Source organism: Gymnodraco acuticeps, unplaced genomic scaffold (genome assembly GCF_902827175.1).
Source record: "Gymnodraco acuticeps unplaced genomic scaffold, fGymAcu1.1, whole genome shotgun sequence".
NCBI lineage: Eukaryota > Metazoa > Chordata > Actinopteri > Perciformes > Bathydraconidae > Gymnodraco > Gymnodraco acuticeps.
This window is the reverse complement of record NW_022990027.1, coordinates 1,022,517-1,080,582: the sequence shown is the minus strand read 5'-3', so window position 1 is coordinate 1,080,582 and position 58,066 is coordinate 1,022,517. Positions and strand designations below refer to the sequence as shown.

Below are 58,066 nucleotides of genomic sequence, written 5' to 3'. Positions count from 1 at the left end.
TTCCCACCCGCATTCCGCGAAGACCCGCCCTACTGTGCCTCTGATTCGCAGATTGTTTGGGGGGGGAAAACGCTGACTGGATGCTGAATGTGATTGGACCAAAGCGTTGACACACACATGTGTCAGACATGAACCATTCGAGGGCTTTGCCCCTAATGCCCACCCACTGCTCCAAACGAGCTATCAGGATCTCATGGTCCACTGTATCAAAAGCGGCCGTTAGATCAAGGAGTAAAAGGATAATGCATTCACCTGAGTCTGTTGCTAAAAGGATATCATTAAAAAACTCTTAAAAGAGCTGATTCAGTGCTGTGCAAGGTTTTAAAACCAGATTGGAAGACCTCGAGTACCTTGTGCTCTTCCAGAAAAGCGAGAAGTTGACTGTATACAATCTTCTCTAGGATTTTGGACATAAAAGGCAATTTGGAAATGGGCCTAAAGTTTGCAAGAACTGTGGTATCCAGACTAGGTTTCTTAATAAGTGGTACAACGGCATTTTCCCTATTTTCCGGAACAACCCCTGTGAGCAGACTGCTGTTAAAAACGTCAAGAACAAAAGGTCCTATAGTGGGGAATACCTCTTTAAAAAATCGAGGAGGGACAGCCTGGTCGATTGGAGAACCAGAGGGTTTTATTTTGGAGACAATCTCCTGCACAGAGGACAGAGTCATAGGCTCAAAACGGTCAAAAACAGCAAAGCAGGGGGCAGAGACAGAGGTGTCGTTTGATGGAGCAGTGATTTGAGTCCTAGTTGAAGTGACTTTATTAATAAAAAATGTAAGAAAATGTTCACAGACTGCAGGGGAGGTCTCCACACAGGTAGTCTGAGGGGCATTACGAGCTGAATTTATTGTCTGAAATAGTACACGAGGTTTGTGACAGAGAAATGTTTTCTTTTTGCCTCTTTTACAGTTTTCTGATAGAGACGCCAACACTGCCTCAGCATTTGAAAAGAGACTTGTAGTTTGTCCTTATTCCATCTTCTTTCAGCTCTACGACATTCACGTCGGGCAGCCCGAGTCGTGGCATTTAGCCAAGGCTCGGATTTAGTCTTGGGTTGCCTTTTTTTTAATGGAGCCACAGTGTCCATAGCAGCTTTACATGTGGAGTGAAACAATAAGCTAAACTCATCCGTAGTATTAGACATAGGTTCATGGATGACACCGTGTTCATGATTAAACACGGCCGAAAACTGACCAGCAGTGGAAGTGTTAATGATACGAGATAGCCGGGCAGCAGCGCGCGGTTTGACAGTACAGGCAAGTGTAACATCAAATAAAACAGGCATATGATCTGAGAAAACAGCGTCACATATTTATATACAGTCTATGGCTGCTTCACAACGTTCACAACACAAACACATTACTTGAATCCTGACAAGATTCAGATTATTTTGTGATCCACTGATTCTGCTAGATTCCAGCTGCAAAGTAAACTATCAAAGATGTCACTCTTTGACTGATATGATTTGTAAATATTCATAACCATTCTTGATCAAACATTTTGTACAAAATAAGTCACTAGTTCATGTTTAAAATTGCAAACATAATAAAAATACTTTATATAGCCTAAACTTTATTTACTCTATCAAAATCATATTGGAGTTTTCTTACTGCAAAAAAACGTAAGAAAAAAGCCTTAAAACATGTTAATAAAGGTTTGAAAAAACGCCTTCATAACGTTTCAATAAAGCTTTGAAAAAACGCCTTCAAAAAAAGTGTTAATAAAGGTTTGAAAAGAAACAGATATTACCAAGTGGCAGCGGTTGCCTAGCAACTGTTGCAAAGCTGCGGTCGTTGTGTGGGTGGGCGGGGCTTAGCGATCGCTCGCTGCTTCGATCTATGGCGTCACGTTCTAGATCACTTTGGTCCTTGAAGTTTAGAATGACGTAGACATATCTTCCTGCAGATAGGAGCAGCTTCTACTGTCAGACAGTCACCTTAAGACCAGTTCCTTCAAATACAGTACAGTAGTCCACACAGCATTGAAAACAATCCACACTATTCTTTGAATAACAGGATATCTAAAAACAATCCACACTATTCTTTGAATATCAGGATATCTAAAAATAATTCAGATTGTTTTTTAAATTGCTAAATATTTAAAAATAATCCCCATAATTTGTTCAGTTGCTAGATATTTAAAAATAATCAATAACAGTATTGTTTAAATTGCTGGTTAGTGGATTAATACAGTTGTAATGGCCATGAACAGCCAACAGACAGAGGCAATGCCAGAGCTCAAAGTGACTCTGTTTCCTATTGTTGAGCCCTTTGTTAAAGGGGTGACAAGAGATCAGTGGCTTCTATTAAGGTCAGGCAAACCTGATGATGCCACCTTAATCGTGGTGGCAGACCTTGTTCTCGAGGTTGTAACGTCCCTAACTAAGGCCATTTTGGCTGCTTGTACGGGCATGACGACGTCTGTCTCTGAGGAGAGCATCAGGTCCAGCCTTGGGGACGCGCTCTTCCAGAGTATTGCCCAAGCTCTGGACCTTGCGAGCCAGGTGGAGGACGACAGCGTGGAGCTTTGTGCAGCTGTTATTAGCAAAGAGGTGGCAGAGAGCGTGAACTCTGCCCTCTCTACCCCGATGCACACTGCTGAGCGTGTCGTTCGCCCCCGCAGGCTCAACGTTATGGTGGGGCACATCTGCACAATGCTGAAGGCCTTTGCAGGAAAAATTAGAATTGGGAGATGCCAACGTAGAACACGTCAGAGAAAATTAAGTCCCGCCCCCCTGGAGAAACCATTGGTGGATAACGAGGAGCCCAGAGCTGAGTCACCCGACTCAGTGGTTTCCTTACTAATAGGAGTCCAGGAGCAGAGTTCGTCAGGGGACTCAGTGATTGACATCCGCAAACAAAAATCCGTCGAAGAACTCATTGACCAGGAGCTGAGAAAAATCACCGATCCTGTCCTGGACGATTTGCCTGACCAGGTTTATGCTCTGCTGCAAGAGGAGTGCTCTCTGGAGATCGCCAACACCGCGATGGGCATCACAGCCCTTCTGACCCAGCAGGAGGAGAATCAGGAGAGGACGCATGTTGGCAAGTCCACCAGTCAGACCAAATGCAAGCAGGGCGTAAAGCTGAGGGTGAAGAACTGCTTTGCAAAGCGTTTTGCCAAAGCTTGGATTCATCGCATGGTGGTAAAGCTTAAAAAGAAATTCCACCCAGAGCCCAAAGCTGAAACTACGAAGTCCATGATGTCACTGATGAGCGGCGTAAGTGCTCTTCTCATGACTGAGGGAGATGAAAAGGGAGGGAAAGAAATTAGTGTCTTTAAAAGGTTCAAGGACTTCTCCAGTGTCAAGCATTTAGTATTTATTGAGGCACTCACCGACATGTTGTACAGACACATTGCTGGTGGTATGTCGCACAGTGACTTCCCAGAGCCTGTCAGGCACTCGTCCGTCAGGACGTTGCTCGTTCCTCAGGTGCATGCCAACATGTACGCGGAGATCCGCAAACAGGCGTGGCGTTTCGTGTCTCTGATGAGCTGGTTTGTGAACACTCAGGTCGCCACCCAGAGTCAAAGGGTCCAACAGGCCATAATGGGGCCTGAGGATCCGTTTCAGTCAGAGGCCTTGGAGAGGGGCGAGGCTTTGGAGCAAGCCACGCTTTGTGAGGAGAGAACTGCCAGTCCTTTGGAGGAGGACGCAAACTGGCAGCGGGATTTGAATAGAGTCTGCATTCAGATTTTTGTGGAGAAGCTGGTCACGCTGGCCTTCAAGAAATCTAAAGTGGGGAGCATTATTGTGGACGACAGGGACATCATTAAGAGCCTCTTTGATAGAGTTTGGGCTGAGGTGCAGCACAGGGACTTTTACACCACCCCAACAACCTTCAATGACCTTGACAAGATTGTTTACCAGCGCTTGTGCAAGATTGCGGGCTCTCAAGATATGGTCCTGGCCCGTTTGATTTTAAAGGACCCAGGACTTGGAGCTTGTATAGTCCGGTTCGTCGATGATCACCTGCTCAACCCACCTCAGAAACATAGAACCATCTGCAGATTCTTTAGGTCTGTTGGAAAAGCCTTCTCCAACATCTGGAGGAGCGGTCAGTAAGTGAACTGTGCCGCAGGGTTCCTCCAGGTTTTCCCGCATTTTCGCATTTAACTGCAAATGAAAAACCTGTAGCGTGCAATATTTAGGGGGATATTAAGGGTAGATCTCCACGGGTCTTTGTCCTTCAAAATCCACACGGGTTTCCTCCGAGTGAAAAATGTGCTTCGGTTTTCCCAACTGATTCCTGAAATCAAGTAAAAAAAACTCTAAGAGTGGACAGCCACTTTGAAGGAACAAATGTCCAGGGGTATTTTTCCGTTCAAAATAGAGGCGGGGTTGCTCTAATTTCCCCACATTGATTACATAAAAAAAAAACTCTTACATTTCTTAAAATGAACAATAAAAGCAATCAGAGACAAATGTCTCGAGGACAAAATCATGGAAATTATGAACATTTAAAGAGGAAGAATATTAATGATAATGATATTGTTAAGAATACTGTATTAAGCATTAACAGTATGCACATTCATTCAATACAAAAATATTGTAGCTGATTCAATCAATTAAAATCAATAAATAATTATAATCTATTCATCTCGGTATATTTTACATCTTTATTCTGAAGGTTATGTTCATATATAATTTATAGCCTAATTTGAATCATATTTTTTCATGCATCTTATTCATATTTAAAAACGTTGGTACTCAGTGGAACAGATATTTGTTTCTTACAGGAAGCAATACGCTCATCTTTAAGTCAATAAAATCATTTAAAATTGATATTGTGAGTCAAGGTTTCGTTTATTTAGCTTTCCTGCTGTCGTCGGGTCAAGTTGACCCAATCTCAGAAGTTTTGATGTGATAAAAAGGGCTGATTATCTCATTGCCACACAAATTACATGGATGTTGTGTTCTTTGCAAGAAACAATTATGAGCACTACTTTAATTGAATTATGGGTATTTTAAAGTCAAAGTATTTGTGCTATCCAGCTGATTAAAATACACACACACACACACACACACACACACACACACACACACACACACACACACACACACACACACACACACACGTTGATTTTACATCAACAGCTTCATGAAAATCGCAATTTCTCGTTCACACCAAATTTGATGGTGGTTTGAAATTCCACTCGGACTCCTAAGATGCGTCTCAGTCCAAACAGTCTTTGTGCCAGAGGGTTTGTGACAAACAAGCAACTTAGAACACATCAGTGGCAACTAGAAAAGATCAGACACGTTTGTAAAAATACCTGGCAGGTGATTGGATGATCCATCTGTCAGGCAAACTTACCAAAGCAGGTCGGTAAAAAGTCATATTTTCCATTGAGAAACACATTCAGTTGACAAGAAATGGAAGTTGCATGTCTCCCCCCAAACAACGGAAAAAAACAAACAGAAGGAGACTGGATTTGTTTCAAGTTGAATTTTTAGTGACAAAATCAAAAATAACAGTATTCAAAGGAAGTAAAGTCTTCAACAACCCTGGATCTTTTTCAGTGTGTTAAAAACCTTACAGAGTGTTTTATTGTGAGTCAATATATTCTCTGTAACTACAACATTATTTGATTATCATTCTAAAAGAATATAAATAATAGTGAATGTAAATGTATGGATGACTACAATCCTCATCCTAAAACATTTAGTCATCATTCTATTGCAATGAGCTGGTGAACTTGGAGCAGGAGCACTGAACTGTTGTTTTCTGTATCTATTGAATCTACTGGATTGCACATTATTTAAGGTTACCATACAGCTGAGGAGTGAACTGTATCTACTGTACTAGTGACCTTTAACTATTTACCCAGGACATTACATGGAAGTGATCGCCTAATATGTATAGTCGCATTCTCACTTTGGTTTTCATTTGCACACAAATGAATGCAGATCACACCTACAATTTAAAAAAAATTGAATACACCTCAGATTGTAACTCCATTCATTCTATATCAATTAGTGTAAACCAGAGAGACACAGTATTTCAGGTGATAGAGCCAAAACAGGGAAACTTGTAAACAAAATGCATCCTTATAAACCAAAGCAAAGTGATGCTGCTGTATGCTCGCTCACTCATTCTCCTCATCTAATCATTCACACTGATAAAGTGTCATAAATGATGTCTACATTCTACTCATTCAGATTGCTGGTGCTGCACACTCATAACTACTTATAACAAATAAGGCAAAGCCAAAATTCTCCTCTTTATGTTTAAAGTACTGCGGCACTGATCACAGATATCCCCACTTGTGGCCTTATAGGGGCACAGCCATGTCTTCCCCCATCCTTCAGGCTTAAGAAAAGCACATCACTAAAAGTCTCTATTGCTTACAGCACTCCAGCACACAGCGACATGTAACAGTTTAGCAGTCCATCTGTGCATAATGTCTCTGTGGCCTTCCCTCGGTACATCAGAAGTCCATGGAGGTGTGACCGGGATTTGGTTCGAGATCTAGAACAGGTTCTTAGCCATGGCAGTGACATTGAGCAGAAGACTAAATATCTCTTTCTTCCCCCCCTAAAGTCTCTCGCTCTAGTTATGGCAGTATTTAACATACGTCCATATGTTGTTAAAACAGTCGGGCCTGTTTCTTGAGATCATTTTTCTTCCACAGAGCCAGCCGGTCAAAATCCTCCACAGTCATGCCGAACACTTGGAGGAACTCCTCTGGGGACAGGTGACGCTGAAACACAAATATAAAAGAGATGACAGTTAGCATATGATATTAGTTTTTTCTTGTTTGACAGTACCTAAATACATTTTACATGAAGGTTCAAGGCTTTTATTGGTCATACGAACATAGCTACAGTGTAGTTATGACGATGGAAATCTTAGGTCCCAGGCTCCTCAAACAGTGCAACACAATAAAACAGATACACAGAAAAAAATAGTGCAAATACAAAAATAGTAAAAAGTGAAATAGTTCAATAATATTCTATATACAAGTTATTGGAATATGATTAGATAAATCATTTCTAAGTAGCAGCCAGATTAATGTTATGGATGTTGTTTCAAAGTTCAGGTGTTTAACAGTCTTATGGCCAATAATACATTCCTCTAACACAGAATTAGTTTACTATTATTACATAACCGGCACCAGGCAATAATGAAAGGAGATCAAATTGACAGATATGAACAGGTATATGAACACATCAATGAAAATACATATTTATAAATACCAAGCAAATTTCCCAGAGTTTGGTCAGTAGCTTGTCAGGGTTCATGGGAAGGTGGTTATTGAAGATACAGCCTTTGTATTTGTCAAAGACTTAGCTATGGTGCTAGTTTTATGAAATGAAACCATGGACAATTTATTTCCCAGCAGTTAGTGTAATTGCCCATTCATAACTTACCTCCAGTCTGGCACGGTCTGCATCTTTGGGCAGCCTGATGCGACCTCTGGTGGTGACAATGAGCGCCTCATAGGGGAAAATCTGAAGGGATGAGAAGCATACTTTAACAAGCTTTGACACTTAGCTACAATAACACTGGGATTATTCAACACAAAGGCTAACACATGGAATGAATTATTCAAGTTATTAATGTAAAACCTTACCGTGTATTCTGCTGGGAGGAAAAAAAGAAAATTAAGTCAGTACAAGAGAAAAAACAAACATTGAATCAATGGCTTCATATTAATAAGGAGTAAGTGTTTTACATTCATATTAAATTACCTTTGCCTCCCCAATTGACTTCGCTGCCACTTTCATGCTGGTACTGATAGCAATCTGCACTCTGGGGCTGCGGGGGACAAAAACGTTAGCGAATTGGTATTTACAAATACTTGCATATATTTTCTGCCTGAGATACCTTAACATATGTTATTAATTTAGGGGGAAAAACAACTAACAATTATAAAACTGTCAGTTCCTCTAGGTTAAAAGCAATTGTCAGATCCAGATAAAAAAATAAGCTTCTTAGCCTTTATAACTGATACAGCTAATCACATAGTTGTGTCACTGTGGTCTCACCCTCTGGATCCCGTTGCGTCCGTATCCTGGTAGCGAGGAGGACTTACAAACTAAATCTAAAGAAAGTAAGCAAAAGTACACTATGAGTTTTTTCAAGCCAACAGTTTCTTACATTTCCAATTATTTCCATGTGGTTTGGCACTTTGGAATATTATGATCAGTGCCAGGTCAGTGCCAGAAGATGGCGCTCACGATTAACCAACACATCTAAAGTTCCAGATGTTTGGGCATAAAGCTGGAGGTTTGTTGATGTAAGATCAGTGAATCACACACATCATACACATTAATATAAAACAGCTACCATTTAAATGAACCATAACCCTGAACTGTTCTCTTTTACGCTTCAATCATAGAATATTTATGAAATACAAATGATGAACTTACCACTATCAGCGCTGTACTGAGATCTGGGAGCTGTGAAATGAAGAGATCATATCATTTTATAGCATTTCACTTACTGCCAAAAAGAACTGCATTTGTAATCTGGCCTGCTCTGAAATTCCTCTAAAAAAATCCAGGGGAGATTGCATTAGAAATTTGATCTCTAAGACATCTGTCTTAGTATATATGTATATGTTATTAGAGGCGTAACAAATAAACAGCAATCCAGAAAGTTGGTTACCCATCAAGCCCTGGGAGGAACATGAAACATCAAAGCTCCACTAAGGCAGAAAGACACCAGGCATGGCACGGGGAACAAAAATAAAATAAAATAATATGAAAACAAAATATGGGCTAAAGACCCACTGCACGCTCCATCATGTAATTGCATAACACAGCTTGTACGGTTACAAGCCTTTGTTGCCTTTCAACCGGAGCCAACAGAGTCCCGTTCAGTTGTGTTCCCTCCCATCAGAGAAGCAGCATTAATGAGAGATCTTACTGCTCTTTAATAAACCAGGATATGGGACACCTGCTGTGAAAGCGGGAGAGTGTGATAGATACTCAGAAAGATGGATGGAGATGGAGAGTTGGTGAACAGAGTGGAATTTAGAGAGCAATGTCAGGAGGGAGAAGAGGAGAAACAAGCATGCAAATAGAAAAAGGAAGGGAACTATTGGATAGTGATGGAGACGGGCTGGTGTCTTAATATTGGGGCTTCAATAACAGTCCCAGTTCAAACTTGGTTCCCTCGAAAAGAAACAACTCGCTCTCTTCAGGTTTATCACATCGTTTTCTCTCAGTAGCTTGAAATGTTCTGAATCATTGTGATCATATATCGTCAGAACAATGACAGGCCACATCTGCCGCTGCTGCTGGCCTACCACAGGTTTGGCAGCAGCTGTTCAGCTGTCTTTCTATCTTAATAAAGCACCCTGCTTGCAGCAGCCATGACCCTCTCTGACCTGCATCCACAACCTGACTGACGAAGTGACAGCTGATATTGAGGCTCGTAAAAGAAAGCCCTTGTGGCAGCACATATGATCACAAATGGAAGGGCAGAGACATGTACTTGCAGAGAAAAGGAAGAAGACGGGACAAAGAGAAAGATGCATAGGGGGCAGGGTGGATCCTTACATCCGTTGACAGTGTTGTTGTATGTCGAGGTGCCGTAGCCTGTAGTGTTGAGTGTTTCCTTGCTCCCACAACGAGAATTCCTCGCACTGCCCCAGGGGTCGTTGTCATAGGAACCAGATCTTGCTTTCATCTCCTCCTTTAGGATCATCCTCCCGATGCCACTCCCGATCTGAGACACAGCGAGGAATTGAGACAGAAGGGGATAAAAGAATAAAGAGGTGTAAGGGGTTGATTTAATGTACTGTACAGTGAATGCAAGATTATGGAAGATGCTAATGAAGAAAAGGAGGCACCACACCATAAGAAGTGCATTATTAATGTGTGTTTCTGGAGGTGACTTTCTTCATCTAGATGTTGAAGACAGAGAGAAAATAACGAAGGCCTTACTCTTTGAAGACTGTTACTCCAACTCTCTTCATCTCCTCCTGTCGAGAAGCGTCTTTTGGGCACACGATAGGCTGAGAGAGAAAACAGATAAAAGAGATTCCCTTGTATGAATAAAGAGTTCAAAGTGGAACGTAGTGGCTGAGTAAATAAACATGACAACACAGTTGGAGGAACTGAGTGTCTGTGTTTGGTCCAGCGTAAAATGAAAATATTCAGCTTACTAGGCTGCTTGCTATTTTCAACTCTTGAAATTACACTGTTTCCTACCCCTGGGGGAGCTGGTGTACGGGTAGTAGTCAGCCTCTGACTGGGTGTATGGCTCAGGAGAGTAGGTGGACAGTCTGGAGGATCGGAGAATGTCCTCGCTTGTCCTGCTTTTCATAGCTGCGTCCACATGATTGTCTGCGAAGGTTTAAGTTAGGAAAGAAGAAAAATGGACAAACCCAAGGTTACTAGAAATTATTTTAAAATTCATTGCGAGTGATACCTCTTTCATATTTGTCCCTTAAATACAAAGCTTGCGTCAGTAGACTGTTAGCTCAGCTTAGCATGAAGATTGAAACAGCTAGCCTCTTGCAATGGTTACAAATAGATGTCTACAGCACCTTCAATGAACATACCTGAATTGTGATGAGAACAGACGACAAGTTATGTTTTTACAAGGGAAAATGTGGCCGGGAACAGTGACTATCTGGTTTCTCTGCTAGCTAACAGGAAACCTCACGGTGACAATAAAACTCTGGAAGTCAATATGCAAGTTTTTTTTTCTTTTTCAATGAATTAAACAACAACTTATAATGTGGTAATAAGCGACCTTGTGTTGGTGCTGGTCAGAATATGTTGTTACCTTTTACAAATCCAGGCTGGCTGTTTCCCCATGCTTCCAGCATTTATGCTAAGCTAACTGTGTATTGGCACCAGCTTCAGATTTTACACATGTACAGTCTTCTTATCTAGCTCTCAACAAGAACTTGCATAAGCTATTTACCAAAATGTCAAGCTACTGTATCTTCAAAGAGGGAACATGTGTTAATGAATAGCCAGTATATTTTCTCTACATTCCCACAGTGATCATATCCACAATTCCCTGTCAGAGGAGATCAATATTTTAGCCAACAGAATGAAAATAACCAGCATTAAAGTGAGTTCAGTTACTGCTGAGCCTGCGGAAAACAGTCATTTGATGTGTGGTGTGAGGCGATGATTTTGATGCCACTCTGCACTAAAGCACAGTCAATGGGAGTCAATGGATGTGACATGCAGTGTAATGTCTAATAGATCGCTCTTCGTTCTGTTAGCCATTAGCCATGCCAGCCCCGATCCATTGAATTCCTATACACATGATGCATGACACCAATGGCTGACATTCTCATCTTTGGGACACACCCTTTACGTTGCCGACAGGGCGAGCCGACACACACACACACAGTTACACGTTGTGGCAGTTTTTAAAAGGAAGTCATGATGTACCAACACAGTCTCATGGCATTTCGTGTTATAGTCACAAAATCAAATTGATTCGTTTTCACCAACACGATTTGGCCATTTTTTTCGTGTCACACAAAACGATTTTAAAAGCAATGTAAATAATAACAGATTAAAAAAAATACAGATTTCAGTATTCTGACACAGAACGATTTTAGAAGCAATGTATTTAAATTTTCTATTGGTAGTATGTTTCTTGCCTGCACCAATTATAATAACAAATTAGAAGGAAAAAAAGATGACAAAAAATACAGATTTCAGTATTCTGAGGCTCTGAGCCCCATTTATTTTCCACGCAGACGGCAAAATAACTCAGACATTATACAATTTAAAATAAAAGGGATAGGGTTAGGGTAAGATATTGAGAAAGAAAATGTTTTTATGAACCACACAGCTTCTGGCATTCCAAGACCCGACCGGATAAAAAGACGTGGTGCAGGCACGAAACATACTACCAATAGAAATACATTGCTTTTAAAATCGTTCTGTGTGACACGAAACAAATGCGAAAATCGTGTTGGTGAACACGAATCAATAGATTAAATTAATTTCGTGACTAGAACACGAAATGCCGTGAGACTGGGTGTACATGACATTGGATGACAAACAATGCAAGAGAGACACACCCACAAACACATAGACAGACAGATGTACAATATCCATCTACCGACAGTGAGTGAAACAGCAAGGAGGGAAATACTTACAGGCAAGGTCATCGGGTAAGAAGGTGGAGGGAAGTGAATAAAAGTGAATGGATGCAATAAAAAAGAGGTGAAAAGAAAAGGGAAACATTAATGGAGAGCCATTGGAGAGACAATAGGAGTTTTTACAGAGAGCAAGGACAAGGCCAAAAAACAGGAATCTGATATTTATACAGGTAGCTAACTTGTTTACTGAGAAGTACAGAACAGGCCTTGCATGCCACACAGCAAAACAACTTCACTTGTGTTCAGGGATGTGCACAGAAATGGTTTAGGTCCCATTTGGTATTGCCCAAAAAAAGACAAACCCCCCCACCGAATTTGTGTTTCACACTAGCAGCTTGATGTACCTTAATGCTGTACAAAAGGGTAATTTAACAAACCACAATTCATTTTAAATTTGTAAATTTGTATACAGTTAACAGCAAATTGAAATACAACAAAAACGGCATACTTGTAATCCTTATTTCCGCATGAATTCTATTGGTCTTCATTGAGCATTATGTGAACTTGAAAATGTGGATGGAGTTTTGTTTTATTTGGTAAATGTCCTGTCGTGTTCAACTGAGGGATAAGTGTGTGCCTTAGTGCAGATTTGATTTTATACAGTTCTGTGTCGATTTTATTTCTTATAAAAAAAAGGGGCAGATCAGCCAAAGAGAACAAACAGGCTGTTCTTTAGGGAAGCTTATTTGGCCTTGTGCACATCCATGCATGTGTCTTTGTCTGATTTACATCAATCATGTTAAGTGCTGGACCAAGAAAAAGAAAAAAATCAATAGGTGTTTAGGAAGACATAAAGTACAAGAAGAATCAATGGGACTAAAGTGTATATGCAGAATGTCGTTATTCTAACAAGGCAAGCTTAAAGGTTTATTAATTTGCCATTTATCCTTAGTTTTTCAAAAATGTGTTATGGGTATATCCCGGCCAATGGTGTACTAATTAAATAAGAGAAGCAGTTAAATAACTACCCCACAAATACCAAACCACAGCACAGAGGAACATGCAGTACAACAACAAAGACAATCTATCTTCTACCGAGAAGTCTTAAGTCTTGTGACTCTCAGCTGAAAAGCCTTGCAGTGTGATGTGGAAGGGCTAAATGGATCTCTTTCTTATGATTGCTTACATTTAAACCGAGAAACCAGATGGCTTACAGCATTTTAGTTTAATGACTTGAAAGAAAGTCAAAAAATAGCATCTTCTGTGAACCGACCTGCTGTGTTATTTGACAACATAAATCCGTACAATAAGGAAATCTGTCTTTCCTCTCACATACTCCCACTGATTTCTACCCAAAAATGTGAATCAGAATCAAACAATTACAGTCACGATAAATCACACACTGACCACTGGTTTATTAGGCTAGAGTCTCCACAGCAAATTCAATTTATAATTTACAGTTTTCCACTGTGCCTTTTTCCATTGTTATTTTCTATTCTGGGGAGTTGTGTGTCCTAGAGTCCCATGTACTCAACACTTGTCACGCCTGAGCAACCTTCACTTCACATTCAGGGTGTAATTTCCAGCTCCATTTGCCAACAAGAACCTGTCGTGCTGTGGGAGCTGCACAGAGAGGCAGGCTTGTGCTTGTGGCATGCACACTGAACATTGCCCTTATGCATTTCGACCACGTAGTAATGCAATAAGCCTAATTGACGTTATCTTCGATTTTGAATCAAGTTGTATAAGTCGAAACACTATATACTTTGCGCATTTTAAACACAGTGACAATATTTTCAATTGATCTGGTTTTGATATTGATGGCTTCGATTTCGGTGACAACTGCAGTGTCAATACTAATAAATGCTTAATCACAAGGGGGTGTTTGAAAACATCAATAGGTCAGTAAAAACATCTACATCCAGTACTCAAACACAGCATGACTAAACTGACAGGAGCACAGGCAGGCTAAGGCGGGGCTAACTACACTGTACCCGTTCTCGTATAGATGGGAGGCTTCCTGTAGATGTAGGGGTCCCCTGTGGCTGAGGAGAGAAAAAGGAGATGGAGAGGTGAAACGTGGAGGAGAGTAAGGGAGTTTCTTGCGGGATAATCGGAAAGGACAGAGTGGACTAGAAGTACAAGGAATTGGTGTAGGAAAGGTAAGACAAAGTATGAGGGGGAGAAACTGATAGAGAAATAGTGTGCGGTATAAAAATACCACATATTCACATGGATGTCAAAGTGAATGACATGCATTTGTAAATAATGGCTTATGGAATATCCCCACAGAGTAAATCAAATCTATGATATTGTGAGAAGGGAAATGAGGAGATGGCGAGTCCTACCTGGTACATGAAAATGTTTAGGGGGCTGGTTAGTGGTGGGTGTGCTTGACCGCTCCTCTTGGCCGTAATAAGGTGAACTCCTGCCACTCTCAGAGCCTGCAGCCAGCCACAGCCAATCACAGCAAAGGAAACATGAGCATGAAGGAAGGCCTCAACATAAGTCTCAGTCATGCAGATGAAAATCAAACAGCATAGATATTCATATAATAAATTAGAAAATGACACTGGATAACTATTCCACATGTGCAATTACAAAGGTTATTTACTTGCCTTCCAATGACAGTAGTTACAGTGTCAACGCACATGTGTAAGAGTTAAATGAAATGACAGCCAAAGAGCAACCGCAGCATATGAGGTAGCCAAACTACTTTGTAGCTTATTTGTTAACATATAATGTATGGAAATGTCAAGCAATGTTATCTCTTTTAAAGGAATTGTTTTAAATGTTGCCAAGATTTTGAGTAGGCTACAAGATTGATATTTGCCTGTACACCAGTGGCGGCTGGTGGAACATATTTTTGGTGGGGCTGTTGATATCGTGAGTAAAAAAAAAATTTGGGGGAGAAATGACCCCTTAAATTAGGACTTCTGGTGATGTAATGGCGCGTTTCCAGTGCAGCGCGGAGCTCGCTTTAATGCTGCGTTCAGACCGGACGCGATGCGAATATTCGCTTCGCTCTAAACGCTCCTATGGCATCGCTCTAGTCGCTCGAGTTTCACCGCGGCTGCCAGCTGTTTACTGTTTACTCACATCATTCAAACAAGACGCGCTCGGGAGCTATAACTACAACAAAATGAACATATTTTACCGTGATTAAATTGTAATACACGTTTCTAAATGATGCCGACGTAACAACATACTGATACCGGTTAGTAAAAACCATGAATTAATGCTTTGACAAGTCTGCAGACAGACGGCAGGCGAAAAACCTTTTAGAATGCTTGTTTTCTGAATGGAGCTTGGCTAAGCTAACGTTATATATGCTCCGACCGTCCACACTCACAACAACGGCCTATACAGACATAAATAAACCAGCGACTGTATTCTCCATGACACAGACAGTCTGTGGTTTGTACTTGTTTAACTTTTGTCTAGTTTCTGAACAGATCGTATCTGTCCCCGGCTGTTTGAAGAGCAAGCATGGGAAACAAAAGACAGCATTTACCTGTTTGCATCCAGCTAGCCATGCCTTTCTGGTGTACCAGCTACGTGAGAAGCCTCGTTGATACGTTTTGTCTTTTCACGAGCTTGCTGTGATATATACAAATCAGGTTGTTCCGGTCCAAGGTCTTTAAGCAACAGTTTATCTCCCAAACTTCTCCTTTCAAAAGGATTGGAGATTAGCTCTTGAACGGAATTGGGCGGGGACCAAGGTCCGGCACGAAGCCATTCTCATCCAACTCATCCAACACCTTGGTCACTCACGAGTCTAAAAAACAACTCAAGTCAACGCACGTAAGCAACGTGAGCACCCTCGTGACCAAAATATTTGACGGCGCTGATTGGCTGAAATTATGTTTCGGCGGCACAGTTTACTATTGAGACTTTTGCAACGTGCCGGTTGCTGCTATTTGGCTCGGGGGCTCCGCCCGGTAATGATAAACTAATGCCATGGGCAAGGCCAGGCAGGAAACATGTGACTTATCAGTAACTTTAGACATCGTAACACAATTTTAAACGAGATTTTATTGTAGATTATACATGTTACTGATACCAATTGTATGATATTTACCTTGTTCATTAAAAATAAAAATATAAAATATATATATTTTTTAAATATATTTTTTTAATTTAATATTTTTTTAAATATTTTTTTTTGTATGTGGGAAGAGGTGGGGCGGCACCCCTAGCGCCCCTATGGGCCGGCCGCCACTGCTGTACACTACATACTAATCTCCAACCAAAAGTCAGTTAGCTTAGCATGGCTTAAAGTTTAGAAAAAGGGGGAAACAGCTAGCCTGACTAAGTCTAGCAGTTAGCACCTGCCCCTTTAAGGCCCCTTTGTCGTTTTTTTAGCTTTTTTTTTTCTTGGCCAGGACTAGTAACTCCTTGAAGTCTCCACTAGTTACCTGGCAAACTCCCAATAAAGATAAGACTTTGGAGGCGCTGATACTGTAGGTCAATATATATTTTAACTTTCGGACAAAGCCCGGCTAGCTGTTTTCCCTGTTTTCCACTCTTTATGCTAAGATAACATAGATAACATAGACTGCTGCCTGTAACTGCATACTGAATGGACAAAAATGAATGTGGTTCTGATCTTCTCACATCAACATTGGGAAAACAGAAAGGAGGCATATTCCCGAAAAATATCAATCTATTCTTTTAAACTATTTAATTTCAGCAGAATCATTCCCAAAACTTAAAAAAAAAATACTCAGTTCAGGAACGTTATTGTGCTTCAAGTGCATTTTACATTAGGTACAGCATGAATAACTTCATGTAATATACTCTTGTCATTAAACAGCCAACTAGGAGTGAACACCATCTGACTCACCAGGGTAGGCATAGTGCTGCGGAGAGCGAGGCATGATGGGTGACATGCCTTGACGACTATACGTTGGCGAGTCAATATAACCTGGACTGGAGCAACGTCTCTGCTTTATATCCAGGCTGTCGTAGTCCTGACAAGAAAAAAAAGAGACGACCTAGGAGTGAAAAAAGGGCAGGGGGCAACTGGGATACAAATAGCTAAGTGACAGGCCAAAATTACAAGGGTTCACTTGTTTAAACTTGTTTTAAGTGCTCTGAAAGGAAGAATGCTTACCTGAGAATAGGGGGAGAGTGTCCCAAGTGACTGGAGAATAAGTGTAGAGAGAAGAGTTAACATGTATAGTCTAACACAGTCGGACAACAGAAACGTTGTGGCATATTGTGTATTTACAGGATCAAAAGATGATTGAAATTCAGTATGCTTTGTTTTATTCTAGATGGATAGTTGGTGGGGTTGTTTTTTATGGGATAAAGTAATTATTCAAACATCAGTTGAGGGAATAGTTTGGCATTTTAGGAAATACATTTATTCTTGTTCTGTCCAATGATAACGTGTTGAGAAAAGCTAAAATAATTACAAGAAAGAGAATAAGTGCAATTCCAAAAATGTTTGACAATTTTATTCAGAATTGGTCAAATAATTGACCAAGAATGTATTTGAATTGTATGTACGTGTACTGTATGTTCTAAAATCCACCAATCTATGACTTCAAACAAATGCTACAAAATAACAACAAGTACTTCAGTGTTATCAATTTTTTCTAAATCAGATTTCAAATGAAAAACTTCCAGGATTTTACATTTAAATTGGGTTAAAAATATTTGTGTCATGATCTCAAAAAAGGGTGTCTCTTGACCAAGAATATTTAACTTGTTAAACTAACTAAGTGTTTGCTCTTAAAACATTATTACATTGTCACATGTTTACACTAAATCAAAATAATATTTTTGAGGGATTTATGAAAAAGAAAATAATGACTCCTACAAAAAAATATGAATGAGTTGTAATAAAGACAACCACTTCTCCTTCTCAAACATCGTTCTCCTTAAAACCGACCAACAATGAGACCAGTGCTATGTTTGGCCTGGAGTGTGTAGCAGCAGTACCTCCCCATAGCCGTAAGGTTCTAGCCTGTCCTCAGAGGTGTATCTGTGGTAGGGCTGGTAAGAGGAGGATATGAGGTCTGGCGGTTGGACCTCGTATATGGCTCTGACCTTTGGCAGGGCAGCTAGGTCCTTATAATCTAGGAACTGATTCTTCACTCTGGCCTGGAGGGAGGACACACACAAACACCCACCACAGACAGAGACAACAGCAACAAGACCCCACGTCAACCACATGGACAATGCACAGTAACAAAGTAAAATGAAAACTCCAATGGTGACAGTGAGCTGGACATGCAGCGGTTAAAAAAAGCGCTGATGAAGCACATACAAGCTGCACATGCACGTACATGTGTGCTCCCATCAAAAGCACACATGTACGCTGCAGAAGCTTGTTGACCTTCAATAGCTCAGCATGTGTGAGAAAGAGAGCAGAGGAAGCAAAGACAGCGAGAGAGAGAGGAGACAGTATGGACTACAAGTGTGCTGACACTGCATTTCTCCCTCATCCATCACCTTAAAAAGAAAGGTCATTGATTATGAGACGGGAGCAGAGCGGGGACTCCTGCCTGCATGCAGACCACCCTCAACATGCTACAGCAATACCGCCGACATGCAGCAGCACAGGCTCTGTTCCATATCTGGCTGGAGCCTCGCTTTGTAATGGAACGGATCCAACTATTAAATGCACAGAGTGACAACCTTCACATAAACTCTCCTCTATCTCTATGTAGTTAATATAGGAAGTAGAGGTTTGGTGATTTCCACACATCAAACAATGTTACTAATTTGGTTAAAATATGACTTGTTTTTAGATGTCAGGGCTACATTTAACCACTTTTTCTATTTTTCTATTGCCACAGGAATGAGTCCTTAAACCTGGAGATGAGTTCCTATGTGTGTAGGCCAATTTCTTTAAAGAGGTTTTTGTTAGATGCCTGTTAGTCATAGAATGTGTCAGGGAATAACCCACTAGTTACTAAAAAAAGGCCCAAATTGGCTACATGAGATTACAGAGGTTGCCGGCCACATTACATGAAAAATAGTATGCGCTTAGCTTAGTGGTGGTGACGTGAAGTTGTGTGACTTTGGTGTTGTTTGCAAGTTGTTATTTTTAAACCACAATTGACAAACATATTTAATGTCCAAAAAATTCTAAAACCTGAACAATGTACTGTCTCTGAGAAGTAGTGCAGTATAAAGAAACAGAAACAGAAAAATCATAGATCTGGATATCGACATTTGACTGGTTATCTGTTTTAATACTTTTTCCCGTTTGGAAAAGAACATACTCTGCCACATCAATGACAACAGGTGTGAGGACACAGACGAGTGAACAGGCCGAAGGAGTGAGAAGCCTCTCAGCTTGATGCTTAAACATTCCAGCCTATGGGTAGTGTTTCTGATGTATACACATTGTGCTTTTAGGGACAGGCTTGGGAGCAGTGGCAGCTTGAAGTGACAAAGATCTTCAAAGTGAGGAGCAATACTCACGCATATAACCCTGCTGGGAGAGCCTATGGAGGAGCCCGGTGGAGAGATGGAGGCCTCCGACAGGCGTCTGTGCTGTGAGGTTCAAACAGACAAAGAGTAAAAAGAGAGGGCAGAGCCCGCAAAGTGAGGAAATGACAGTTTTCAATCTGTGTCAATGTTTTCATTTCAAACTCCATCTCACCCTGAGTCTCCTCTCGGCCCTCGCTGCCTGCTTGCATAATGGGTGCCACACCTCACAACCTGGAGAAGAGCGAGAGAAGAAGAAAGATTGGCACGGGGTGTTCCCACATGTCACCGGCAAGCACTCTACTTTGTATTGGCATCACTTTTCACCTGTCAGGTACATTTCCTCTCCCTCTTTGAACATCAGGTTACAGCGGGAGCATCGGGCGCAGGTTGGATGGTAGTGCTTCCCCCCCGCCTGTGAGGAGGAGAGGAGAGGAGAGGAAAGGAGAGGAGAGGAGAGGAGAGGAGAGGAGAGGAGAGGAGAGGAGAGGAGAGGAGAGGAGAGGAGAAGAGGCGTGACGGAACATAAATTATCATTATAAAGAGGTTCACAGATGTGACGGCTGATCTGCGAATGAGCAGGTCATTATCTCCATATGTTTTCCCCTGTATATCACCTGACCACCATAATGTACCGGGACCTCATTGCATAGCCTGTGGTTGTTTATCACATGATAGCCACCCCCCATTCTACATAATTAGATCCCTGTAGGTCAGTCACATGAAGAAAAGTGTGTGTACAGAGGGAAGTAGGTGGCCATGTAAGTGAAGGACATAGCGTGCGATACATGCCCTTGGACATTCAGAACACATGCAAACAGGTGAAGTGGACACATGAAATGATGCAGTATGATGTCGCCGCTCCTGGCTTCGTCCATTAATCCCAGGTTCACGGTCCTTATGTTTCTCACATGTGTCTCTGCAGGGCTGACGGATGAGGCGTGGCCCCCTCACCTCTGCCTCCCTGACACACTATTAGAGGATTTCTATTTTTAGAAGCAGGGGTCTGTGTCCAGGAGACGGTTTCATTCGAACACACCTATGATGTGTGTCATTTCATGCCACATCGACTTTCCCCGCTTTCCATTAAACTGATCGTCTCTAAGATGCCTTTTAACCAATCCCTGCTCTCCTCATTTGTCTCAGGTTACTCTGAAAGGAAAGACGCGAGAGGATGCAGCATTTTCGTCCCGTGCTTTCCGAGCAACTGAGCGTTTACAGTCTGTGGTCATATGGTATCAGTTTAACAACTGCTGTTAGCATTTCTAATGAGGCCCACATTCTCTCAGTGGCATTAATAGGCTGCTATATATTTATATATTGGCAAGCTAAAGACAGAGGAAGGAAGGAGGAGGAATGGATTGAAACTAAAGAAAGGAGGTTTTATGCTTTTCTTTCCTTCTGCTTCCTGTCTATATTTCTCCCTGTCTCCATCTATTCTAAACTCATTAGACTAACAACCACTGCCTCTGGAAAGTTGGACTGAAGTGAGGCTCTTTGGAACAAGGCTAACCGTCAACATAGCGACAAACACAGACGGATAAGCCTGGTTTTCAATGTATGAGAGAAATCTGTACGGACAACTGCATACTGACTTTGAAATTATTCTAAAGATATATAGATGAATTAGTGGCTTCTGAGCAAGGTAATGTCTGTCATCAAAAATGATAATGACCGAAAATCGTTGAGTTCTTTGAATAAAAAACAGAGAAAAATGTTTTTGAAAACACAACTTTTTTTTGGTAACTAATTAAAACAAAATAATAAGATGGACAAATCAACTAAATGCGATTTCGACGAATAAAGTTTTTATAACGTTTTATTCAACCACCAGTGTGTTTCTGTTGAATTACATGTTTTTAATTTTGTGTAACTCTAGTGAGATTTAGACAAGCAACACAGCAAATGCGTATGAATAATCAGGGTGGTTCAGCCGGCTAGTTCGCCCATACTGTATGTAGATCCCCTGCAGCGAGGCATCATAGCTATTACTGGGATATTTACTTTCAGTTAGTCTCAGAGACAAGCTTTTGCTGTTATTAATGTATCAACCATGTCTCAAAGTTTGCTCCGATACATTCTCACATATGGAGACATTCTTTTGCAAGGTTAAAATATGTAGTTATTCTTTTCTCTATGACAAAAACCATATCCAAACTAAATAAAAATCACTTACATTTGGCTTAAAGGTGGGGTAGGTAAGTTTGAGAAACCGGCTCGAGATACACTTTTTGTTATATTCCATGGAATGCTCTTAACATCCCGATAGCAATGAATATCTGAAGTGCTTTGACAACAAATCCATAAAAACATGTCATCTGTGGAAGCCGTAAAACTGTAAAAAGCACGACCTGCCTACCTGCTTGTCAGCCTTCCATCTGTGCACAAACTTATCTCGTGCCCTCATTGGTCATGTGCGCGCTTATGTGTGTTGGAGGAGGGGCTCTGTGAGGAAGTGGCAGATTTTTTCCAGTTGTGTATTTTCAAATTCTAGCGCACTCGAGCTGGTTTCTCCAAAATTACCTACCCCACCTTTAAGCTGATTATATTAAAGATTACAACTTTTTTTAGTCGCGTGCCAAAATGAGCACAGCATCTGTGAAAGCGTCCATATGGAATTTATGCTATTCCCATCCTAAATGAATAGTGAATGTTTCTGGAGCTAGTGTTCCAGACACATGACTTCCTGTGAGTTACATCAGGAGCAAATTATGATATCAAAATTTGACGGGAGGAAATAATTGAGCGTCACACACATAGACGAGACGGAAAACAGAGAGAGAGAGGGGGACTCAAAGATCAAGGCTGACATGTTGCCATGTCTATAAATAGCCCAGAGAGTGACAGTCAGGAACAAAACCCTTTAAACCAGCCATTCTGACAAGGGAAGGAGCACAGGGACCAGACCCCAGTGTGTGTGTGTGTGTGTGTGTGTGTGTGTGTGTGTGTGTGTGTGTGTGTGTGTGTGTGTGTGTGTGTGTGTGTGTGTGTGTGTGTGTGTGTGTGTGTGTGTGTGTGTGTGTGTGTGTGTGTGTGTGTGTGTGGCCTAGCATTACTATACTTGTGGGGACCTAAATCTGTTTACACAGTCACGTGTGGGGACTCGCCTCCCTTATGGGGACAAATTGGAGGTCCCCATGACGGGAATCATTAATTTTAGGGTGAAGACTAAGTTAGATTTAGAATTAGGGTAAGGTTAAGGGTAAGGGTTAGGGTTAGGCATGTGTTGGTTATGGTTAATGTTAGGATAAGTTTCCAGGAAATGCATGTAAGTCAATGTAATGTCCCCTGAAGTGATGTATACATGGTATGTGTGTATGTGTGTGTGTGTGTGTGTGTGTGTGTGTGTGTGTGTCCAACAAAGTTTAACCTCAGGTCCCGACGGAAAATAACTATTCTCCAGAGACTCTTCTGAAACATTTAACATTTCATTATTTCTAAACCTTCTCCCCTCATTATGTCCCCTTCACTTCATCCTCCCCTCTGCCCACCTTACTGTAGCTGCTCCTCTCCTCTCTTCACCCGTATTCACTTCATGCGTCTGTCCTCCTTCCATCTTTTCCCTTCACTCTTGTTTCCTGTCAAATCCTCTTCTGAATGTTTTGCTTCCTGTTGGTGCAGGTAGGCCTGTGATCTGCTCAACTGTGCTTCTATAAGGTATAACAAGTGGATGTACACCGGATGATTGTCCACTAACGCGCTGCAGCTGAATATCTTTTGGTTTTAGTGAAACAGCACAACATTTTTATCACCCGCCAATCTTAAGTCGCTCTCCCCCTGAAGCACAGCGGGGCTTAAACAGAGGCGAGGATCAAATGTGACTGCTCGACTTTGATAACGCTTATTACCCTCAGTCACCAGAGTCATCTCTCAATTTAGATTTCTGAATTACGGCCAATCTCTGTGTGGCTTAAAGCTGTGTCATGTTTGTATTTGGTTCTCGTTCTCACCTCCAGAACTCTTCCACTGATGTATCTGCTGCAGGTCTCACATTTCACCCCGTACTGGGCGTGGTAATCTGCCTCACAGTATGGCACTCCATCCCTGCAACATAGAGAACCAAAACCACTACTGTAGCAATTGTGAGTCATGAGAATCACATACTTTGAAATCCCTTCACACACTCACTTGCTGATGTACTCTCCGGTGAGGACCATGTTGCAGGTGCGACATCTGAAGCAGCTGACGTGCCACTGCTTCTCCAGCGCCAGGAGAGACTGACCCTGCTTGATCTCTGCTCCACACCCGGCACAGTCTGCAGTAAGAAAGGGTGTGAAAGAATAATGGGAAAGGAGACAGGAAGAATAAATGATTCAGACCAAGAGATGGAGTAGAGAGGGTAAACAGGGAGAGCAGTAGATGAGACAAAGTGAGCCAAGGTGTAATTGCACATCTTTAAACAACCACTGTGCTCATGAGTGTAGTTTTCCAGCCCTTTGGCACATAAACCTCCTTAATCAATAGCCGTACTAATGCGGGATATTGCAGAGCTGCGAGGCTTGTTCTCTCAGCTGTGAGCACCGTTAAACATGATTGAATGCAGACAGGAAGCAAACATCACTGGAACAGCCTCAGGGAGAAAAGTGTTGCTGAAGACCCCATCACATGAGACATGTATGAATCCCTCTCTGTTGCTCAAACAAACACACACTGTATTCAAGATGTACAATTCCACTTAGAATTCCGATTCACATGGACGCCCCCAGCAGGCGTTATTGACCACCACTAACAGGGCAAGAAAGCAGCAGGACAAAATGATGCATGGCTGCAGAGTGACAAAATGCTGAAATAAGGTCAGCGCTCCATTTGTTTCCATTTGCGAGACGCCTGGCCTGGGTTAACCTTATCTGACCCAGTCTGCTGCCCCTTCAGGGAGGCCTGCGGTCACAGGGGACTGCTGTCAGCCAAGACAAAGGGTGTTTTGCAGTAAAAACTGCAGTGTATTGACTCTGGTTTCTGCAGTCCAGATAAATCTTAACTGTCATTTGGGGGAGTGCTGAGTCTATAGTGCGAGGATCCCAGACTCTGACCGGGCACAGCTGATTTTCTTCTGAGTCATGATACTGATTCTCTTTTTAGCAAACTAATGAAACTGGTATTAGAATGTCTGAAAAACTTGTAACAGAGCTTGTGACAAGAAATAGTTTGAAAAATAAATATATGACTAATTGGGGCATGTTCAACCTGTTGTTTTAACTGGACATCAATGAGTTGGATCTGTCAGTTCAATGTAAAGCCATAGCTAGCAGGAGGTTAGCTTAGCTTATACAGACAGGAAACAGCTAGCGCGGGACTTTCTGAAGTAAACAAAACAAAAAACTGTGATCTGGAGCTATGCCAACATAAATTAACTTAATTGTTGGTATTAATTACACCAGCATACAAACCTCCGTTAAACTAACTTACTGTTGTTTTAACAGCTGATGTTTGTGTGGATTAATCAAGCATTCGTATATTGAGCTTTACCTTTGTTACTGTTTGACAGAACTGGTTCTCCCCACTCTGAAGGCTAATCCAACCACGTCTTAAATCCTTTGTCCAATGGATTTGTCGTTTTGATATTCATATGTGTGTATTTGTTTAGTTTGAAATGGAAATGCTGCTTCATTTCATTTCATTTCAAACCTTTATTTAATCAGATTGGTCCCTTGAGATCATAGATCTCTTTTTTAAGGGAGACCTGCAGCATATAGGTTCCACATGAAACATAAAACAAATATTTTTGGTTCCCTTCCCTGGTACTCTTGGTTCATTTTGAAGTCACGTTCTTAGGGTGGGATATTTGCGAGCCTGGATCGTTCCAACACAAATCGAAGACTAATTATGTTTCAGTGGCTTATTTTCTTTCAAAATGACTAATTTGTCCGACGGCATGTTCTCCCAAAAACCAAAAATCTCCCGCGGAGTTGGTATTGCCATTCTTTGCAACTTTTTTTATTGGTTTTAGCCGAAAACACTGTACTTTCTATCATATTATCTAAAGTCTTTTTCGAGCCTTTACGCCGAAAATAATAATTTGTGCAGGCTAAATGGATTTCGGACTCTTTTGCACAAGGAGCATATATTTGCATCCTTCAAAATCTAAATTACACAGGGAACAGGCTGTTACAGCCAGTGCATTAAACAAAGTGTCTGCACTCGGTGTCCCGTCTCACTCACTGCCTCCTCATAAGACAGAGTGATGAACACGTACCTGGGGAGCCGTTTGGATTTTATCCTCCTGAATGGAGCGATCTGGGGAGGACAGTTACTCACTGATTCTCACCATCTGTTATCACTGCACAGCCAGTGAGCGGCAGCCTGCTCTCAGTGTGCCACACTTAACAAATGATTCACGGTCAGTCACTATTGCTCTGTTGACGGATCAAAATCTGTAATTTTCCAACTTTATTCTGAAAGGGTGAGGGCTCTTCCATATACATCTGTCTCAAACACAGTGATGGAAGAAGTATTTAGATCATTCAATCAAGTAAAAGTATCAATACCATTGTGTAAAGTCCTGCATTCAAAAAATGTACTTAAGAACAAAATAATAGCATTTACTTAAGTTCTAAGAAGTGCTCAATGTGCACAAAGGCACATTTTTAAATAATATTTGCTACAATATTTAATTATAATTATTGAGTCATCAATGTGTTCATCACTTTAATGTTTCAACTGGTAAAGGAGGAGCATTGTTATACTCTATATAATGCTGGGTAGTTTGTCAGCTTTTTTTCTCTTAAACTATACCTAAAACAATAAATTATCATTTGTTGTTGATTATACTTGTATTATTAATCTTAATCTTTAAAGAAACTAAAGCTGTCAGAAAATGTAGTAGAGTCAAAACATTTCCCACAGAGATGTAGTAAAGTAGAAGTTTAAATAAGTAGAGAATGGAAATACTTAAGTGAAGAACCTCAATATTGTACTTTAGCACAATACTCTGTTAAATCCACTTTGGTAAGTTACTGTCCACCACTGCTCATACAGGATATTCTGCTCATTATAATCATGCAGGGTCATGTGACCTGATGAACACTGATTATTTTAAAACCCTCTAGTCCCTGCATGTTTGGTGTTGACGGCAATAAATGAATAATGTGTCTGTTTGTGTATCATGACTCTCAGCTGGCGGATCAGCGCGACAGGTCGGACCACTGATTTGACAGACACTTGATTAGCTAAATGAGCTAAATGTGCCTGGTGGACACATCGCATTAGACTCAGCGCCCTGTAGCACATGGTGGATGCTCGACTCACGGCTGGGCCCGTGGATCTTGATCGGTTCATTTGGCTTGCCGAGTGTTCGGGAGCACTGCTGGCACACGCAGTCCTTTCCACTGAACGTCACTCTGTCTCCAATGGGGAAGGGTTTACTGAGGAGGGAAGGAAAACATAGAAGGAGAGAATTAGAAAACAATGGGAGATACAAAAAAGCCCTGCAGTGTTTACATTACACCCAGGGGAACACAGGGGAAATAACAAATCGGTGCCGGCAGGAACATGATTGGGTGACAGACAGGCTATAATCCGGCTGACACGAGCCAAATGCAGTCTGACACCGTCTATGAACCTGACAGTCGAGGCGACGGGTTAATGGGACGTTGATCGTTGCAGGAGCACCTGGCTGCTCTGTGATTAAAGAGGCGATAATGTGACGCTGCCACAGGCTTCTTAAAGGAAACTAGCTCTGTCAGTGACAATGAAAAGTTATTAGGGAGACTGCGGATGTGCGGAGTGCATACTGATCCTAACAACCTCTTTCCCTCTCAGTCTGTCCGCCCTGTTTGCCTACACAGCTGGTGTCACCGGGTCACGGATCTCTTCACCGCTTTAACACTAAGATTAAAGTAAATACAGGCAGAGGATGACAGCGAAACAGTGCCGAAAAATGTAATCAACCACAGCGTTTTGGCTCCCTACACTCTTCTGTAGCATTTTCTTAGACAGATTGATTTCTTTATGACTGGGGAAGATGTGAGAGTGAATGGGGAGCTAAAAGGCTTAGGGAAGGCTGTTTAAAAAGACATAGACGGCAGTAATCCTTTTACTTCCCCGCCGAGGCCTGGAGCCGGAGCCAAGGCCCAGAGGGAGGCTAGAGTCTCCAGCAGAGCTCGCAATCAGCACACAGGAGTGAAGAGCATCCATGTACGCACTTAGAGATGTACAGAGGCAGGCATGTTGAAGGCTGGTGCAATGTATACATGCGGGGGTCAGAGCCCTGGAAAGTGAGTTTCTACAGGGAGCTGTTTTACAATTGTGACTGTCGAAACATGGGTGCGTGTGGATGGAGATGGCACATGCATTATTCTTGGTTTGCTCCTTTGTGCTTTTATATTATTCAAAGAAGGACAGCCTGCAGGCAAAGGATGGAGAACTGAGCAGAACAGAGACGTTTCATCACACACATTATTCAACAAAAGCCACTGGTACATATTGAAAGGGACACAAGTCAACGTCAGCCTTCATTTGATGCCATTGTTAACCATCCATCCATCCATCCATCTTCTCCCGCTTATCCGTGGTCGGGTCGCGGTGGTAGCAGTTCCAGCAGAGAGCCCCAAACTTTCTTTTCCCTGGCGACATCAACCAGCTCTGACTGGGGGATCCCAAGGCGCTCCCAGGCCAGCGAAGAGATATAATCCCTCCACCTGGTCCTAGGTCTACCCCTTGGTCTCTTCCCAGCTGGACGTGCCTGGAACACCTCCCTAGGGAGGCGCCCAGGTGGCATCCTAACTAGGTGCCCGAACCACCTCAACTGGCTCCTTTCGACGCGAAGGAGGAGCGGCTCAACTCCGAGTCCCTCCCTGATGACCGAACTTCTCACCTTATCCCTAAGGGAGACACCAACCACCCTGCGGAGAAAACCCATCTCGGCCGCTTGTATCCGCAATCTCGTTCTTTCGGTCATGACCCTTCCTTCATGACCATAGGTGAGGGTAGGAACGAAAATGGCCCGGTAGACAGAGAGCTTTGCCTTCTGGTTCAGCTCCCTTTTCGTCACAACGGTGCGGTAAAGCGACTGCAGTACCGCTCCCGCTGCTCCGATTCTCTGGCCCATCTCATGCTCCATTGTTCCCTCACTTGAGAACAAGACCCCGAGATACTTGAACTCCTTCACTTGGGGTAAGGACTCATTCCCTACTTGAAGTGGACAGTCCATCGGTTTCTTGCTGAGAACCATGGCCTCAGATTTGGAGGTGCTGATCCTCATCCCAGCCGCTTCACACTCGGTTGCGAACCGATCCAGTGAGTGCTGAAGGTCGCAGACCGATGAAGCCATTAGAACCACATCATCTGCAAAAAGCAGTGGTGCAATCCTTAGTCCACCGAACTGCAGACCCCCTCCCCCATGACTACGCCTCGAAATCCGATCCATGTATATTACAAACAGGATTGGTGACAAAGCGCAGCCCTGGCGGAGGCCAACCCTCACCGGAAATGGGTCCGACTTACTGCCGAGGACCCGGACACAGCTCTCGCTTTGGGAGTACAGAGATTGGATGGCCCTGAGTAGAGACCCCCTCACCCCATACTCCCGCAGCACCTCCCACAGTAACTCCCTGGGAACTCGGTCATACGCCTTCTCCAAGTCTACAAAACACATGTAGACCGTACTAATAAGCGTACTCCCAGGCCCCCTCCAGGATCCTTGCGAGAGTAAAAAGCTGATCCGTCGTTCCACGACCAGGACGGAATCCGCATTGTTCCTCCTCAATCTGAGGTTCGACAATCGGCCTGACCCTCCTTTCGAGTACCTTAGAGTAAACTTTCCCGGGGAGGCTGAGTAGTGTGATGCCTCTGTAATTGGCACACACCCTCTGATCCCCCTTTTTAAAAAGGGGAATCACCACCCCGGTCTGCCACTCCTTCGGTACTGTTTCCGACTTCCACGCAACGTTGATGAGACGTGTCAACCATGACAGTCCCTCAACACCCAGAGCCTTCAGCATTTCCGGGCAGATCTCATCCACCCCCGGGGCTTTGCCACTGTGGAGTTGTTTGACGACCTCAGTGACCTCCCCCCGGGAGATTGGTGTTGATCCCCCGTCATACTCCAGCTCTGCCTCTAACATAGAGGGCGGAGTTGTCGGGTTCAGGAGTTCCTCAAATTGTTCCTTCCAACGCCCTAACACTCCATCAGTTGAGGTCAACAACGTCCCATCCTTACTGTACACAGCTTGGATGGTCCCCTGCTTCCCCCTCCTGAGGTGTCGGACAGTTTTCCAGAACAACTTTGGTGCCGCCCGAAAGTCCTTCTCCATGTCTTCTCCTAACTTCTCCCACACCCGCTGCTTTGCCTCGGCCACGGATGAGGCTGCTGCCCTTCGGGCCTGTCGGTACCTTGCAACTGCCTCGGGAGTCCCCCGGGATAACAAATCCCTGAAGGCCTCCTTCTTCAGTCGGACGGCTTCCCTGACCACCGGTGTCCACCAGGAGGTTCGAGGGTTACCGCCCCTTGAGGCACCTAGGACCTTGAGACCACAGCTCCCCGCCGCGGCTTCGGCAATAGAGGCTTTGAACACCGACCACTCTGGTTCAATGTCCCCAACCTCCACAGGAATGCCCGAAAAGCTCCGCCGGAGGTGTGAGTTGAAGGCCTCCTGAACTTGGGCCTCCTCCAGACGTTCCCAGTTCACCCGAACTACACGTTTGGGCTTACCAGGTCTATCCAGAGGCTTCCCCCGCCACTCGACCCAACTCACCACCAGATGTTGATTAGTTGACAACTCCGCCCCTCTTTACCCGAGTGTCCAAAACATACGGCCTCAGGTCCGATGATACGATAACGAAATCGATCATGGACCTTCTGCCTAGGGTGCTCTGGTACCACGTACACTTATGAGCATCCTTATGTTCGAACATGGTGTTTGTTATGGCCAATCCATGACTAGCACAGAAGTCCAGTAACAAACCACCACTCCGGTTCAGATCAGGGGGGCCGTTCCTCCCAATCACGCCCCTCCAAGTGTCTCCATCATTGCCCACATGTGCGTTGAAGTCTCCCAGCAAGATTAAAGAGTCCCCTTCAGGAGCCCCATACAGGACTCTTTCCAGGGTCTCCAAGAAGGCTGTATACTCTGAACTGCTGTTGGGTGCATAAGCACACACAACAGTCAGAGTTTTCCCCCCCATAACCCGCAGGCGTAGGGAGGCGACCCTCTCGTCCACTGGGGTAAACTCCAACAACGAAGCACCTAACCGGGGACTTGTGAGTATCCCCACACCCGCCTCACACCTTGAGCAACTCCGGAGAAGAATAGAGTCCAACCCCTATCCAGAAGTAAGGTTCCAGAGCCGATGCTGTGCGTAGAGGTGAGCCCAACCAGATCCAACTGGTAACGCTCCACCTCCCGCACAAGCTCCGGCTCCTTCCCCCCCAGAGAGGTGACGTTCCACGTCCCTAAAGCCAGCTTCTGTCGCCCGGGTCTGGTCCGTCGAGACCCTCCGCTTTCACTGCCACCCTTCTGGCAGCGCACCCGACCCCATCGATGTTTCCCGTAGGTGATGGGCCCGCGGGACGGAGAAGCGGAGGTGTTGCCCACGTTGCCTTTTCGGGCTGGGCCCGGCCGGGCTCCGTGGCAAGCCCGGCCACCAGACGCTCGCCGACGAGTCCTCCTTCTGGGCCTGGCTCCAGAAGGGGACCCCGGGCTTCCTCCGGGCCGGGTATCCTCACTTCTTGTGTCGTCTTTCATGGGGTCTTTTGAACCAATCTTAGTCTGGCCCCTTGCCTGAGACCAATTTGCCATGGGAGACCCTACCAAGAACACAAGGTTCCAGACAACACAGCCCCCAGGTTCATCAGAACACACAAACCTCTCTACCACGGTAAGGTGCTGGTTCTAACCAGCTGTTTGTAAAGTCAGATATTTTTTAATTTGTTGGAGAAAGCTAGAGAAGTCTTTATATCTGCGTCCAAGCATGGCAAGCTAAATCTTGTGCCCAACCAAGAGATGTCAGTCTATAGTCCAATGAAAGGAAATGCTGGATTAGTAAGTCTGCTTTTGACCTTGTCCTTACCTGTATGTTCCTCCCACTCCCTCAAGACATTCTTGCCTTGTCAGCCTTTCTCTTCGCTTTAAAAATGTATTCCGTTTTCATATTTAATGCATGTTTTTTTTTCTTCACCCCCTCTTTTTTCCTAAACTGGCCACAGAAGCAAAGCTATTTCTAGATGTAGCGACATGCCCTCTGGCTTTGATCCCCACCGTTTTCCTAAAAAACCATCAGCAAAGTAACTTGCAATCTCCCTCTCCGTCATTAGAGCTGATGACAAAGAGAAGGATGATGATGAGGACATGAAGGAAGATGATTAGGATGTGGACGATGATACGATGAGACAGAGGGCAGACGGGCGGGAAAGAAGAGATTCGGCCCTTGGCTTCTTGCTGTCTCTTCCAGTTGACTCTACACTGACACACACACACACACACACACACACACACACACACACACACACACACACACACACACACACACACACACACACACACACACACACACACACACACACACACACACACACACACACACACATACGCACACCCCTGCCAGGACTGCGCCACTGACTGTCTTCGGCCAGTTGGCGTCACTTCTTTTTTTGCCCACGGCTGCTGGGCATGTTTATCAGCCAATGTCAACTAGACACAAGACAACAGATCAACACTAAGGGAAGTCGGGGAGATCGCTCTTATGTAAACCTCACAATACATCGAAACAGATGGGGAGGGAGGAAAAATAGAGCAAAGCAAACAGTGAGATTAAGGGACTTTTAAGAATGTAACATGAAAGAGAAAGAGAGACAATTAGAGTGAAATGATAAGATATAACGAGGAGCGGAGCCAGCAGGGATGCTGACTCTTACTCCGTTCAGGAGGAGCTTAACAGGAAAAGTGATGGAGGTCAGAGGAGAGATGGCCTACTTTTACTAAATCTAACAGCGTGAAACACTGGGTCAGCTCTCTTTTCCGAAATCGTGTCTCGACTAAGCAAAATGACAAGACAGCTTGAGCTTTGCAGTCAGACATGTATTGACATCCAGGAGCTGACTTAAGACCGAACCATGAGCTGAATGGCAATATTGAACGCACTATAACGATTTAGGGTTTCTTATTTTGAAAGATGCTGCTTGTGGAGCATCATTTGAGGAAGGGTTGCAGTTTCTTGAGGCAGAAAACAGTCATGCTTATACTTATCCACTCACTAAACAATCATCTCCTGTTCTCTGTCCTCCCCGGGCTACTTTCACTAATGAATAAGAACTTTTGTGTTTCATCACAAGACAGAACAGATACATAACAGTACAAATAAAGATGTGAAGAAGTAATGTGTGCAAAGCAGCTAATGGTCAGGCACCATCATACCTAAAATATCTATTTATGCCCTGTTGCACCTCCAGGGCATTACGCACCCAGAGTGCAGTCTGTTAGTGGTTCCTGTTTTTATTAGGGTGGCAGACATTATGCAAACATTTAAGAGTAGGCTGAAGACCTTCCTTTTCAATAGAGCTTAGTTACAGCTGGTTTCAGATTACCCTATGTTTCTCCTCCTGGCTCCTACTGTACATGTTATAGTATTTCATTGTATTGTTTTTATTGTGTTTTATCTCACTTTATGTATTTGTATCTGTATTTTACATACTATCTTGCAATTTAAATATATATTTTAGCACTGTAATAGATGTATGTTGATCTGTACAGCCCACTGAGACAAATATGCTTTGTGACATTGGGCTATATTAATATGTATGATTTGATTTGACATACAAATCAACATTTTGTAGAGGCATATAGGAACTAAAGCTGTCAAATGGTGGCAGTGGAGTCAAATGTTTAAAAAATGTATGTACATTTTGCAACAAATTAAATCAATGTTGCAAGATATGTTTAATTTTTTTAGCGAATAGGCAGTGAAGTAAAAGTAACAACATATTTAAAGTAAGGTTCCTTCAAAAATATCTATGCAATGAGTACATCTGAATAGCAATGTTAAGTTTGAAAAACTAAAGTTAGCACTTTGAGGAAACTTCTTAAACACATTAGCCCCTAGGTGAGGAAATTAAACAAAGCATTGTGACTTTGTGCTTTCCTTTTGCCGTCAGAAAAACGAAATGTTGCTCTAATATTTGTATCCGTATACTGCTGTATCTGTGTATTTACAATAGGACATAGTGTGTTTCTGTTTGTGTTTGCTTACCTGCAGACACTGCAGACAAAGCACTTGGGGTGGTAGGTGCGTCCCAGAGCGGAGACCACCTCTCCCGTGATGAAGCTGTTGCAGCGGTCGCAGCGTGTGCCGTACAGACGCTGATAGTCTGCCGTACAGATGTACTCCCCCTTCTTCTGGAAGAAACCGGATCTCGCCAGATCACAGTTACACACTGTGGAGACAGTAGGTGAGAGAAAGTCAGGAGGACAGACAAAACACTTATCATGCACTAACTTGTGGATGTGTTCTTGAACGCAAATGAAAAGAAGACACAGCATTATCAAGTGTTTAACAAGTCATTTTTGTCTGTTTTCCCCATGTTGTGTCGCACTAGACTTGAGTGTTAAAGTATTTGTGCTGTGTGTACGTTCCTCTTTTTCACACATGACTGCTATGGAAGTTATTCCGCTCCAGACAGTGGTGAGCCAATTTACTCTGATGGGAATATAATGATATAATCAGCAGAATAGTCATTTTGTGCTAAACAACGTGAAGACGGAGACAAAACAACAGACCGCCAGTTCCCAGCATCCTCTGAACATTGTCTGCAGTCTCATTAAATGCCCATTTGGAAGGCTCCAACATCATTTGCTGTGAATGCACAAGGTGGGTGTGTATGTGTGTCTCTCTGCTGTGTATCCTAAGCAGAAAATGTATGCTACAACACTTTGCCCTGTAGCTGAGAGTACATTCCAGTGGGTGTAACAGTATAGCTAAAGAGCGTTTTTACAGCTCAGTGGATGGTGTGGCTGCTGGTCTCTAGTTTCTCCCGGCCTGTGCGGTTTACAACAGGAAGAGTTGACAGTTATTGGAACCTCAGGCTGGAAAAAGTACAATGACCTGACACACAGGGCACTGGTAAAGGTCACATGGTGTGTTAAACAAAATCAGATTTGTGCATGCATGCTCAAATGAAAAAGATCACCATTTTTCAAAATAAAATGTAGTAATTAAGATGTTTATGAAACTAGCATCAAGAAAACATAAATCTTCATCATGGTGAACTACGCACTCTATTTGAGCATAATATTCTTGACCCCATGAAGTAAACATGTAATTCTATGCAACCATCAGGTAATACATAGCTCAGCTGGTGAAAACCGAACCAGAGAACTGGGCTATAAAAACTATTTTCATATTGGCTAACCGTGGATTTACAACTTCTAACGTGATGCCTTTGGGCTCGGAAGACGTGTTCTAATGACATCGGTATAAACTATCTATACTGTATTTCTAAAGTATATCAACTGTCCAGTACAAACACTTATTAACATAGCTGTTTCCATGGTAAAGTCCCTTTTGGCAGTAGCAGTACACTGTCAAACCAGCTCCAGCTCCAGGATTAAAATGTTATTAAAACTTTGTTCAAAATTAAGTTAATTGGCTGCTAGCCTCATTTACATATTTACTGTACAGGAACAAGAGTATCATCAATATCCTCATGTAAATAAGCGTATTTCACAATATTTCAACGAATGCCAATTCCTGATCAAGATATGCGACAGAGAAGGTGGTCTAACTCTAAACACAGAGGCTCTCACCTAAATCATCCTTAAAACACGAATGGACTTTTGGGTTTCTCAGACATGCTCAGCAGATCCTAACTGTAGAAACCGTCAGATCCTCCTGATAAGCCTGCAGCTCATGTGAAACGGGCCATACATTGGAAACAAGATCAGAGGCATAGACGAGCAGCTACTGGAAGATCGAGCAGATGCTCAAGAACCAGACGGCAGAGACGAGTAACCTGACTACAGCTACTAGGAAAAAGCCCGAAGTACATTGAAGATTGGCAGCAGCGGAGCCCACACTGAACCTCGAATGACAGACGACTTAAAGAAGTATTTATTTGACCAAAGCTGAGTCTGTAATAAAGACTCAGCTTTGAGACGCCTCAACCCAACATCTTTCAATAAATTGGTATTTTATCTGACTGTAGTGGGCATTTTTCGAGAAATCACATCCAGCAACAATTACCAATGAAAACATATTCTGTTTCCACACAGGAGCCAAACCACTGACCATTCATATAGCAGGAAAAAAAGGAAATATAGTCTACGTGGAAAAAGTGCTATTTATGAGGTTAACAACTGACGGGGTTGAAACACACTGCCAGTCAATGGAGGTTGTACTGCAGTAAAAAAGCAGTTAACACTTCAAACTTAAAAATAAATCATTCTTGTTGTGGAATGAAGTACCTTGAATATCAACAACCTGTCAGCCCATGCTTTAAAGACTAAGAGCTGCTACTACAGGCTAAATGTGTCTCCCTATAGCCACCAGTTTCAGAGTATGCTGGCAGGCTGAGGGTTCACAGACACACAGACACAGACTGACACACACACCAGACATAAACCCTTCAAAGGGGCTCATTTAATCTCAAGCTGTTTATGAGTGGAGCGTATTGACTTAATGGTGTAATAAAAGATCAATGGGCCCTCACTTAAAAACAAAACAATCTTGGCTCCCACAGGAGGACGGGAACACATAAATCCATCCCCGATGAGATGGCATTGTGCGTCTGCAGATAGGATGATGAAATGGGACAGTGTGTGCGGTGCGATATGATGATGGATCTTTATCATCACGACAGGTCATTGGCATCAAGGCAAGGCGCCTGCAGAAGAAGGGCGGAATGAAGAAAAGGGGAAGTTTATGGGACACCAAAGTGAAGATTTGAAATAGCGTGTATAGAAATGTGTGTGTGTGTTTGAAAACCACATTTCCAAAACCACTGTAAAATGGCCTCAACCTTCAAAAATCATCCCTATGCATTTTAAACCAGACTATCTGAGGCTAAACACCAGAAACCCAAATCACAGGCTATGTGATGACTTCATGGAAAATGGGAATGGGAGAGTAAATATTTTCACATTGATTAAATGCTTTGTCATGGAAAACAAATCACTGTGACTTGAAATGGTCCATTGCATTAATTTGATAAAAAAATGTTTTAATTTTTAAACCCTAAATTCAGCATAATCATTTACTGTTTTGTTCCCTCTCATCCTCCCTCTCTCTCATTGAAAATGATTTGCTTTTCAATCTCCCCCAGAATGGTTTTCAAATGACTTGAATCTGCTCAATTAGCCTAATGCACCTCATTAGCATATGGACGCCTGACCAAATCACAGCCAGAAGACTGGATCTGCTCAGTCGTGATTGGATGGGCCGGCTGGATGGTTCACCTGTTCTGGCTAATCATTTGGTTTTCTTCTGACTGGACGATTGGCTGGATGCTTTGCAAAGAGCCTCCCCCTTCCACAGTTGCCATAGGAGACGTAAACCTTCCACAGTTGCCCTAGAGACAGCTAGGTCCCTGAGCCTGAATGATGTGGTGATGGTGGCGGCACATTTGTTTTTGTTGGTTGAACTGGTCGCTGTAAATACTAATGTCATTTGTGATGATGACTTCATACCAGTTTGAAACCTTCTGTGTTTGCAATATATTGAACTGACACTTTAAGTTTACCTCATTGGGACACAAACGAAATGATCCAATTGTCCAATAAGGTATGATTTGTTAATTTAACAAGTTACCAGCAATGATTCAAGATAAAGTTCTCAAATCTGGTTTTAATGCAACATAATTATATATTGAGATTTGAGAATTCACATGCAGTGAATTATATTACACAGAATGTCCCTTTTAACCAAAATGGTGATACAAGCATAGTCTTTATATCGAGGGACCATCTTAAAGTCCACCAATACACGCACACTTGCACACACACACTTTAAATAAATATTATAAGCAACTGTCCAAAGATTGAATCACACTTTTTTTCCTTCATGGGTAACTATTGGAAAATAGGAAAGAGTATTGGGGCCAAAGGAGATATTTCTTTTTAGATCTGACTAAAACGAATTATTTTTCTGAGGTTAACATCAGAATTCTGGTCATCCCCCCCAAAAAGGATCATTTGGTCCAAATTATATTCCGTAGATAAGTTGTAAATGCATTATCACGGTGCAAAAAGGGGAAGTTTTTATTTATTTGCAAGATACCTTGGTAGACTGAAAAGTGAAGGCAATATCTAGAATTGAGATGTTGCGTTTTAAAACATCTAGATTCTAGAGCTTTTAACATTCTTCCAACCTCTCGACATGAGACTCCTATTTTGAAAGCTTATTTGCAAGAAGGTCCTCAGCTTCTCTTATTTTTGGCCCTAACCATTAAGCAGAAGTTTCAAACGTCTCCTTCTACATGTTGCCAGCTGAGTGGGTGGAGTTGGGTCAGAGCTTGGTGTCTCCACTGCCACAGAGACGTGGCTTAGCTTGGATCTGAGATAAAAGGCTTTGGTTACAGCCGCACAACCAGCACCACATGGCGTGGACACCCACTCATAAAAACAACAGCCTAATACAATCAACATACTGCACAACCAGCCTGTCACATTGTGCTCTGAATGGCCTTGGGGGATTTATACTGTTGTTACTCATGGGAAAACACACACAGTTTGAGTGGGAAATCATAATAATGTAGAATTCCCAAGTTAATTACATTTTAGTTTTCTATATATTATTATTGGAGACATGGTAAAATGTATTATCAATTAGCTTCTTCACCAGAAAATACTGAACTTTGCAAGACAAAACTACATCAAAGACTTAATCTATTTGAACATTTTATGATCTTTACCTGAATGGCACTCTAATGAGGAAACCTAAAAAATGCTGCTTCTCTTTTTCATATTGCTCTTTTTTGGCAACGCTAGAAGTTAGCATCAAGAGGATACGTCTAGTGATTAGAGGTTAGCATGTAAGCCACTGTCTGCAGCTGTGGTCATTAGAACCGCACTGATTAGGCACCCACAGGGGGTCCGCGTGATTGGGTATTTATCTCCAGCCAACAGACGCAATTAAAATTCCCTTCTGAAAGTCGGCACAGGCCGGAACCCCAAAATAGTGCTGACAACCCCGCCTTTCTCCCTTCCCTTTCTCTGTCTTTCCGTTTCAAGACTGCTTTCAAATCTTTGTGGCTCTGAGCACAAGGTCTCCACTTTATCTCAATTTGCACCCTTTTTTCTCACCACAGGACTGAACCTCTATGCAACTCTCCACTTCTCTCCTTTTCCTCCCTATTTGTCTTCTCCCTGACCTTACTATTCTACTATTGGGTCTTCATAATATGCTATTAAGTTAATGAACATGCTTTACCATGAAGTAGCATCACCCACATTTTATGCAAATTTTCAAATAATAGGGGCATTCACGGATAGCAGAGAGGAGTGTATGTAATGGGGCAGTGACAAGTCCCAGCAGGGGAGACTCGCACCTTCACCCCCACATCTCTGCTACCGACGTGGGGCCCAGGCTCCTCCGCCCTCCCCCTGTCCCCCTGGATCTGAGCCCCCGCTGACAGGAGGAAACACTTCAAGAGTAAATTATGTGTTTTCTCAAGTTGTGCCAAATCACAGGGGGTAGAGGAGGTGGTCAGAGACAGGAAGAGGAGCGAAACAAAAGTCTAAAAAGCACACTAGCAGCTCTGTGAGTGAGGCTGTACTCCGGCATGGGGCTTTCAGCTAAATGATAAAGTCACGCTAACATTTATATGTCTAGACTCTAGAGGGTATAGCATTAATCATGCCTTTATCCAAGTAAGGCTCACTAAAGTTAATGCGATCCTCTGGGAAACATTCATGTCTGTACTAATTTTTATGAAAAGCTATTCAATAATGGTTAAGACACTTTGCTCTGTTCTCAAATGTGCTAGTGATTCTATAGAGGGCAGGGATCACTAAAGTCATTAGGATTCATCTTCTGGGAACAATTATTATGGCCTAAAATGTTGTTTCAATTTACCAATTGTATATTTTACAGAATTAGTAAAAACATTTGCCATCTTTAATAACTGTAATATATACCGGGCTGCTAAATCCTAAGAACTGCTACAGGATTTGATTTGTAGATTTGATTTGTTTTTGATCTGTATTTTTGAAAATTATGTAACTTTTTTAGTTATTATCTTTTTTTAGCATATTGTTTATTATATTATAACTTAGTACTTTTTTTTAGCATATTGTTTATTATATTATAACGTAGTACTTTTTTTAACGCATGTAAGATATGCAACACTAAGCTGTCTGTGGCTCTTTCCTGCTGTAACGCTGCAAATGTCCCCTGTGGGACTAAAGGTATTCTGATTCTGATTCTGCTGGTGCTGGCACTAAGGACATAACCTGGAAAGTCATCAAGGTTCATCTTCTGGAGACCTCGAATATCTGTAATTCATTGCATGTCAACTTAAATTATTTTAAGGATGTTGGACAAAAATGGTCAAAAAGGGGAAAAGTGAAACTACAGTATCTCTTGAGTCAGCAGGATTCATCATTTGGAGACTGCGACTGTATGAAGAAGTCATAACAATCCATCCAATCGTTGTTGACATATTTCAATCTGGACCAAAGTGGCAGGGTCTCTGACTGACATTAACATCCTTTAGAGCCATGCCTTCTGCATGTGTTGCTATCAAAAAGAAAATCAGTACAGAAAACAGATGCAGAAAACATCAATGACAGTTTTCCATTACTGTACCGCTGCTGCGACAGGATACACATAATACCCACAGAAACAGAAAGAGAGTCAGCTTCAGGCTAAAGCACAGAGAAATCATGCATGAGTGACAAGGTTCCCCCTAGCATGTGGCGGCTGTAGTTGATGGAGACAGATGGTTGCTCAGTGGAGTCCCTTCATACCAGCAGACCAACTCCCAGCTTGTAACCCTCTGAGGGCTGATGAGACACTCAGCTGAGGGAACATATGTGTGAATGAGATCTCACACACACACACACACACACACACACACACACACACACACACACACACACACACACACAGGGATAACCAAACTACTGGGGGAAATTGACAAGTAATACAAAAGCTCTACAGGTCCTGCTCTATGTACAGATGTACTGCTTTGCTCGCTTAATGATCCTCTTTATCATACAGAAATCCCTCCTTTACTTCACTGACACTCTTAAGCCGCTCCACCTTACCGTGTTAGACACACACTGTCAACCAGACACTCTCACACACACACGCACTAAAAGACAATAGGGAGGCTGTGAGTGTGTGCCACTCCCTCAGGAGGGTGAGCGTTTGAGAGAGACAAGCGAGGAATAATCCCTGTCATCTCCCTCCGATCCTGGAGAGTCGTCGGGGAAAAGCGCCGCTGCCTGCCGAGCTCCCTTCCCTCTCCACCGGAATCTCTCCCTAGCAACCAGACATTGGCGTGGTGATTGGACCAGCATGCCAGCGGTTGCTATAGCTACAGGAAGCTCCCCTTCCCAGTAACCCCCCACTTTTTGCCTGTGCTGTGTGTCTCTTTTTCTACAACCTCTCTTTCTTCTTTCTCTTTATTCCTCTTGATGTTTGTCTCTTCCTCTCCTCAGCTATATTTTTCTCTCTATATGGTCCCTGGCCGTCAGAGAACAGAAGTGCAGTACAGTGGGTCGATGTTATTACCACAGAGGTTGAGTGATGGGGGCTAATGGCATCCAAAGGAAGGCTGAACTGACTGAAAAGGGTCTGCAGAGAAAAAGACAAATACGCTGCAATTTCACAAGAGCCCTGCTGAGAATACCAGCAAAGAAATGGAGCATTAGTGGAGCAGTCAAGTATTTATGTGGCCTGTCTGTGTAAATCTGCTATTCCCTTTAGCGCTGTTTTATGAGAACAATCTGTTTTGTTTCCGAGAATAAATAACTACTGGGAGCAGCTTGGCAGTTCATGTGCGAATGTGTCTGTGTTTGCATCCGTTTCTGTCAGCTGTTGTATATTTGTTTTTGTGCCTCTGCGCTTTCTGTTAGCATGTGAGTTAGCTGCACGCGCACATTTCGCTTTGGCGGGTGATTTATGGCGTGTGTAAGATTTGCGCTCGTGCCACTGACAGGCCCCGCTGTTTCTATTGGAATCCAAAAGTGCCAATTATGCTTCAGAGATGGGATACATGTGGTCACTATGTCATTAGGCCAGAATGCACCATTCAGCCCGTCTGCCGGTAATACAACACCACATTATCCATACAGTACAGCCCGCTGCTACACCGAGAAGTGCTACAGGATACACATAATACCCACAGACATATACACACACACCCACTGCCTTTTCTATGTCTGGAGTTGATGCATCAATCTGTGAGCTGGCTCCAGCATTTTCCACAGTCTCCTTTTTTGAGCTGATTGCGTGGCTGCCTCTTGGTGCTATAATCAGCTGCTGTATAATGGGTTCAAATGAGAGGTTAAACACACATGATGAGTGATCTGTTCTTCTTCTGACTAATGCATGAGAGAGGCATTATGGTAATGTGTCAGGAGGAAGGCACTGTGGCTTGATAAAGTGTAGGGAAAGGCAGAGGGAGGGTAAAATGATGGATGGGATGGATTGATTAATTTCTGTCTCTTAAATTGAATGCGTGTGCTCGTAAACTATGAGTGTGTCTGCCTGTTTAAGACTATGTGGTTGTGATGTATTCAGTATAATGTAGTTTAGGAATAGTCAGCCCTTTGGTGGGGAAAAGAGGCAGAAAAAAAGTTGAAGGAGGAAAAAAGGCGGAAAGATTTCATGTCATGGTTTTCCAGTGTAAATGAATAGACTGAGGGACACACAATATCATTGGTCAAGGTCAATAACATGAGTACGGAGTCCCTGGAGAGGAAAAAAAGACCAGCAAAGAACTAAATCAAATGTGAAAACACACCCCACTCACATAGTTCATAAACACGCCCGACAGATAAGGCAATTGGCAGCCTACAGTGGATTGTCACTCTGGCACAATGGTATAATACAGTTTAGCCATTAGCCTCTAAATCGCACGCCCCGCATGCCAATGTCATCCCTTCCCAAGATGAGAAATTGATTTCATGCCTGTGTGACTGTCATCAGGAAAGAAAGGGAGAAAGCGAGGAAAGAAAGGAAGAGAGAGAAAAACTGAGAGAAAAATCAACAGAGGGAATATAGAAATGCGATCTTAAATACTTCTGCAACACTCACAAGCAGTCAACCACAGAAAATATACACAGGGACTAATGAATAGCAGAGAATAGAAATACAGACAACACAACATAGATATGAAGTTCAAAAGAACATGTTTGAGTGTGTGAGGGGGGTGAACAATAACGCTGAACAATAAAGCTTTAGGAAACTGCTGGCTCTGCAGAGGCCTATACAGGAGAGCTCTTATATACAGGGATGTGGCAGAGTCAGGCTGCACAATAGTGCCCCATTGCCTCATGGGACGAGGAGAGCTTTCTGGAACATGAGAGTGGAGGGCTGTCTGATGGGTGTATTAACATGATACTCATCAATGACAGTTTTCCATTACTGTACCGCTGCTGCGAGTTGAGAGGGAAATGAAAAAGAAGAGGAGCAAGTGGGAATCAGATTGGTATTACACTCAAGAGATGATGTAATGTGTAGGCTACCCAAACAGCACCCTCACTCCCCCCTCTTCTTCTCTTTTCGGCTCGCTTCCTGTGTTCACCCCCCTTTTTCTCTGGGGCACAGAATAGAGTCTCCCGATTGGTTAATAGCGCCACAGAGATGCTGAGAATATCCACCAACCAGGGCCTGGGTGCCCCTTCACACGGTTACCACAGCAACCCCTCACAACCACAGCGAGCGAGCGTACATGCATGTATAGATGTGTTTTCATATGTGTGTGTGTGTGATGGCTACACGTAGGGAACTTGTAACAACAGCCCTCCAATGAGTAGCCTTCAGTTATCTACTGTGTACTGAGCTCATACAGTAAATAAACAGGGGAGTGAAAGAATTAGTGAGGTCTGCGTAAACATATACAACAGTCTATGAACTATAAAATACATTTTAAATGAATATGTAAAAAAAAGATCATAAACACATGCATTTAAAATTAATATGTAAAGAGTCAAGACACTTTAAAATGCACCCTATTAAGGTAAATATGAAACTGCTATTATACTGAAATCCTTTTAATGACTATTAAATGTTAAATTGGTGATGACAACATGATGCAAAATACACAATTGAAGCTTTCGGGTTTATCATTTAAGTCAGATTTTACGTATGTGCCAAATCTGGCCTATTTTAAGTAATGTAAAGGGGCCTGTTGTATACTGCATTTCTCACAAATGTTCTATTTAACATTCTGTAGAGCCTTATACAAGTAAGCCACTGTGACATAATGTCAACATAACTCAGTTGAGTCCATAAGAAATATAATGGCTGATGAACAAAGTGGAGAGAGATTTGTGTCAGGTGTCCATTAAACCAGATTATCCTATAATTATGCAAAAACAGCTGTGATTAGATGAATGCAAAGTACACATTTACTTAAAATTCTAGTTTCTTATTTTAAAGTAATTTCCAGATGACTAAAACTAACGATGGTCTTTTCTTTGGAAATAGCATTATTAACATAAAAATAGGTACAGTAGCTCAGGGCTGTGCAGCAGCACGACAAATACAATTTCTCGGTTCTGTGAGTTCTGATTAAAACATGCACAAATGCTTGGCTGTCATAAACCCCTTTTAGACCTCCAATTCACTCCGCAAATGTAGAGAGGTTGTTTTTCCAATCTTGCTAAGCCAAAGAATAAGAAAAACGACACTCTTTTTAAATGTTTCACTTCCAGTCATCCCAACCGCTTGCAGCATGAAACTCCAGGAAAACATTTTGCCTGTGCGGTCGAGCCAAATAGGACTTTGAAAAAGATTAAGTTATCATGGGTGTTAAGTCTGCAGAATTTGATCGTCTATAATATAGACCAGTGGTTCTCAAATGGGGGTACGCGGACCCCTAGGGGTACGTTGGAGTACTGCAGGGGGTACGTGAGATGTATTTTATGTTAATGAGAAAGAAAACAACATAAGTAATGCATTTAAACAAACTACTAATAGTAGATTAACTACTCTATTCAAAAGTTTACAGAAATAAAATGGGAAAAGTAAACGGGGTGCTCTCTTTTCCTCTCCCTCTCCTGCTCTCCTCAGGTTCAGTCTCGTGCAGCTCGCTGAACCTGTAATGAGTGACCCGACAGTAAAGAATACATATATGTATAACTAGTTAAGCTAGTTCTAGAGCAGATCAACTAGCTAAGTGTGTTAGGTCTAACTCTTAGTGTATTTTGCTCCACTCAACGGTCCGTCACAGCGGCGGAGCTGTGATCATGCAGAGCTGCATGTTCTCCGTCAGCAGCAGCTGATCTGATCTCTGATCTCTCTCTCTAGCGTCCGGTTAGACTTCACTCACGTTTATGTCCAAATCTATCAGATCTAGCTAGTTCTAGATAATGATATGACTGCCTGCTTATCAAAGGACCTAAACAATAAGCGTTGCTTGGCAACGGTGTGTGGCCGCAAAGTATAGCGCAGCATTATGCATATGTTTATATGAGGGGTCAAAATCCCTTGCTCATAAAATGCTCATATATTTTTTCTCTTCATTCCCCACGCCCCAAAATAAATAAATAAATAGATATACCAATTTTAGGAAAAGTAAGGAAGTTTGAGCAGTGTGGGTTTTATATGAACAGAGTTACACATATTTCAAAACGTGAAGTGTAATAACTGCAGTTTGCCTCCCTGTCAGAATGACAAAGATCCTCAGCGAAGCTCAAGCCCATGTTTCTCACTACATTGTACAACTTATTAAAAAGATCAGTTCAATGCAACTAATGTTGTCTGAGTGTTATTGCTTGATGTTAAAATTGGTTTTCCATGAATTTAGTGATGGATTGTAAACATTTGAAATGTAGCATTTAAGTGTTTCTCAGTTACAAGGTTGTTGTTTTAATAAATCAGACACCGATGGTGCAGCGCTGTGCTGTACCTCTTTATAAGCATTTTTTCCTCAACAAATTGTGTTTGCGCTGATCAGGGGGTACTTGGCCGAATTTTTTTTCAAAGGGGGTACATTATTGAAAAAAGTTTGAGAACCACTGATATAGACGATCAAAAAAGATATAGACTCTATATATTTTTCTAATACGAAAAATATATAGTCCTAGGTTTGTATTTCCTAAAATGCCAAACTATTCCCTTAAACAGATATGAAAAAACATATTTAAAAGAAAATTAGACACAAACATAGTACTCTCCCAGTTGTAAAAGGATGTGAGGATGTCACAATTATGTCTGTTATAGGTCACCAATGCTCACCTGTAGCAGTGCAAAGCTCATTAACACATTTGTATTCGAGCACAGTGTGCTGAAGGAAAATCCTCTCAAAGTTGGCAGTGCACTATCAAGCTAACTTAGCAGGAGACTAAGTCCCCTGCAAGGCACCTCTGATCCATTCCAATCCCCACCATGGGCTAATAGTAGCACTCAGCATGTACACTAGGAGATGGATGAAGACAGAGTGTGTCTGGGTGTGTGTACGGGAGGTAAGGATGTGATCAAGACAGATTGATTTGTCACTAGTCTACTGGTGTCTGAAACTCTACTTTACTGTAACGACAATTATTACCAGGACCACTAATTCCTGGAGACAGACAGAACCTGTCTGTGTGATCACTATGGCTGCACTTGCTGTGTGGTGCTGATGTGGATCATGTTACTATGTCTTACCGGTGCAGGTGAAACACTTGACGTGGAAGTGAGTGTCTTGTACTCGCACCACCTCTCCTTTGCATACTTCCCGACATCGCTGGCACCGGATGGGTCCAGAACTTCGTTCACCACCTGGAGAGCCTTGGTGATAAGCTGCCGAAAAAAGAAAAACAAAAATGTATTATATTGTATTTATTTGATCAACTGTAAAACTTTGCAAACCCTTTTAAAGCATAGGTTATTTCTGATAGTGGTGGCACAAAGCATAGTTCTCAGTTTCATGTGTCAACAGTTGATTCTGCTAGCTGAAATGACAAATGTCGCCTAAATAAACAGCTAGCTAATTAAGCTAACGTTAGATCTACAGGTTGATTTGAAGTTGAGTAAAAATAAATAATGGTCTTAAATGTGCACTTGATGGGAACATACAGTAGGCCTACATATAAATTATATTTTGTCATAAGCTATAGCTGGCAGGTCGCAGTTAAAAAAGTGAATATCCTCATTGGAGAGCTATTAGCTTTAGCCTTCTACTGTAGGAAGCTAGTCATGCTTAATACAATGTTTAATAAGTTCTTCACACTTTTGCTCTCTTATTTTTGGTAATGGAAAGAGTTGCATTACTGTAATATGATTAATTACTGTGATAGTAAAGATTGATAGTAAAGCTAACTAGCGCCGCATGTACACACACCGTCTCAACATGCATATAATTTGAAACATGGACAGGCACGCACTTCAATATGGTTGCTATGCTATGAATGGACAATCATACTACCAACAGCTTTACCTCAACTTAGGTCACAAGTGAACCATGTAAAAATAATTGGACGATCCAATAGCCTGAAACCCTTCTTGCCTACTAATGAAATTAGATACTGCATTGTCAATCACAGATGTAACCCCAACAAACCGTAATCAACATTTCAATTTTTCTAGCCACACGAATGTACTGTCAACTATAACAGATACAAATGTTTCATCCACTCTAATTGATATTAAGTGGACAGCGTTTTCATTCAAAAGCATTATCGATTTCAGCATTAAGCTCAACAAAACTGCATTTCATATCAGAGCTTTTTCCACTGTATGCAGCAATCCATCACCAGACTCTCTCTGAGACTGAGTACACTATACTGTGCAGTTCACACAATAATATCAGTGTAGCTTATGTCAACACTCGTTCTAAAGCTGCGAGGTCTGACACCTAAGCCGGGTAAGCTCCAGGCTTTCTCTCCCACTGTCTTTATTTTTCACATATTCATACTGGCTGACACGCACTCACACCCGTGCACACACACATACACGCGCACACACGCCCACACACATACACACTGCTGTGTCAGGTTGGAAAGTGGATGGATCCCCTTACCTCATTATGCCTCAGCTTACATGCCCGACGTCTGCAAGCCTGGTAGCTATATCACATTGTCAGGAAAGCTGGTTCTTACTTTGAGAGCCTTAACAGTCATTAAATAAACCCTCTCACAAGCAAAACGGTCAAAATCATAGAATAATTTGATTTTAAGTTAATACTATTTCTTGTGCTGTCAGGGGCTATTTAAAGGTTCTTCTTTATAAACAGATTGTTTATTCACAAGCACAGACAACCAGACTTTCAATACTAAGCCTGCACCAGAACAGCTGTGTTCAAAGTCTCTCATTTTGCTCCATCTTCCTTAAGTAGCATCTGAGTGGTCCTACAGTTTGTGGGAAGGGCATAATGGCAGGGTAACCAGCAGGCATTACTGTCTACCTGAGAAGCTGCCTGAAGGACTTTGCTGCTTCAGTCAGAGCAGCATCAGCATATGGGCTGGCGTGACAGACACACTGATTCCATTTCACTGGATGAATCCTGAAGGACTCGCAGCACTTAAAAAGTCTAACAGCCTTGCATGCTTCAAAGCCTGAGCACCGCTTGCAAGCTCCAAGTTTGACAACATTGAATGCATAGTTTGTGTACGAAGTGCGAGGGTATACATTCATGGGTGCATGACAGAGTGAATGCATTACTCAAGTTTATTTTCCTTCTTGGGACAGGAGTGTGGGCACTGGAAATATGCAATCATTCCCACTCCCAATCTCCCACACTCAAGTCTCTGTTAGTTCATTGTTTTCCTCACAATGCTGGCAGCACCACTGGGACAGAGAACCCTGCCTGATAAGTGCCCAGCCGCTGGTTTAAATAATGACACTCCTTTGAAAGTGGGTTTTTGTATATGTGCGTGCGTGTGACCAGGAAAAGGTCTTTTTGGTCGTAAAACCAAATGAGCAACACTGATCCCATCAGGTGTGTACGAGAGATAATGCGAGTACATGTGCCAACTCCACTGGAAATACACAGGATATTTGTTTACAATGCTGACCTTCTGAAATATGGCCAAAACAAACCTCTGGCTCAGCATAACCTCCTCTGCTTTCGCCTAAGCCAGGTAATCAAAACAATACCTACATTAAACAGACAGAGGGGTGGCAAATAGCAGAGATTCCTTCACATTTATGACAATTATTTACTAAAGAAGATCACTTGTGGAACTTGTTTAATGTGCATGCCAACAGGCTCCACCTACGCAGAGCATCCAGGTACACAATCAGCTCAGGAGCTGACGTATTACATGTCTAATTGTGTCAGGGTGGTTCATTCTCATAGAACACAGCAGGCTCTCTTTCTAAACCCATTAGAGATCTCTCAAACAGCCCTCCATCCTCTCCCATGCTGAGGTGTTGTGAGTCAGCCTTCTAATTATAGTCACTGGACTACAGGTGTAATCCAATGATCTCAAATCAGTGGCGACTGCTCTGGGAATAACAGCCGACAGGTGATAAAAACCGTGCCAGGGTCGGTAAGGTCGACAGCATCTCCAGGGACACAGAGAGGCTGCTGCTATTTCTGCCCCTGACCTGACAGCCCCGGGGAAGCGCATGCTGGGACCTCAGTCACAAGGGATGCTGGGAGATCAGCGGTGAAGAGTGAGCGGAGCGAAGACTGGGTTAACGAATCAAAGAGAAGCCAAATAAAGTCGATTCCGGATCAATCATATGAGGAGATGTGTTTTTTTACTTTTTTAAACTTTAAAAAGTTTTCAACTACACGAATATCTTCGAGGGAAAAAACAATTCCCACAATACATTTTTTTTTGTCATCAAACCATCCACAACCTGCAATGCTTAAAGCTGAGGCCAATCCAGATGTAAACCAGTGGGTAGCTAATGGCAACATAACCCTCCTGTTGTCTTCGGGTCAAATCTGACCAATTTACTACTTTCATCAATTATAACTTTTTTGTTTTACATTCGATTGCATTAAGGCTTTATGATATCCTTCACAGTAGACATTTGAACATATACAATTGCTGATCACCACTTTCATTGCATTTTGGATGATTAAGTCAATGTGTAACTAGCTAAAATTGTGTTTTTGGTACACTTACTACACAGAAAACAAAGCAACACCACACCTTTAATTCAGGTGTCTCCATGCCATCCCCCATCCCCTCTCTTTACCCCCCTTTATCGCTGTCAGGACCTTGGTAAGCATCAGAGCAGCGATGGTGTCCAGTGGTATCACAAACATACTGTCACTGTGTGGAGAGGGAGAAAGGTCAGAATGCTGCTGACAGCCTGAATGATCACTCAATCCCAACAGAGGCCAAGGTCATGGAGACAGCAACCTTGAGGACGACATCTACAATAAAGCCACAATGGTTGAGCTGGTCTTCATTTTATTATATTCATTTATCATTTTAGAAAGAGCTAAAGGCCTGCGGATTAAATATAATCTGAATGTTTCCATAAAGTTTCCTTCCCGCAAGGGCTTTAACTGTTCTACACAAATCCAACAGAATACCAGTGAATAACCATAATGACAGGGCAAATGATCAAGAAAAACAGGAGCCTGATTTGATGTGGAATTGGAAATATATACCAGTTGTACGTGACTGTTTGCTATGAATATTCATGTGTGCACCCCAGCATCTGTGTTTGCATCTGTGCTTCTTTTTCTCCCACCTTTGTTCTCTGTGTTATTGAACTAAGGCGTCTGGCAGGAGGAGTGATCAATGGGGTTTGGCTCTGGTTCGGACTGCTCACCAGATGAGGCAGAAGAGCAGGAATCATATATGATACCACCCTCTTCATGTCTACCCTTGTTCTGGCTCACTCCTCCCATAAAACAGCAAAAACACAACCGACATTGAATCAGCACATGGGGTATCCATCATTTGAGCTAGCACTGTCCCGTGTATCTATACATGTATTTATATGTTCCCTTCTTTAAGTGGAGCATAGAGAGGACACTGTCTGTCAGTGCATTTACCATTAGTTCCATTTGGACACTTTGGTACATTTATACTACCCCGCGGATCATTTCCCATCATTTTGTGGGATCTGACATTTAGACTTTCAGCATCATAAATTCTCCTTTCACCAAACGCATTGATCCATGAAATGGTATCTGGAAATGCTCGATTTCAATAGACTTTGCCAAACAACTTGGAGAATGAATCCTTGCGCCAAGCGTGATGTACCACCTTTTTTTATAGCCAAAATCGAGTGAAGGCAATACTTTGAAAGACTACAATGAGTTCACGTTCTAGCATGGAGTTTTAGAGCTGTTCCTAATTAACACTAAACACATCGTGCAGCTAAGGCTAAAATGAAGAGTGCCATTGTTTTGCAGGTATTTGGTCATTTAATCATGTTGGCGCTAGATGAAAATTCAGTGAGGCACAGTCTTCACGATGCACTACATAACACGTCAAAGGTCACCAAAGTCATAAAGATTTATCCTCTGGGTGCAATGCTTGTAGAAAATTGCATGGCCATCCAATCAGCCGTTGTTGAGATATTTCTGTCTGGAGCAAAGTGGTAAACTAATCGCTGCTAGCGTGGCTAAGAAAACTAAACATGAAACTACATTGTTGATTTCCATTCTCATCAAGCATTCAAACCATATGTCTTAATCATTAGGTTGCATGAGACGCAGACGCGCTTTTGGAAGTCAAGACACCCAAATGGGAATGCCTTTTTGAAGTATTTTAACTCTGTATAGAGGAAGGGAGGGAAGGAGGGAGGTGTCAGTCTATGATGTACGGCTCTGCAGACTGCCTCAGGTCCCTGAGCTCAATGATCACTGTATTGATCAACACGTGTTTTACTTTTATCGCTCCCCTGACACACACTACTGTACATACACTGCATTCAGAAACTGGTCCTTACTCTGTGGGAACATTTCTTATTGTGTATAAAAAACCAAGGTCATTCCCACCAGAAACTAACCTTCTACACCCACAGTCCTTCCTGGAGTGCCAGCCAGGCAGAAAATAGGGGTCTGACCCGACACACACACACACACACACACAAACATTCACACAAAACCCAGTGACCATGATAGAGATAGAAGGCCATGAAGATGAAGACAGACAGTCAGAGCTGTGTGCAATTACTCCGCGTGTGTCCCCTGGGCTCCAATGCAGCGGAAAACGCTGCACACAGAACAGCCTAACAGGCCCGTTCACGTCTGAAAACTGTGTTGAGAGAGGAGGGGAGCATATGTTTGACTGGCTGGAGGGGTGGGAGTCAAGGAGAGGAGAGGGTCTTTCCTCAGCTCTGACGCCTGCTGTGTTTTCATGCCTGAAGTCAGACACTTGTCACCCCATCCTCTGCCTACTGTGACAATGCCGTCACACAGCTCAATGCAGACATACACAGGTTCCCACAAAACTCACATACAGGTTGACATGTTGCTGATGTGTGTGTTTGCGTGGATTTCCTGTTTAGGCACATGCTTTTAAATCAGGAGAACTTGTGACAGCTCTCCACATGCCGCCTGCATGCGCTCCTCCCCCTCCTGTGTCAGCTGAGAGAATGCATTTTGAAGCTTAACAAAATAATTTTACACATTTTCTGTAGGAGGGTAAGCGAGGAGCTGCGTCACCACTCGTGGGTCACGCACGGCACGGGGGCTGGCAGTCTCTGTACCACAGGGTTAAGAGCACTGGATAAATAATGGAGTGGCACACAATGACAGACTAGATTATGAATTATGCAGTGATACCTCGCTCATCCTGAAGACACTGAGGACAGGAGAGGGAAGACAGGAAGCACATGACACAAGAAGTTAACCAAGCACCGGGTGCACCTCAAATACAACTGCCATAACTGTCATCAACGGGACTCTTTAAAACGTCTTACAAGCCTTGTGAATCCAACGATGACTTGTAAACAATAAAGTGGAGCCACAAAAGCACATGCTCACACAGCTGACCATCATAGGCCTACAGGGGAAAGCCCTGATTCAGCAAACAGAGGATAAGGGTCACAGTCAGCTGATGCAAGGTCAGGTCAGCATCATGGCAGGCCCCGGGCCGGTTTAGGGTAATTATGACAGGATGTCAGGCTTATTTGGCATGCGCTGAATCACAGTGAACCATGAGACCCACATCAGAAAGCCCCAGGAATCTAGGTGTTTTTCCTCGAGCAGCGAATGTGTTAGAAGACAGGTGGACTTTTATGAAGAGGGGACAGCTGTAGACTGGTCCCTGCTAGAGAGGTCAAATGTACTGCTGATGGTGGCAAAGAGGCAGGGAAGAAGATGAAAGTGGAGGGGAGCAGACATTGGGAGGGACCGAGCAACAGCTGTTAGGTAGATGAAGAATCCCAAAAATGCTCTTCTATGAATGAACTCTCGGCAAATGCTACTTTGACCTCCAGATATATTTAGCTCCCCTGTCCACTCTAAACCAGCCCAGTCTTTATCATGGGGCTTGATACACACACTATAAATAGAAGCACGATTCACACCAATTTTATATTATAAATATTATTATTAGTAGTATTATTTTCTTGAATATGCAAATCTCAACTAAGTATGGCCATTCATTCGATTATTATGCTTTAATGAGGTGAAATTGAATCACATGGCTTGAAATTGATTTCAACATTTTAAATTGCCACTTTCTTTAGAGTCGTGGAAATATAGGCAATTATTGTTCAATGTTAGTTTCACACGTTGCTGGTCCATGCGCTGAGAGTGGAGAGATGAAGCGCGCAGGAATGGACTTACCACTGGAACTCATGATGCTCAATGTTGTTCTTATCTCAAACAAATCGTCTCCGTCGATGATAATCCCATAAAGCAAGAGGGAATCTTCTCGGAGCAGTTCACTCCTTCCAAATTATGTAATTAAAAATGAACATCAAAGTGAACGTAAATGATGATGCTCTCTCACTCTCACAACACTGCTTCCAGTGTAATTTCTGACAAGGTGGACAGATAGATAATAAGAAAAGAAAAATAACGCGAGGATATTTCCAGTGCTTTTAAAATCCAAAATGAGGCTCCTGTTGTTTCTGTGTGTTTTGTTTTTAAAGACAAACAGACGCCAGTTAAAACACAATGCTGCTCAGTCGGATTCCACCTTCACATTTGCGCTCCTTGCTGTTTCCAGCTCCGCCGCGCTGCACTGCTGTCACCGCGCGCGCCTCTCACTCTGCACTCACACTCAGAGGGCAGCTTCCGGTCTGCACTTTCAAAATAAAAATCATCAAGGGAGTTTCTTGACTGTGACAGAAGAAACATTGATAGACTTTTTATATGTCTATTGGTTCAGATTTGACTTACTACTAGTCGAATTAACTTCCTTTAATGTGTTAATTGTTCGGTATTGTTGTCAGAGTAATTGGCCCATTCTTTTGAAAATCCAGAAAACAACCAATTAAAACACGTGATTTGAGAAGACCGTGATAACTATTTGAATAGCTGTAAAGGGCTTAAAGAGCTTTCCTTATCTACACATTTATTCAATTTGTTTGAATGTATCTTTTAATGATCAGTTTCAGGAGTAATGAAGCATCAGGGGTCAACCAAATGATCAAAACCTTACCCTTTAAAAAACCTTAATTTCAAAATGTCTTAAACATAAAATTAGGTAGATATTTTTAAGACTTAAGAAAAGCATTTACCCAAATGGGAATACAGGAGAAGGCAACATTATTGTGGAGGAATACATCCACAGGTGTTCATTGCATAATTAGCCCACAGTATTGAGTGTATGCAAGTCACTTTCAGTCAAAGCGTCTAACAAATGACATGTGATGTAATTTAATAACTTAATGTCAGAGGTGGGAGAAGTACTCAGATCTTGTAATTGAGTAAAAGTAAAAGTACCAGAGTCCAGGCATACTCTGTTACAAGTAAAAGTCCTGTAATCAAAAGGTTACTCAAGTAAAAGTAGAAAATGATAAGCATACAAAAATAAAGTACCCAAAGTAAAAGCACTCACTATGCAGATTTTTATTTTTCAGAATAATATATTATACGTTTTGATTATAATTATTGATGCATTAAAGTGTTATCAAAGCTGGTAAAGGTGCAGCTAGTTTTAATGACTTTGTATACTGCAGGGTAGCTTGTGAATTTACTCCCGGTGGAACTAAAGTCTGATTTAAGTGTTGATTATATTTCACATCACTAATTCAAATCTGCAAAGTAACTAAAGGTACAAAATAAATGTAGTGGAGTAAAGTGAAGTAGAAGTACAAAGTAGCATAACATGGAAATACTCAAGTAAAGTACAATTATCTTGAGTAAATGTACTCAGTTACTTGAACTTACTTCCCACATCTGCTTAATGTCACTTGGATCTGGACTGGAGATTGAGTAGCAATTAACACATTTTAATGATTTTATTGTGAAAGTGCATCTGATTTATTTCCGGTGTTCCTCTGACTTTCTGTTGGTCACTTGACTGCTCTCTCTTTATTATCCTGGGTTGAACGACGTCACTCTGGGCTGCTGTGGACTCTTTAGGGACAGTTTAGCCTACATCACACAACTAAGTGTAAGTCATCAGTCTCCATATAATTTCATTTCTACACGAGGTGAAGATCGAGATTCTCTGAAGCATCAATAATGTATTTAATATTCAGTCAACCAGTCACATTTTAAACTTGGCAGAACATTACGTATCATTGGTAACATTTCAATTGAAATGGACAAATTATTGCGCAAATATAATTGAATATTCTGGAGAGCTTTTGTGAAACTGAGGATTGTTTGTTGTTTTTCCTACACCGCCAGGCTTGGCTTGTTGCTAAAACTGTCATGACACCGCCCTCTTCTGGAACGTCAACGTAAGCAAATCAGTTAATTGGATTATTGACGGTGGAGCTATTGTTGAGGGGGGAGGTTAATTGTAAATCTGTTGACTGATTTACTATGCTGTGTTTGCCTGTAGAATAACGCTGATGATATTATAGTAACTGGCCTGTAAAGGAAATAGTTGTTCTTAACAATTTAACTGTGTATGATTCATAGCAAATGCATTAGGACCATAGGCTATTTATAGTATTCTGACTCAGTGTTTAGTATCACTGTTGAATGATCTCCATTTGATTGTGGAACGCCCATCTGCTGTTTCCCAAACAGTCTTAGTCATGTGTCGAATCAAAACCACATAACAACCAATCACATTTATTGAAGTCCTTCAAATGCAACAAAAGTAAATGACCTGGGAAATTAGAAGATTTCAACACATACAGACAAATAAACTGGACCTGAAACCAGAAAAGAAGAAATATTGCAGTGCCAGCTCTGACTGTGCACACTGAGTAATATTTGTGTGTGTTTGTGTGTGGTCTGTTTTTATTAAGGCAACTGACTGCCTAGTCCCGTGTCCTGAGGAAGCCCTGGTTCTGATCCTGGAGGAAGCTGGACAATGGGTGGATGTGGTGGCGCCTCTCTTTCTCTCTCACACACACACACACACACACACACACACACACACACACACACACACACACACACACACACACACACCACACACACACACACACACACACACACACACACAGTCTTACCTCTTTGGTTCTGGAGCTCAGTGGTTGTACAAGATGTTCTCTCTTTGTCTTTTAATCTAAGGACTTTAGTGTGGAAAGAGAAATACAAGTCCTTCATTAAAGGATTTCCTACTGGCAATCAAAGCAAACTATTCAACTTTTGACATCATTTTCCTCGATTTGAATCATGGTTAGTCCATTCATTCACTTCAAGCTAACTTAAATCACAATATAAGTCTGCATGCATCAGACTTTGTGTCAGACTCTGATCAACATAACACACCACATGATGAGCGACCTGGATCTAGGTCATTTTACATTCTTATTATTTTACCACGGTGTGTTTACTGATCTGGCTCAAGTCAAAGTTGATTATGATCACTGTGGATAATGATTGACTTAAATAGCCCATCTTTATCAGGATGGTGTGTGCATGTGTGTGGGTGTGGGTGTGACAACATGTAGATGGGTGCCCTGTATGCCTGACATGTGCCGGGTGCTGATAGTACCCCTGTGTCAGTCCTGCGTTGTACTCTTGTCCTCCAAACTGTAAACTGATGGGGCAGAAAAACAGGAAGCTGTCCTTCCTTTGCACTGGAAGCAGCGGGGCAAGAGGCCTGTCAGGTCAACCCAGTGTTGTCCCTGTCTGTAAAGGCGCCAGTGCACCCTGATACAGTGTAAAGGCAAACATTTCCTGGTACTCGTTATTACTGGAATAAACCTGCTTGCTGGTGACATCACTCTGAGCCTTCTGCTGGAAACTGTTTCCAGTACAAAACAGCAACACTGAGCACAATTTATGATTTGTGCGAGCTGCTAAACACATGACGTATATCAGGTTGTTGTTGCAGGGGGGTTCTGATGTTTTGCCACATTGTATAGCCGATTATCAGCCACTCAGTGGTTTAGTATTGGAGTTAATGTGTCTTTTGTTTGTCACACTCTGGCCAACTATCAGTAGCACTGATCAGCAGAATGCATTCTTCACTAACCCTCTCAATCCTTGCCCTTTGTCCAACAACATTGACACACACACACACACACACACACACACACACACACACACACACACACACTGAAACACATGCTCAATCTACCATCCACACTGCAACGCTTCACTGATACCTCCACCCATTTCTGAGTATTACCAATGTGTTGCTATTCAAGACACCCTCATTCCTTCTGTTTCCTTGCCCCACACACACACAAACTCTTCCACACAGTCTTTTGCAAACAGAGCAGAATACATTTTCTGTGTCCTGCAGCCTTGCATAGCCAATTGCACGATCACATGTTCAGAGTAGGGCTGAGTTTGTGTGCAGGGTGACTTTGTCATGGTGAGCTGGGGGCTGGGGGGCACACAATCAGTTCCAGAGTTTATATTTAACTAAGCAGGCACCAAACAAAACACAAGAAACCAAAGCAATGCCGGCCTGGGGATTATTATCTCCCCAAACACTGATAGACATGGACTTGACCTAGAACGTGAACGTGAACAGTGTCAATAGGGAGAGGTGGCTGTTGCACATAAGGGGAAATACTTCAAATGTTTAGGCTTTACAGTGGAATGCTGTTAGGGCTCTTAGGGCAGGGCAGTGAAATCTCTGCACCTCTGGAATGAAGATGAGCGATTTAACAGGTATGGACACCACAATGAGACTAACCAGCTGATTGTTTGTGGGTTTAATCTGCTCCTGTCAAATTCTGGCTGCAGGTGCGTCAAGAAAACTGGTGCGACTGGGTGTTGTAGAATGAGGAAATGTTGTGATTCTAAATGGGAAGTAGTGTCACATTATAGCAAGGGTTATTAAGCTCTGACAATAGATACAAATACAATAACCTGACCTATATTTCCTGGTTAAGTAAGTCTCCTTAGGCTTTTTGACTTTTTCCCCCGACGACTCTCCAGGATCGGAGGGAGATGACAGGGATTATTCCTCGCTTGTCTCTCTCAAACGCTCACCCTCCTGAGGGAGTGGCACACACTCACAGCCTCCCTATTGTCTTTTAGTGCGTGTGTGTG

General features: G+C 42.4%; 1 protein-coding gene across 7 annotated transcripts; it reads right to left on the bottom strand.

Annotated features, from left to right (window-relative positions):
• Positions 1–5,438: 5,438 nt before the first annotated feature.
• Positions 5,439–53,656, bottom strand: ablim3 (actin binding LIM protein family, member 3). 7 transcript variants are annotated; one of them, XM_034214955.1, is made up of 23 exons: positions 53,270–53,656; positions 46,225–46,359; positions 33,661–33,844; positions 26,725–26,840; positions 23,608–23,734; positions 23,430–23,523; positions 19,807–19,894; positions 19,655–19,713; positions 19,474–19,545; positions 17,983–18,144; positions 17,150–17,179; positions 16,880–17,006; positions 14,382–14,477; positions 14,028–14,078; positions 10,169–10,303; positions 9,902–9,972; positions 9,515–9,683; positions 8,381–8,410; positions 7,997–8,052; positions 7,700–7,766; positions 7,582–7,592; positions 7,379–7,459; positions 5,439–6,708 (listed from the first exon to the last, which is right to left on the bottom strand). In XM_034214955.1, exons 1-23 carry the CDS (start codon positions 53,280–53,282, stop codon positions 6,595–6,597), a joined length of 2,088 nt encoding a protein of 695 aa, XP_034070846.1. In that variant the 5' UTR covers positions 53,283–53,656; the 3' UTR covers positions 5,439–6,594. The 7 variants fall into 7 exon arrangements, with proteins under 7 accessions (XP_034070846.1, XP_034070847.1, XP_034070848.1 ...); XM_034214956.1 differs by having other exon boundaries at positions 7,582–7,589; XM_034214957.1 differs by having other exon boundaries at positions 10,169–10,285.
• Between the last annotated feature and the right edge of the window lie 4,410 nt (positions 53,657–58,066).

Coding starts and splice junctions, on each gene's coding strand:
- ablim3 (XM_034214955.1), bottom strand. Junction 23,735..26,724: donor CAAGATCCACGGGCCCAGCC/GTGAGTCGAGCA, acceptor TTCTTACTGCAG/ACTGTGCCGGGTGTGGAGCA. Junction 17,007..17,149: donor CACTCTCCCCCTATTCTCAG/GTAAGCATTCTT, acceptor TTTTCTTGTCAG/GACTACGACAGCCTGGATAT.